The sequence below is a fragment of the Cajanus cajan genome, chromosome 2, assembly GCF_000230855.2.
Source record: "Cajanus cajan strain Asha chromosome 2, NIPB_CcT2T_4, whole genome shotgun sequence".
Lineage (NCBI taxonomy): Eukaryota > Viridiplantae > Streptophyta > Magnoliopsida > Fabales > Fabaceae > Cajanus > Cajanus cajan.
Window position 1 is genome coordinate 65,397,537 of NC_138518.1, and position 61,257 is coordinate 65,458,793.

At 30.7% G+C, this 61,257-nt stretch overlaps 7 protein-coding genes across 9 annotated transcripts; 3 read left to right on the top strand and 4 right to left on the bottom strand.

The window, feature by feature from the left end:
• The first annotated feature begins 8,754 nt into the window (after window positions 1-8,754).
• On the top strand, window positions 8,755-12,766 carry MEF9 (mitochondrial editing factor 9). 3 transcript variants are annotated; one of them, XM_020378926.3, is made up of 3 exons: window positions 8,755-11,039; window positions 11,153-11,741; window positions 12,354-12,766. In XM_020378926.3, exon 1 carries the CDS (start codon window positions 8,884-8,886, stop codon window positions 10,837-10,839), a length of 1,956 nt encoding a protein of 651 aa, XP_020234515.1. In that variant the 5' UTR covers window positions 8,755-8,883; the 3' UTR covers window positions 10,840-11,039; window positions 11,153-11,741; window positions 12,354-12,766. The 3 variants fall into 3 exon arrangements, with proteins under 3 accessions (XP_020234515.1, XP_020234516.1, XP_020234514.1); XM_020378927.3 differs by having other exon boundaries at window positions 12,386-12,766; XM_020378925.3 differs by having other exon boundaries at window positions 11,153-12,766.
• A 2,459-nt stretch (window positions 12,767-15,225) lies between these two features.
• ATSLY1 (Sec1/munc18-like (SM) proteins superfamily) lies at window positions 15,226-17,824 on the bottom strand. The gene is made up of 2 exons (XM_020378960.3): window positions 17,667-17,824; window positions 15,226-17,579 (listed from the first exon to the last, which is right to left on the bottom strand). The coding sequence occupies exons 1-2, from the start codon at window positions 17,695-17,697 to the stop codon at window positions 15,739-15,741; spliced, it is 1,872 nt and encodes a 623-aa protein (XP_020234549.1). The 5' UTR covers window positions 17,698-17,824; the 3' UTR covers window positions 15,226-15,738.
• A 5,839-nt stretch (window positions 17,825-23,663) lies between these two features.
• Window positions 23,664-25,682, bottom strand: LOC109814521 (uncharacterized). Its single transcript, XM_020378974.3, has 2 exons — window positions 25,039-25,682; window positions 23,664-23,961 (listed from the first exon to the last, which is right to left on the bottom strand). Exons 1-2 carry the CDS (start codon window positions 25,651-25,653, stop codon window positions 23,875-23,877), a joined length of 702 nt encoding a protein of 233 aa, XP_020234563.2. The 5' UTR covers window positions 25,654-25,682; the 3' UTR covers window positions 23,664-23,874.
• Window positions 25,683-33,677: 7,995 nt separating this feature from the next.
• On the top strand, window positions 33,678-39,000 carry LOC109814519 (uncharacterized). The gene is made up of 5 exons (XM_020378973.3): window positions 33,678-34,809; window positions 35,345-35,646; window positions 35,733-35,822; window positions 37,520-38,263; window positions 38,365-39,000. The coding sequence occupies exons 1-5, from the start codon at window positions 34,704-34,706 to the stop codon at window positions 38,383-38,385; spliced, it is 1,263 nt and encodes a 420-aa protein (XP_020234562.2). The 5' UTR covers window positions 33,678-34,703; the 3' UTR covers window positions 38,386-39,000.
• A 7,585-nt stretch (window positions 39,001-46,585) lies between these two features.
• On the top strand, window positions 46,586-51,616 carry LOC145954468 (myosin-7-like). Its single transcript, XM_083068724.1, has 8 exons — window positions 46,586-47,307; window positions 47,406-47,496; window positions 47,591-47,726; window positions 47,814-47,956; window positions 48,036-48,398; window positions 48,720-48,777; window positions 48,863-48,964; window positions 49,614-51,616. The coding sequence occupies exons 3-5, from the start codon at window positions 47,619-47,621 to the stop codon at window positions 48,184-48,186; spliced, it is 402 nt and encodes a 133-aa protein (XP_082924850.1). The 5' UTR covers window positions 46,586-47,307; window positions 47,406-47,496; window positions 47,591-47,618; the 3' UTR covers window positions 48,187-48,398; window positions 48,720-48,777; window positions 48,863-48,964; window positions 49,614-51,616.
• A 5,176-nt stretch (window positions 51,617-56,792) lies between these two features.
• Window positions 56,793-57,581, bottom strand: LOC109814495 (retrovirus-related Pol polyprotein from transposon RE2). Its single transcript, XM_083069844.1, has one exon. The coding sequence runs from the start codon at window positions 57,579-57,581 to the stop codon at window positions 56,793-56,795; it is 789 nt and encodes a 262-aa protein (XP_082925970.1).
• Window positions 57,582-57,801: 220 nt separating this feature from the next.
• On the bottom strand, window positions 57,802-58,443 carry LOC109814496 (putative mitochondrial protein AtMg00820). Its single transcript, XM_020378945.1, has 2 exons — window positions 57,940-58,443; window positions 57,802-57,813 (listed from the first exon to the last, which is right to left on the bottom strand). The coding sequence occupies exons 1-2, from the start codon at window positions 58,441-58,443 to the stop codon at window positions 57,802-57,804; spliced, it is 516 nt and encodes a 171-aa protein (XP_020234534.1).
• Between the last annotated feature and the right edge of the window lie 2,814 nt (window positions 58,444-61,257).

Below are 61,257 nucleotides of genomic sequence, written 5' to 3' on the forward strand. Positions count from 1 at the left end.
TATAACATTATTTTAAGGATTTATAATTTTTTTTTAGAAGTATTTTACTCTGACAAAGTATAATAGGTAATTATTATCACTTAACCTTTTATTATAAGTGATTAAAAACGATCATATAATAGGGACTAAAAAAGAGTAATTTTAAATTTTAAAGAAATATAAACAAAGAAATTTATACAATGGCAAAAATTAATATTGGCCCATTCTGCCATGACAAAACATATATAAGTCAAAATTTAATTATAATATAATTTATAAATTAAAAAATAGTTGCATATTAAAAAAAATAGTTATTCTTTTTCTATATAAATTATAATAATTATATTGAATGAAACCATTTTTTAAATTTATTTTTCAATAATAGTATTTCTTGAAGTTTTTTTTTTCATCCAGAATATTTTTTGTAATTTTTCTAAATTTTAATTATTATATAATTTTTATATTTAAAATGACAATTTATTATAAAAATTGTTTATATAAAATAAATATTTATCTCATATTATTGTCAAACTAAAATGCTATATAAAATATGTTTATCGAATATATTATATAAAATAAAATACCGGTTAAAAAGGAAATAAAGATATTCATTTATTTATAAATTTGAAAAGATAATGAATTATATATAACTAAATATTTATTATATGTAACTAAATTTTATAATAAATTATATATAACTAAATACTATATTTAAATATATAAATTATATAATATTAAAATTTATATCAATAAATATTTTTAAATATATAAATTATATTTTAAATTTATGATAAATAATTTATATTGTGATAAAATATTATTTTTAATTATTAATAATTTACCTTATAAAATAATAAAATAAATACAGTAAATAGAAATTAAAATAAATTAAAAAATAAAAATTTTCATAAAGCTTTCTGGTAAAGAAAAGCATAAAAATACTTTCGTCATGTTCATTTACTTGTAGAATGAGTTGTTGTGAAAGAAGTTTAAAAGATAATAAAATATTTCTTACCTTGTTGAAGAAGTTAATGGGATCCTACTAATTCAAAAACCTTAGCTAAGGATGTTTGGAGCACTCAACGTGTTAACGTGCCGCATCATTTATTTTTAATAATTAAAATGATAGATAAAAAATATCATCTCATAATAATTAAATGTCGATAACATATTTAAAATTTAAATAATAATAATTGAAAAGTATGATTTATTAATAAACTTTTATCTAATAAACTGTCTTTAAAATTTAAAATTGAAATAAAGTATTATTGATTAACTACTATTACAAAATGAACTACTTAATTAATTTTTTTGTAAAAAAATTTAAAATATGTAAAAAAAATTTGATGATTGTTACTTTTTTTTTATAAAGATAAAAAAATTATAAAAATGATGGCAATAAAAATTAAATTTAAGTTCATGTATTTTTAACTACTTCAATTCTTCCCCCACCCAATTGGATGGAGTGGGATTGAGATAGTCAAAAATACAAGAACCTAGATAGAGAGATTAAGGTAGTTAAAAACACGAGGACTTAGATTTAATTTTTATTAAATGAAAGATATTTGAGTAAATAGAAACATGAGAACCTAGATTCAACCGTCATTGTGACCATCTTTATAATTTTTTTATTTAAAAAAAATCATTAAAAAAAAACTACAGCAGAAAACGGAATCGAAAAATTATAATAAAAAAAAAAATGGAGAGCAATTAACCGACCTAGTATTTTGAAGAGTATAAAAAGAAGGATCTCTGAAGCAGTTGGAATTGATGATCGATCGAACGTTCTCTGAGTCACAGAAGCAAAGCATGGCTGCATACGAAATCAAGACGACCGAGAAGGCAGTAACGTTTTCCCAATCGGAGATCGAAGCAGCGAAGCAACTCATACAACTCAGCAGCGGAGATTCTGAAGAATTTGACCACTGCAGCAGCAACAACAGCTGCAGCTACAGCGTGGTGCAGGGGAGCAAACCCCATAACCCTGACTCTACCAGCGACGTTTCTTCGGTTGCACCAGCCACCCATCATGAAACCTTCTCAAGAACCCACAAAAGGTACCGCTACATCAAGGATTTGTACAGCGTTACAGCTCCTCTACCTACGGTGAAATCCAACAAGAAAATTAAGTGTAAGAACTAGCAACTCGTCTTATTGTATATTAACATGTTAACTATCTTATGTATAACTTTTAAGCTAACTAATAACCATCCAACTTTGCAAGCTCTCCAGTCTACGTATTAATTAGTTTTCCACTTTCTCTCTGCATGCTTCGTTTACGAGAAACCTCTGGAAATTTGAGGAAATGGAGCCACAAATTTTCAATATTTATTCTCACCCTTTTTTTCTTTCTTTCTAAGTAATAATAATAATAAAAACTGATTTTGGGTAGTGTTTTAGTCATTTCTTCATAGTATGATTCCAACAATAGAATTACAGAGGAGGGTTTACTGATTTAGTTAAGACCTAAGATTAACCTAGTTATGGGTATTGAACGGTCGAAATTGATTAGCGAATATTATTATCGTATATCCTTTTGCCATTTTGATTTTCAGGGGTAGGGTAATTGGTAATTGGGGTTGAAACCCCCAAATTGATTTTTGAATAGTTGAAGGGGGTGATGGGGACGATGAGCAATGTGTTAGAGTGCTTGGTAATTGAATTTGCTAGAGTAGATTTATTGGTCGATATGCTGGTTAGTGGTTACGATCGTTGTCGTGTAAGTGATCTAGTTATCTGACTAAGGATTGCACACGTTAAACGACAACGTTTATCAGCATAATGTTAGCTGACAATTGACATTTACCAAATCTCAATGTTATGGGTTCTGTACGAGAACGACATTGCGGTTACTCATTTAATACAAGAAAGTAGTGTGTTACCTTTCTTTTTTATGGTAACGAGTAATGACAACGAGATCCACCTTTGGCACTCAAAATGCATTATTTAAACTATCAACTATTAATTTGCTGATCCATATTCTTGTGCTAACGGAATCATAAATCAAATTAAAATCATAAGTACTTATGATGAAATCATTGGTGTTTGGCATTTTAATCTACACCTAACAAAAAAGACTCGTCCTAACTTGCCGGAACCAAGACAAACTGATGATCAAATCTTTATGACATCCATATACAGAGACTCGAAATCCTCTTCAAAATCACTTACTTATGATATGTCAATTTATCACTGATGCATTATCGTTATGCAAAATAATTAGTTGTTGAATAATTAGTTAATTGCAATGAAACTAGATGTAAATTGCTAAATCAGTACTAATGTCACTTACAAGTATTCGACCGGATAATATTTAATTTATTTCAATACTTGGTTCGAGTTTGTCATAATTTTTTTTTATAGTTTGAACTTAATTAAATTTAAATTTGCACACAATTCAGTTTTGCTCATTAACTCAAATTACACAAATCAAAAGTCTTTTTTTTTTGAATTCTATACATTTAAAAAAAAAAAGTAATTTATTAATAGATTTTACATAAAATAATTGTTCAAGTTTTTTTTTTTTAAGATAAAAAATGTTCGATTAGCTTTGTATTGCTAAAATTTATGAGAAAAAATAATTAAAACTGAAATTTGCATAAATAAAACTAATTCACCTTACACAAATAAGTAGAAGACTCAATCTATGACTACGAAATCCTAAGATGCACACATCTCATATTATTAACTTAAAACTAAGTTATTAAATTTTAATAAGTTAGAATTACATAGAAAGTCAATTATATAAATTATATATTTATAAGTTGAGTAAAATTATATACTTGAATTATACATAATTCAAATTCGGATCATTTATTTATCAAATTTATTTGTTATTTCAAATTCAGCTTATTTAATTTATTAACTAATTATCAAATGTAATTTTAAATTATTTTTAAATTGATTTAATTCATTATTATCCCTACTAATATGGTCGATCCAACGACATGTGAGGCTTAAAAAAAATTAAGAAAGAATTTTTTCCTTTAAATGAGAAAGATATATGTCCAATCTTTTTACAAGTATATAAGATTTTGATAATAAATGACTTTTTTATTTTAAAAAATTAATATCAAACAAATTTTTTTTTATCAATATAACTAAAATTTAAGTTTAACCTTCAAGTATGTCTAATCACAATTGCTTTTTTTTTTTTTTTAATTTATTTATTTGGGGGATTAATTTTGGAAAATAAGACGTCTAATTAGTGTCTTCAATTTTCTCTTGAAAATTCATATTTACACAATAAACATATTCAACAATTCATACAAATGACAGAAAAATATGAAGAAAATAAAGAAAAATATGAGATAAGACGTCGTGTTGAGATAAAAAAATGTATAAATTATATAATTTTATTATGCGAATATGATACGTTTTTTCTTTAACCTATTTCTTAAAAAGTTCTTTCATGAGACACATGCTATTAAATACTGGAATCAATTTTCTTCACTCTTATAATTTGAGAGCCAAGGTCCTATTTGTTTTTGTTTTTTTTGGAGGGGTGAGGGAGTCTTCTATATCATACATATATAACAATTCATATTCGAAATAGAATACAATATATGAATGATTATTTCGTATTTCTATATTTTATTTAATAAAAATATTTAAAAATTATTAATATTTATTAAATTAATTAGTGTTGCATTTAATTCTCAAACTTCAAAATTTTGAATTCAAATCTTATATTTATAAGTGATTAATTTTTAATATTATTTTTTATTATTTAAAAATTAAAAGATAAAATTGTTTAAAAAGATATATACATTAAATCAAGGTATCACCTTTATATATGTTATATATGAAAAAAAAAAATCAATATAGTAACAAGGTTTTGTTTCCAATTAACTTGCATACTATAATCGAAATATAAATTTTTTTAACCTTCTAAAGTAAGAAAGTGTACTTTAAAAGATAAAATATACTCATAATTATTAATTATAAAATTAAAAATTAAAATTTATGACAAATTAAATTTTTATAAAATAAAATTTAAAATTAATTATAATATTAACGATTGATTTCTCAATCAATGATTATTGTTGCAACACAAAAAAAAACTAATTTCAACACCAAAAAAAAATCAATGATCATTGTTGTAATTTTTAAAGTAAAATTTTCTCATTAAAAGAACTACATCCATTAAAAAAAGTATACTATAACCAACAGGTTTTCATACAAAATTGTGCCATATTCCCGACAATATTTATTTCAGAAAATTATAAGAAACCCGTGAACAATTAAATGAAAATTTCTCAACAAATGCTATGGATTTGAATTTATATGCCCCATTTGGGAAATATTGGAGATATTAATTAGTCTCTATTTTTATGATTCGTAATTTTAGTTCTTGAGATATGTAATTTTTTATTTTTAAAAATATAAAATTTTGATATGATACTTTTTATTCATTAAATTTTGATGTTGTTTGATAACTTGTCATCATTTAAACAACTTGATATTTAATGATATAATATGTCAGGATGAAATTAAAAATAACATATATCAAAGATCTTTATTATATTTATTTTAATAATTAATTAATATTTATTTTATTAATAAATTTTATTTATAAATTTTTTTTTTAATTTCCAAATGTTATTTTATTCAATGTCACTACCATAAAGTGTTATAACTAAAGCAGTGGTGACACACCGACCATTAAATAGAACAAGGATTTGTGGGTTTGTATTGTACGTAATTGAACTTGCGCATAAAAAATCAATTAGGCATACTTCCACCGTCCAAGGCCTAATTAAGTAAATTTCCTCACATATCATAAAAAAGTTATACAATATAAATTATAATACTCGTCATATTTTGACTATGGTTAGTTAACGTTTTTTCATAGATGATAACATGAATTTATCATTAAATAGATCATAATGTGTAAATGTATAATTTCTAATCAAATTAAAATTATTATATTAATTCTTTTTAATTCATAGATATAATTTATACAATGTTTCAAAATTTACAATTAAAGATTAATATATATTTGTGAGACTTGACTTTTGTTGACCAAACATTATTTTAACATAAATGATAATCGAATCTAAGAACATTAGAACGACTCTTGTATAGATTTTATAAATATTATATTAATTTAACTCATCTAAAAATAAATAAAGCATAAAATAAATTTTGAGAATAATATTTTTTTAAGTATAAAAAATATGTATTAAGTTTTTTTTTTTATTATTTCCACCACAGAATAATCAAGTTACCAGTCTCCAAATTAATAAATTAAAGACTCCACTACACTCAAGGCTGCTTTTAGTTTTTTTAAGTTTTGGACCAACTCAAAATATGATGTCTTGAATTATTATTGTCTTTCTATTTTTTATTGTGAATTAATTATTAAAATATCATAAGAATCCTTTCATTCTTTCATGTCATTACCATGTGGGAGAGATGCAAGTATTATAACTTCAAGATTTTTAGAATATGTTATTTTTTTTACTTAAAATATATACTAACATATTTGTCACTTATCAAGTTACGCTTCACTTATGGATGATAAAAATATCCGGCAAAGTTGTTTACTGTCTATGCTCAAACATTTATCTTTGTAAGGCCGAATTCTCAGTCATAAACCATCTAATCAATTTTGTTGTATGTAATAGTTGTATATTGCGTTTGATGGAGAAAAAATTATGGCTGAAAATATTCAAATAATTTAGTAACAGATATAGATTCTTTAAAAGGCATAAATATATTAATAAATATATAATTTAATCCTTACATGTGTTACATATTCTCAATTTGATTCTTATATACATAAAAAAAAATTATTAAACCTTAAACCTAAATTCTAAACCTTAAAAATTTATTAAATCAGTCTATATACTTATTAAATGCTACCCATTGACTAGTGAAAAAAAAATTAAAAAAATTAAACTTTAAAATCAATTATATAGAAATTGATTAATTTAACGATAATATTGACAATTTTATAATTATAACTTACACTTTTAAAATCAGTTAAAATTTAACTAATTTTATAAGTATCTTACAAAATCAGTTTTTTTAACTGATTTTGTAAATATCTTACTTAGTTGCCGTGAAACCCTGAACCTCATTTCTTACAAAATCTGATATAAAAATAACTGATTTTAAAAATAAATTATATTTTTCCAAATCACGTGAGTAAAAGGGTCAACTGTTAAACATTGGAAAACTGTTAATCATTTATGCCTTAATTGTCAATTGTTCCATCCCCACCTCTCTTCTCAGCTTCTCAGTATTTTCTTTGCAAGTTGGTTGTTTTTGGTTTCTACTCACTTAGCTGATTTGTTATATGTGATTCAATTAGGTATATTGTATACACATGTTATATATGTTTTTATTTATTTATTTATTTATAATATGTGATTTAATTAGCTGTGTTAATTCATTTTTTTAATAAATTTTATTTTGACTAGTAATGTTACTAAGTTAGTAACTTATGCAAGTAAATGCTTATTTTGTAATAGTCTCCCGTTTAAGTATATGGTATGAGACAATCCTTATTTAATTTTATTATAAACATAATACAACCTAAAAAGCATCAAGAACCTTCTCTTCCTAGTTATTATCTTTATATTGGTCTCACATATAATCCATGCACCCATTTTTAAGAGTCGAAAAGCAAAGCTAGAAAATGTAGCTGCCATCATATTGGGTGGAGCTGTCGGAACTTGACTCTTTCCTCTTACCAACACGAGCAAAGCCCGCTGTATGTTTCTTAATTGTATCATTTTCTTCTGAGATTTTATTTGATTATTGAAAGTGTTCAATTTCTATATATGCGATTATTCTAAGTGTTTAATTTCTATACATATATATATATATGTGATTATAGGAGGAAATACACATTTAATGGAGAGATGTAACGCAAATAAATAATAGGTAGCCACAACTTTTTTGCTTCGCTACTTGTATTGTGATATGGTGTGTTTGATTGGAGGGAAATGGAGGGTGTAGAGATTTTTTTAATTTTTGTTTTTGTTTTTATTCAATGTGTTAGAGGAGGAGTGAAGTGGATGATAATTTCTCTTTATCTAATTTTAGCTTTCTTTTAATATTGAAAAAAATTGAAAAGGAGAAAAAGAGTTTTAATTTTATTAATATGTTTAAATTATCCTTATTTATATTTTAAATTCAAAATTATAAGAATATAAAAGTATAAAAGTAAATTAATTTTTAATCTCTCTCTCTTTTATAAAAAATAATTACCTCTTTTTTCTTACATTAAAATCTATCATCTCTCATCTTTTCAATCAAATAAAATTTCTAATTTATTTCAAAGATTATTTTGGTCCACTTTAAAAACGTAAAAGACTAAATCAATTTTTTTTAAAAGATAAGAGACTAACCAAAATCTGAAAAGAAAAAGAAAAAATAGATAACAGGCTATATATATAATTTAACCTAAAAAAAAAAATTAAACCAAACCTAAACTTTTAATATATGTACTACTTTAGTAAAGGGATGATACCAAAGTAAAAGTGAATGTCATTTATAAATTGAGTAGTAGGGTTTAAAAAGAAGAAAAGAAATAATTTTGATAAATAGTTTAATCAAAATTTATTTAATAAAATTTAATTAAATGGGATTAGTTTTAAAATAAATTAAAAATGAATTTTTTTGAACCTTATCAAAATAAACCTGAAAGAACTAATAAAACGATTAAAGATAATTTATATAAAAATTAAGAAACTGCTTTACAAATTTATTTTAATAAAATTCTGAGCCAAGCTTATTAATTAATTAATTTATTATCTGTAGAAATGTCAAAGAATGTAACAGAATTGGAACTTACGACGACGTTACTACAATTTGAAACAGAACGCGTAGCATCTATTTGGTTTGATCGCAGTTGAAGCTCCTATAATCGGTGACAGTATCTCCGTTTTGTTAATGGCAACTTTGTACGGCAAACTGAGCAAGAGAAACATAGTCCAACAACTACTTTGTATCCGATGTTGTCATGCCTCAGTTTCTCAAAACCATATTTATAACTCGTCTCGGTTAGTGCAGCGATCTAACAAAAAGATATCTAATCTGATTCGAAGTGGTAGACTAAGTGAAGCTAGAGCACTATTCAATTCCATGAATCACCGAAATACCGTTACATGGAACTCCATGATAAGTGGGTACGTTCATCGGAGAGAAATTGCCAAGGCGCGCCAACTGTTCGACGAAATGCCCCAAAGGGACATCGTGTCCTGGAACCTCATTGTTTCGGGTTACTTTTCGTGTCATGGAAGCAGGTTTGTTGAGGAAGGAAGAAAGCTGTTTGATCTAATGCCCCAGAGAGATTGCGTCTCTTGGAACACAGTCATCAGTGGGTATGCTAAGAATGGCAGGATGGACCAGGCTCTGATGGTCTTCAACGCTATGCCGGAGCGCAATGTTGTGTCCTCCAACGCTGTGATCACTGGGTTCTTGCTGAATGGTGATGTGGAGTCTGCTGTTGGTTTTTTCAAGGCGATGCCTGAGCGTGATTCGGTCTCTCTTAGTGCCCTTATTTCGGGGCTTGTTAGAAATGGTGAATTGGACATGGCTGTTGGGATTCTGCGTGATTTTGGGAATGGGGGTGATGGAAAAGATGATTTAGTGTATGCTTATAACACACTGATTGCGGGTTATGGCCAAAGAGGCCAAGTGGAAGAAGCTCGGCGCCTTTTTGATGGGATTCCAGATGATCAAGGCGATGCTGATAGCGGTCAAAGGAAATTCAAGCGAAACGTGGTCTCGTGGAATTCGATGATGATGTGCTATGTGAAAGCAGGAGACATAGTTTCTGCCAGGGGACTCTTTGATAGGATGGGGGAGCGCGATACTTGTTCTTGGAACACTGTGATCAGTGGCTATGTTCAAATCTCCAACATGGAAGAGGCTTCAAAGCTTCTCAGGGAAATGCCTAGTCCTGATGTACTTTCATGGAATACAATAATATCTGGGTTTGCACAGAAGGGTGACTTGAATCTTGCAAAAAAATTCTTTGAGAGGATGCCCAACAAAAGCCTGATCTCATGGAACTCAATAATAGCTGGCTGCGAGAAGAATGAAGACTATAAGGGTGCTATTCAGCTCTTTTCTCAGATGCAAGTTGAGGGGGAGAGGCCAGATAGACACACATTATCTTCAATTCTCAGTGTGTGTACTGGGTTGGTGGATCTTTACCTTGGTAAGCAGATTCATCAGCTGGTCACAAAGACTGTTCTTCCAGATTCGCCGATAAATAATTCCCTTATTACCATGTACTCAAGATGTGGGGCAATAGTTGATGCATGCACTGTATTTAATGAGATAAAACTTTATAAAGATGTGGTTACTTGGAATGCGATGATTGGAGGCTATGCATCTCATGGCTTAGCTGAAGAAGCGCTCGAACTTTTCAAACTGATGAAAAGGCTTAAAATTCACCCTACCTACATAACCTTTATTTCGGTATTGAATGCATGTGCCCATGCAGGATTAGTTGAAGAAGGGAGGAGGCAATTCAAATCCATGGTTAATGACTGTGGTATTGAGCCACGGGTTGAGCACTTTGCCTCCCTTGTGGACATCTTGGGACGGCAGGGGCAGCTTCAGGAAGCTATGGATTTGATAAATACCATGCCACTTAAACCAGATAAGGCTGTGTGGGGTGCATTACTAGGGGCTTGTAGAGTGCATAATAATGTAGAATTGGCCCTAGTAGCAGCTGATGCTTTGATCAAACTTGAACCAGAAAGTTCAGCTCCGTATGTGTTGTTATATAATATGTATGCTAATTTAGGACAATGGGATGATGCTGAGAATGTGAGAGTGAAGATGGAATATAAGAATGTCAAGAAGCAAACAGGTTATAGTTGGGTTGATTCTTGATTTTTCTGATCCCCAATGAGAACTTTGCCGTTTTAGGACTTCAATCAGCAATAGATGTCAGATCATGCCATTGTTAGAAGCGTTAATATTGTGAGAGAGAAAAAATGATATTGACTGGTTAAGTAGATATTGATGTGAAATTGTAAGTGTTGGTTTGACATGGAAGAAATAATGTGTCTTCTGGCAAACATTAATCAGAGGTAAGAACGCTGTAGTTGTTTCTTATTCTTGGATGGGTATAACTTTGTGAATTTGTAGCTTACAGACAAATGTGATAAATCTAATAGCTCATTTCATGTTTTTCTTTTAACAGATCAATTTGCTGGTGTCAGTTGTACATGATTTCAATCATGGATGGCCGGAAGATTGGCATGTCACAATTTTTCAATTGCTCCTAAAATAATTACTCCCTCCGTTTTTTATTCATAGTCATTTAAGGTTTTGCATGAGACTTAAGAAAATGATTGATATTTTAGTTTTCAAAAATATTTATTACTTACTTTCCTATTCTACTATCTATTTTTTTATAGTATTTCTTTAGAAATATATTGCCCTTTTAAATACAACATTAACTTTACATAGGTGATTAGAGAAAAAATAGGTAGACATTAGAAATAAATAGACACATTGTTCAATAAATATACATTAATTATCGAGGGTAAAAATGAGAAAAAAAATTAATAAGTCATTAATTTTAGTAAAATGACAATGAAAAAAAACGACAAATTCTGACAAAACGATTATGAATAAAAACGGAGGGAGTATTTTTATGATGATGAGGGTGTGTGTTTGTGAGACCTTATGTGTCAAATCTTTCACAACATATGATACAAGATGTCAATCCCATGGCCATTCCTATCCTGGCTTTGTGCTTATTCTCAACTCAGATCATTGAGGCACAGGTTTGAACACAACATCAAATCAAGATGTCAATCCCATGCTTAACATCTTTTGGAATGACAATTTCTTCCTCAATTGCATTGCCAGTTAGAAAGAAAAGAATGTAGAAAGGGAAACATCATGCAAAATAGAGTTTTAGGGACTGACTTAATTATTTTTGCTAATGTAACATACAACAATCTATATTGATACTGAATCTAGAGTAGGATTTACTATTAACAATAATATTTGTTTTTGGAGTTTTCCAAATGTAGGTGTCACTCAATTCCTGTATGCAAAAAGTCTTTCTGCCATGAAATGGTCCTTGTGACTATTTGGCACTGAAAAAGTGTGTCGAAAATTTGACTTAACAAAGCTAAGTTTACTCGGAGTATTTCTTCCTGTATTTAGCCAGAGGCAGCTTTTACTAGAATTATTTCTAACGATAAACCAATATATAAGCTTAGTAATTTGATTCTTTGAAGCATCGAGATGATTACATTCATATTTACTTTGTGCATCAATAAGGTTGTCTTTCAGGGGCATTTGTTATTGTGATACTAAATTTTTCAATGTTAAGTTACCATTTTAGCACAAATTATTCAGCATAGTCTTATTTTTTTTCTCCATTTCAGTGAACTGATAATAGTTTGGTGCTTATTCTAAGGATCATTTTTCGCTCAATTTTTCCTTAAAGGAGATCAGACTTCAAATCTCAACCCTTCCATCAATTTAGTGATGTAGATTGTCATGGCATTGGACCAAGAATGGAGAGTACCTCTGGGCTCTGGCCATCACTAGAGAAAGCTCAGGTTGCCCCAAGAGCAGGAGGTTACGATGACAATATCTACAATCTGGATTTGCCTGCGTATGAGGTGATGGAATTTTATAAGGAAGGCAGTCAACAATTTTGCTAACAAGGTTCATTCTTTTAATAGAGAAAAAATGCAACTTGTGCTTAAAGTGGTTGTATCACGACCAAATACTATTATCCCTTTTCAATGAATTATGAGCCAATTTTAATAAGTCATTTTTATTTCTTGCAGTATATTTTATTTTTGTCAATTATCTATTATTTTTCCCTCAAAACTTGAATGATATTATTTAGTTTTTGCTACTAGCAAAAGGGTGAGTCAAGGGGATAACTTTTCCCCACATTTTTTTATTAATAGGAAATTTCCCCACTGTGACTTAGAAACGGGATTATATCAATTGAATGAGCGCCTCGATATCGGAGCATTTTGGTTTATCATTGTCTAATGCTTAGAAGTTAGAACTGTTGGTTTCGCCCTAATGCAGGGGAAATTATAAGTTTTCAGTTTTATCCTTAGGCAAATTTGGAAAGTAAATATATGATTTCAATGAGGAAGGCCTTTTCAAATTTGTCTAAAAAAAAGTTGTAGCCTTATTTAAAATAATAAATATTTATTGAAATGATTTCATAAACATAAGCAAAAAAGTGCACATTAAAAACCATGTCTTTTGCTATTTCTATTTTTTATTTTATATATATATATATATATATATATATATATATTTATGTGCGAGTGTATTTTATTCTTTAATCCTCGTCGAGTGAAAGGAATTTCTTTCCCAACACTAATGCACATCACGGATACTTCTGCCTCTGATGATCTGATCCAGCTGCACCATGGATTTCTAAGAGTGCTTGATGTGTGCTTAATCATGCAAGTCTCAACGCTGTTATTTCACTCACATTTACCTCATTCCTTCACCATATTTTAACCTCTCTCTTGTACCACTAGATCAACTTTTATATGAATTATAAAATATTCATACATTAGAGATATACTATGCAAACGGCTTGGTGAAACTAAAATCTTAAATCATAACAGTGTACAAGAAATAAGCTACTTGAACTCCAAACACGGCCACTACGGCTTAAAACAATTTCTTGTTCAGGGAGTGCATAGCATATTCTTTCAGTAATCAAACTTAAAAATTCAAATATACATTTATCCTCAACAGATGTTGCACCAACTTTATCTCAGGCACATTATTTCCTCATCTATAAATAGGAAAATTTATTTCAAAAGGGTTGATCATATCATACTTTAGATAAAACAACATGAAATTTTTAAAATTCCCATAATCGATTGGACACTTGATTACTTTTTGTAGCAAATGAATCCAACCAGAAGAGTAATAGATGGAAGAAAGTAAGATGAAAGAAAATACTGTTAAAAGAATCCCACACCTCTTAAAATGTGGCATTATTTTTGGGGTCAATCGTGAAGCATTCGTTAATTTAAAAACCTAACTCAAAATCCTAGTTGGCTGGGACCAAATCTCAGATTGGCTACAACCATCCTTAATTAATCAGATGGCCAGACAAATCCCTTTGACAATTCACTCTATATGAAAGCCTAGTTATTCAATGGGTTGAATTTATCTAGCAATACTAAAACAATTTCATCATATTATAATGCAATAGTTTCAAGCCTACAATAGCCGATGCTATTTTGAAGGTGCAATCTATGAGAATTCAAAGAATGCTATAATGCCTGTAATCATTCTGTCAAAATAACAGACATTATTCACTAACAACAGAAATAGCACTTCCATCACTTGTCCACTAAAAGATGAAATGGTGTTGTTTAACTCCATGTAGTCGCTTTGAGGTCCATTCATTGGTGCCATAGATATGTCTGACCCTTGGAATCAAAATGAGCCGAGAATTATCCACTGGTTACATGCCTGACAAAACCTGTGCTCAAGCTAACCCTTTCCCTATCATTTAAAGTGCAACAACCACTGAACCACCAAAACTTTTAAAGTTTATGCAATTGAACTACTTCTTAATATAAGAAAAATCCACATATTTCATTTCAACCAATCAGAGGGAAAAAAAAACCTTTCATAACAGGAGTCCTCCACAACAGGAAAAAGCATGAACTTAGTGTGTGTTATAAATGAAACAGAGCAAGTTAATAAAAAATTTGTTGCTGTATATTCCTTGTTTTCATTTTCAAAATTTAAAAAGAATACGTTGAAAACAAGCATTTTCAAAATTGGGCTTCATTTAGAAAATGTTCTCCTCGAAAACATTTCTTAAAATTTAAACAAACAAAACATTTTTTTTTTCTTTTGGGGCGACAGTAAGTTCGATTTAACCATAATGCACTTTAATACATATACAAGACAAGACCTTGACACAGGTCAATTTCGAGGCAAAACTCAAGAAATAGTCAAATCAAAATATTGGTCCTTGTACAATCATTGTATCTTATGCTTGCTGTGCCTGAAACCTAGTCGTCTGTTGATGATAATGCATTGATGCCAACCGGTAACATGCAGATAGCTGAACAATATACTATCAAGATTTATTGATTTTTTTTAATCAGTACGAAGGATTTCGTGGAGATAATGAGAATTAAACCTAACTTTTCATGCATCTACACCAACTCCACCACTAAGCTGATCCTAATATTTCTAGATTTACTGATTTTGATTTGATGTTAGGATTATTAACAAGAAAAAGAAAAGTTAAGGATAAATAAAATATATCAGTCTGATAATAAACATCCTCATGATAAGAGTTGAATGGACATTAATGATTTAGGTAGAACTCCCTAATTTGTCAACAGATTAATCTATAAACCAGACCTTTCAAGACTGGTAGGAACTAGGAAGAGAAGCAGAATATTTCCAATTACAGACTATCTTCAATTAATACAAAATGATTTTCAATAACCAAAACATCTCACTTACAGAATGAAAATAAGGCATAAATGGCACATCATGCTTGTCAAAAAAACTTTTCACTACAATGAAGATAAAGCATAAACGACTGTGCTACAGGAAACTACCAAGAAAGAAGCAATCCCCTAGCTTCATAACCAGGAAAGCAGTGCAAGGCTCATAATCCTTCATTGTTTTGAGGCGATGAACATGAAAAACAGATTGACTTAGCCTGTGTTACCTCAATGTCTGAGAGTTTTCCTCTGTGCACTAAAGAATAATTTGGCAAACTGAAATGTGAATACATTCACCTCTGTACTACTGAGCTGAGGTAGAACTAGAACCAACATTACCCAAACCCATCTTCTGCCCCAACAACGTAAGCTGCTCTACAAAGTCGACTCCAGTTAGAATTTCTGTTGTTCCATATATAATATGCTTGGCAGGCTGCTGATGTTGTGCAAGCTCCTGCAGACTGCCATATTCAACATAATTACCACCACCGATCATGAACACAATTGCTTCCTTAAATGGCCCTTTCAAATGACCGCTACTAGCTCCCGAACCAGACTTAGGAGCACGGGGATCAAACGAAAGGTATGAATCTGTTTCAGGGTTTGGCCTCCCTTCAATCAAGGCCTCAACCGTCCTTGCCAATGCTAGCTGCCTGTCATTCGATAAAAGATTTTTGACACCAGCTGTCACTGCACTAATTGACTGCCCATAGAGCTTCTCAGCCCAATCCACAATATTACTTCTGCTGGCAGAATTCGCTGATGCCAACGAAACATTCAACGACTTGATCTTTTTCACATACTGAAAAGCAGCAGTATCAACCTCAGACTCTCTCAGCGCTGCTTCCACAGCTTCCACTTCCGACTGATTAATGCTCTCAGACGAAATAAGATACATAATGGCAAACCTAAGCTTATCCATCTTCGTTCCCTTCCCTTTGAGCACACCAATCAGCTCACCCCTTTCAATGCCCCCTCTAACCATCATGTCATTCTCCTTCTTAGCATAAGAATCAAGGGACCTCTCCTTGATTTCCCCCAACAACACGGTTGCAATGTTGGTATGCTTATCAATCACCTGCTTCCTCTCAGTCAACTCAGGCAAAGAATTCACAGCATTCATCAAATGCTTCGTGTTACCAATCAAATCCGTCCCATCAAACTCCGCTCCATGAGTCCCCCCAGTCCTCTTGTTCACCTCATCCACATCCTTCTTATACTTATTCAACTGCGTCTCGATCTCCACCGCCACCTCCGGGAACTCCAGCAACCCATTCGCAACCCAAAACGAGTCAGAACTATCCAACTCATACGACCTCATCCCTCCTTTCTCCCCCTGCACACTCAGCCTATTCAGCTTCAACCCAAGCACATCATGAACAAGCGGCCGGTACCGAAAATCATGCTGAATCGCCACCGGCAACTCGAAATTCCGGTCGAAAATACACAACACAGGGCGCTGAAACGAGCTCACAAAGTTCCCACCTTCAGTGAACAAATTATTCTTAGACAACAAATGATCCCTAATGCGTTGATCCAACGCAGAGGCAACCATCTCCGCAGGGCCGCCACGTGGGCACCGGATAACCGGCACAACAGCAAGAGTAGCCAACACGCAAAACAACCCACCGACGATCTTCTCAACAAGCTCCTCAATTTCTCTGTCCCCAGCGGAAGGGTCATTGAGCTGAACATAACAAGACTTGTGGGCCAACGAGAATAGGTTATCCTCTAGGGTTACGAACTCGAGGTACTGGTCGTGGACCTTGGAAATCCGGTGAATCGAATCGGAATTTAGGGTTCCGGAGGCGAGGTCTTCGAGGAGGGGGCGAGGGATGGAGGTGGAGAAATTGAGGTGGAGGCTCTGGTAGAGGGATCGAGAAGCATCCGAAACGATGCGTTGCACGTTGGATTGGTTAGGTTGAACGAAATAGACAGCGGGAACGTCGTGAACGGGTTTGCGATCCTTGTCGATGAGGAAGTAGAGGGTGACGCCGTGCTTGCGAAGGTCCTTGACGTGGATCAAGGGGGAGAGGATGTTCTGGCAGAACTTGTCGTAGATGAGGATCTTGTACACTTCCTCGTTGGCCGTTCCCGTTGTTGCGTTTAGGGGCTGGTTCAGGTTCAGCATGCGCGCGATGCATTCTGAAATGAGAATGGATCGTTAGTGAGAGAGCGAATGGAAACGACGGTGCGTTTTGGGAAATGGAAAGAGCAGAGATCGGAGTTTACCTGTTTGTTTCTGACGGAGATTGAGAGACATGGCTGTGTTGCGGGAGCGAGGGGAATTGTAAGAATGAGTTTGGTGGAATTGGAGGGGAAAAGAGATCTGGATTCAGATATATTATATGCATTGGATCTTGCTCTTACATTTACTGCATTCATTTTTATTTTTATTTTTTTTTTATTTTACGAACAACTATATCCTGATACCAATTTTTTCGGAAACTTTTTTTTTTCTTTTAAAATATTGTCAAGGATTGAGATTCATTTTTTTTTTTCTAATGTGAGACTTTGCAAAGAAAATATTTGCAAAGAAAATATAGCTAAGATTTTTCTTTTATATGTAGATTAGCAATTTTTTTTATAAAAAAAACTTATCCAGAGAAAAAATTAATTAAGCATGCCTGCTCTTTGATTTACTACCCATTGAAATTTATTTTTATTAAAAGAAATAAATACTAAAATTTAGGTATATTTGTTTTAAACAAATTTCTAATAAAAGTGCTTTTTAAAAATAGAATAATCACCTTCTTGATTTTTGTTCTGTTTGTCTAAACTTTTATTTTTAAAATAAATAATTTTTTGCTTTATTTTAGAAGTAACTTTTTTTTTTAAGAATTGTTTTTTAAAATACTTATTTAAAAATATTTCTTTTTAAGTTTAAATAAACAAATTCTTTATATTGAAATAACATTTTTAATATTTTTTATTTTAGTTTTAGTGAACTCTCATTTTACACTTTAGTATTTAAATTTGTAAGATTGTGTTATAATAGTTTATAAAATTTGCAAAATGTTAAATATATCCTTAAATTTTAAATAGCTCTTGATTTTGATAACGATAAAATATGACTCAAAGGGAGAGAACATCTTTTTTTCTTCCTTCTTCTTTTTCCTTTCATTTTTCACTTAAACTTTATTCTTTACCATTTTCATAGTTAATCACTAGAAGGAGGTGAGGAAGTTTGAGCTCCGGGGTTAGGGACTTCGAGCTAGTAGTGTGCAGGGTTGTCTTCTCCTTCTCTTCTTCTACCTTGGAGTTCTCTGTTCTTTTCTTCTTCCTCTTCTTCATAGAGCATGGAATCGAGGTAAAGGAAACTGGAAATCTTGGATTTTGTTGATTTGTTGGGTTGTGGAATGAATTGAGAACTTAAAATTAGTAGGATTTATGAAAATTGTAGCTTTGGGGATGGATTTGAAGTTGTTTGCATGTTGAGGCTGAAATTTTGATGTTCTTAATGATCCCTTTGAAGTTTTGATACATGCATGTTGAAATTCTTGTGATTTATTTGGGTTGCATGAACGAATCTAGTAGAAATTATGAGTGTAGATCATGTTTACGAGAAAAATTGGTGAAATGTAAGTGAGAAACGAACGGGGAAGCCATGAAAGTACACAAAATTTTGCACTCAACACTACATCATTGGTTAATGCTGCAATTGTGAGAGAAAATGGAGTGGCAGAGATCTAGCGTTGCATCATTGATTTGAGCGTTGCAGCCATGCGAGAAAACTGAATTGGTAGAGATCCAGGGCTGAAGTGCTTAGTTGGGCGCTACAGCCTTAGAAAGAAATGAAGCTGGCAAAAATCCAACGTTAAAGCGCTGAATTGAGCATTGCAAAGTCGAGGGTAGATGACCAAATTTGGTCTTGAGATTTTCATGAAAGTTGTAGCATTGAATATTAGATTTTCAATAGTGTTGGAATCACCTAAAAATGAGGTTTAGAACTCTAGTTATAACCTTTTTAGTGAGCAAAGGTCAAATTGTCAACATTTAGGCAAATTGTTTCGATTTTTACAATTTTCAATATGATAGATAATGGAATTAGAACCCAAGTTCTTCATAAAAATTGTAGAAAATCTTCTTGTCTTTTGTATAGGATAAGGATGAACATGATAGGAGTAGTAGGAATCCCTATGCACTATTTTATGTGAAGGTTGTCATTTCACAATAAGTGATTTTGTTAAATTGTATTAGTTGTTGAAAGATAATTAAGTTGTAAGTTATTCTAGTTGCTTAAGTTGATTTATGATATTGTTTTATTAAGATGTTAATGTTGTAAAAATGTATGTTGTTTAAGTTGACATGATGTGAAGTTGAAAATTTAGTCGAGTAATATGTTGTGAAGTTGTGTTAGAATTTTATATGAATAATGTTGATGTGTTGTTGAGATGCATGTTGATCATAGTGTTGTAAATGAGTTGTGATGGTGGTGATATGAGTTGAAAAGTTGTGCATTGATTAAGTTGTTGTGTTAAAAATTATAATGAGTTGTTGAGTTGTGTTATTGAGTTGTGTTGACCATTTAAGAATAGAGGAGATATTTTCAAAAAATTATATATCTCATTGTGTTATTGTATTGTGGTGCTCCGAGAGTCCAATTTGTTGAAAAACTCTTCTTGGAAAGTTAACCCTTGAAGATGGACACTGTGTTGTTTCTCCTATAGGACTTTGTTGATATCGTGTGTGGACAAGATCGAGGTACATGTATATGAAGCAACCACAATATGGGTGTCAAGTCGAGTTATAGTGATTATAAGAAACCAACCGAGTAAAGAAAGAAGTTGGAAACTTAGTTCCTAACTGAGTATCGAAATGTTGTAGTATTTGGAGGATGGGTTAATCTCATAGGGGACTTGGTTAAGTTAACTAATTTCGTGGTAGGCCTGTACCCAGCTATTCTATCTTGACATTAGTATTATACTTCCTTATTTAAGTGACAACATCTAATAAGTTGAGTTTTTATGTTGTGAATTTATATCCAATTTGTTGTTGATCTAGCAAGTCCAAAAAAATCATCCTATATTACCGGTTCAGTAGGATGAAGTCACTTAAACTACTCATTTTGTGTTGTAGGAGATCTCCTAGTTGAAGTGCATGACAATGCATATAGTTGCTGTGTTGAGCATATGACGTGCTAAGATGATTGCACTGTTCATATGTTGCATTGAATTGTGTTGTTGCGTAGATTAAAAGTTGGATTATGTTGATTTTGTATTGTAAGCTATGATGTTTTGTTGTTGTGTTGTCAAAGATGCGACGATGATGTGATGTTCCTAGATTGTACTGTGTATATATATATACATGTATTATTTCTTTTTCTTAACTTACCCTTATATGTTTTTATATATTTTAGATTGCGATAATCATACATGGTATGAGAGTAGGACAATGATAGGGTTGAAGTGTTGCAGTAGAAGTCTTACAATGGTATAGGAGTTTGATAGTTTTAATGACTACCTATTAGTAGTAGATTTGTATAGATAGTTATAGTTGTTTGACTAACAACTTAATTTTATATATTTACATATGTAATATTATTATTATTATTATTATTATTATTATTATTATTATTATTATTATTATATATTGCACATATTAAAATATTAATTTCATTTTTATATGTATGTAATATTATACATATTTTATTATTTGTCTGTATATAATATTAAATTAATAGTTAAGTCGTTTAATGTAAGGATCATAACAATTTATTACAATAACTTATTATATTTATAATTAAAAAAAAATTCACAACATTATTAGATCTCTAGATATATAGTGTAAAGAACAAATCGACTCACACATCATCAAACTTCTTAAATCATAGAGAAAGTATATAAAGTTGAAACTCATCCTTCTTCTATTTAATGAGGATTAGAGCTATTTCTTGATTATTAGTTTCATAAATCAACTTGCGTGGACCATAGTCCCGACAATTTTGAAGACCAAATTTTAAGGCCATTAACTCTGCCAAAAAAAATGATCCTCTATCCCATAAACTTATATGAATATAAATAAAAGAAGAATACATAAAATGGTCTTAAAATTATTAAAAAAATTTAATTCACACGTATTATCAATGTAACTTTTTACATAAATATTTAGTAAAATTTATCATTTTATTATATTACCTTATTCATTAATATTAGATGATAATAAGGTAAATGTATGTTGAACATTTGTACAAAAATGTTTTGTGATGACCATGTATAAAATAAACTCAAATTTCAAATATTAGTCAACTCTCTCTCAATGTAAACTAGAATAATTATTTTTCTTAGAATAGTGAATTAAGCCTAATTCAACTCTAGTCGATGTGGGACTTTGGTTTTTTTCAATACATTCCCTCACCTCCAGCACTATTAGGCTTAGTACGTAGAAATGATCTAGGATTGGCGGGAATTGAATATACTCCACCCATTTTTAAGAATTTAGGATAACTCTGATATCATCTTAGAATAATGAATTAAGCCTAACTCAACCCTGCAAAACTGACTTGTAAAGTGAGAGTTGCTTTCCACTTATATACTATTTAATTGCCTAATCTCTAGTCAATGTGGGACTTGAATTTTTCCTAATAATTTTAAATAAAAATATTTGTAGGAACTATTATTCAACAGTTTGAAGAGTTTTTTTTAATCTTTTTTTTATAACGGTAACATTTTAATTTTAATTTTTTTTATCTCTTTGAATATATTATTTTTATTTTATTTTATAAATTAAATTTCAATATTTTTTTATTACTAGTTAAAACAATTACATCAGAATATAAATAATTTATCATACATATAAAATATAATTGATATATTTAAATATATTTATTTATTATCAGTTTTAATTATAACAGAATTTATATATTTAGAACTATAAATTTTAGTTATATAAAATATATATTGTGCATCGCTAAATACTATTTTAAAATATTAATCTAGCCCGTAAAATTACTAAATACTAGTCATTTAATTTTACTCTAAAGTGTTAGAAATGAAAATTGTTTTAATCATTTAAATAATAAATGTAAAAACTAAAATAATCTACAATTTATATATTTATAAAAACTAAAATAATATTTTTTATAATTAGAAACTAAATTGACTTATGTTAATAATTTAAATGAACAGCTTTAATATATGAAAAATGTTGTCAACACATTCTCATACACTCTTTTGAATATATACTTTTTTATTAATTAAAATTTATTAAAAATTACAAATTTCAATAAATTTCATCTCTTATTCACCTGCACTCATTATATTTTGTATTTTTTTAATAACTTTTAACCGATAAAAAAGTATGTGTTAAGAATATATTGCCAATACTCCTTTTTTTTTTTTTTTTTTACTGAAACCAATAGTCCTCTTAATACTTCAACATTACTATAAATAAATAAAAACATTTTATGTAATCTTTCTTTTAATAGGTTTATGTGTGTTGGCAGGCTTCGGGCCTTGCTTGTTTTCTAAGTAATTGATGCTTCTTGTTTCAATTATTAGATTAGACTCATTAGAGTGATTTTTATTTTTTTTTAACTTGAATACGTATAACACTGATTAATGTAGGTATTATTGTATATCTTCATAATCTGATGATAAAGTTAATATACTTTAGGATCAGTTTGAATAAGTTTTTCTAAAAATATTTGTAAGAGAAAAAAATAAAGAAAAAATAAAATAAAATAACTTTCTTTATAAATTAAATTTTTTTATACACAAGTTAAAAATAAGATTTTGAAGAAGTTAATTAAAAAAAATTATAAAACAAATTTTATATAAGTTAATTTTAGTTTATAGAAAAATTTATTTATATATTTGATTTTTTATTTTACTCTCCTATAAATATTTCTGGATAAGTTTAGCTACTCATGTCTTTATTAAATCCCTAAACATGTTACTTCATTATAATTTTTGAGTATTAGAGATCGATGAGGTACAGTAATTTTTTAAAATCTATAATCACATCTTCAACAAATTAAATACACCTAACATCTATGTTTCTCTGAACTTACTTAGATTCCTAGTCCTCGCTAAATGCCTTGACGAAACTCCCACACTTTTTAAGGCACAAAAGAAACTAAGATCAAGATAACATAAGAATCAAAATTAACAATTACTTAGCCTGACCCCAAAAAATTAAAAAGAAAACCTTCGTTATTCATTGGGTAGTCTTTTGAATCTTATGGTTATGTTGTGATGTTAGGAGTTAGGACAAATCCATGACGGTTGATTGAAATATAAAACAGACAATACCTCATTAATTTTAATTATATCAACAAATTTGAGGTTGTAACATCATATCCCATCTTTCAATTTGTCCTCTGACCTTCAAATTTCTTCCCCATGTTACTGGAAGAAACGAGAGCCAAGTGAGAAATTGATGAAAATTAAGGTATTTATACAGACGCTCACGTATTAATGGATGAGATGACCACCCCTCGTCAAACATTCAATCCTTTTAATCCACACTGCTCGTAAGTTAGAGATTGCTTTCTTGGACTTATCACTATAATACAATTCATTGAGACCTGTAAAATTGAGTTCAATATCATTGATCTAATGCCAAAACAGAAAGATTAATGAAAAAAAATGATTACCCTAAAGAAGAATAACTTCAATCATTTAAGTGGTTCACTTAGCACCTAAACCACTGCACAGCTAATATCATCTTACTCCAAAATGAAAAAAAATATGCATTCCTCTGAGTACTTAGGAAAACAATGTGTACAAACGATTGCAATTAAAATAATTACATCTCACTGTAGGAAGTACAAATGACCAAATAAAAAAGAGAGACACTCAACATTGGATAATAATAAATAAATAATCCATAGAAGTGAGGGTAGTAAAAATTTGGAATATTTCACCAGGGTATATTATAGACAAAATGCATAAAGGAGCGTAAAAAGAAAGCATTTGATAGCAATCTAGAATTTGATTCTGAAACTTACAAAAATCTTATGATTAAAGTGAAGAACAAAAAAGATGCAAGTAGTGCTATCTCACAAGCAGTTTTGATAGAAATATGAAAACATTGTCAATTTAAATTACAAAAAGTATAACTTGAAGTTACTTATAATGTTTATACGGTATACCCACCGATACAAGTGAGAAAAAAAAAAAACTATGAAGAAAAGGTAAAAAAAAAATAAAAAATTAAGACCCGGTGCACCATATACATGAATTAATTAATTCTTATTCCATGCACAAAGTACACCACTTACACAACATAGGATTGGGAGATAAATTAAAGCCCAAAAGGAATCAAGCTGAAAACCCAAAGTGGAAAGAGACCGGACAGAGAAATTTTCAAAAATAATTTAAACCTTACATCCAAGTATAACTTATGAAATCGGGAGAAGAAGTTAATGATCCTTAAAACACAATAACATCACAATTAATACACTAAATGCAAGTTTAGTTTAAAATTATTCTAAAAACCAATGTTTTAAAATAACTTAACTAGTAGTTTAATGAAGAATGATTTATTTGTAAAAAAATTAAGTCTATTTAATAAAATTTAATCCATGAGATAAGTAATTTTTTTTTGAAAGGCAAATTATCAAATAAAAATTGAAGAAACATGAAAATGAAAAAAGAATGACCTGAAGAGGAGGAGAGGGGAGGTTGAGAAGGCGAATCCTGGTGGCGAGGTGGGCCGAGAGGAGAAGCTCGACCCTGTCATTGAGGAAGGCGTCTCTTGTGAAGTCAGCGGCGTCGGCGTTAGAGTTAGACAAGTTCACGTCATCCACGCCGACGGTGGCCACCACCTCCTTCACGCTGTGGGGGCGCTGCCAGAACCCCGACACGCTCGCATTGCCTAAGGGGGTCCCGCGGTACAGGAGGGTCACCCTGGACTCGCCGCACCTCATCCCAACCCCGTTCGGGTTCACCACCGCAAACACCAACCGGATCATGAGGTAGAGATTGGGGGGGCCTGGGCCTGGGCCTGGGCCTGGGCCTGGGTGGTAGGATTGGGCCATGTATTGGAGGGCGGCTTGGCGAATGTGGAGGTGGGGCCTTTTGGGCTTAACGGCAAGTACGATGACTAGAAGTGCGGCGAGGAGTAAGAGAGCGCAGAAGGAGAAGAGGAGGAAGAGACAGCAACAGCACCCTTTGCAGCTTGAAGTGGTTGGGATTGGGTGTGGACGTGGGTAGTAGAGCTCATGATGCTGCCTTGCCGAGTTAACTCTTATGTTCATACTTCTTTTGCTTTCCATCAACCAAAATACAACTCAACTAACACTACCTAATATCATATACATACACTATTTAAAACTCTTTTCTTATTTCTTTCTCATCTATAAATCATACTTACCTTATGTATGCAGGCGTGTTAAATTTTGAAATCAGTTATCTTATTTTTTGAGATGCCTCCAACGTAACAAGGAGATTAGTCACAACTATCGGCGGTGAATATTCCAGGAACGAACAAAAAAAATAAGCATATATGCTTTTTATCAAAGGAATTTTTGTTATAACCGCATAGTATCTTCTTATACCAAAGCCTTTTTCTTCTTTCTAAATATTTAAAATCAGTTAAGTTGAAATGATTCCATATCAGTTAATTAAATATTATTTTGGAATAATTTTTAATATGTATTATTATTATTTAATTATGTCTCATCTTTGCGTGTATTTTGATACCTTTGTAAAGAATAAATATATTTAATGAAGTTCTTAAAAGAAAAGGTATTTAATGAAGAAATATTTTTTTAAAAATAAATAGAAGAAATTAAAATAAGTGTGAAATAAATGTATAAAATAATACATTGATAATGTTCTTTTTTGTAAATAAATACAAATACGGAAAATTACAATCACAAAGATCACACCCCTATAGCATCAGTTAAAAAGAGATATTTCAAATCAAGTTGTGAACTTTAGATATGTAAAATTAGAATTCAATCTCAATAGCTAAATAATCAACACATGTATTATTCTCGTAATATGTCTCATATTTGCACTTGCCAATTTCCACAAAACATTTCTTAGCATTGAACCAATGCCTATTATCACAGAGAAATTGTACTAACAGGATTACATAAGAAGAATTCAAGAAACACAAAACATCCTTATATTTTAAGCTTAATTACACTTTTGATTCTTCAAGTATTGTAATTGTGCAATTTTGATCCTCAAAATTTTAATTAAATAATTTTAGTCTCTAAAAAATTACAATTATGTAATTTTAGTCCTTTAATTTTTCATCGTAAAAACCCTTAAGCCATTTCCTAGTTAAATCACGAAGCAACCCACCAAACTTAGCAAGTCTAGGTTGACCCAAACAGCTACCATCCACATGTAGTGATACATGCACTTCAATTAAATGCACACACTTCACCCATACTTCACTAGTTTTATGGCGGGAAAAGCTCCCTCCCCATATGCATGGCAACTAGCATCAAACAATGAGTAAATTTGGATAGTTATAAATATTTTTTAGAATATCTATAATTTTTACTTGAAAAATAATTTTTTTATTACATTAAATAAATAAATAAAGATAATATAACACTTTTACTATATTAAAACTTCCCTTTTAACTAGTAAATATTAGTTTTTCACTTTATATGAGAATGATTTTGTGGAAAACTTATATAAAAAATTATCCATAGGAAACAATGTTTCCTTATAATATTATTTTTTAAATAACAAACTAAATATGAAAAATTAAGGGCCTATTTGATTTCATCATTTTCTATTTTTATTTTCAAAAAATAAAAAAATAAGTATGAAATGTGTTTACTTATAATTTTTAAAAATATTTTTTTTGAAAACATTTTCAAAAGAAGCCCAAAATTGAAAATAAAAAATGTCATTTTCACTATTTTCTACACTTTTGAAAACGTGGTGGCATGATAATAATTATTAATTTTTTTATGTACTTGTTTATAAGCTTATAGCCTTGGACACATAATTCCATAAACTAAATTGTTTTAAAACATTTAATTCAATCGATCTGCATCATATTTTTTTTTATAAAGAAATTTTGTTTGATGCTTACATACGTATTATATATCAATATTATAAGATTTATTAGATACAATTACTCTATAATTTTAATACATATGTTATTTATATTATTTAATTATTTTAATTAAATATGATTGATATTTAGTTTGATTAAATTTTGATTGTTTTATTTTAAGATAAGTAGTATTAATTATGTGTGTGTGTTTATAAAGACAAAATATATATTTCCTTTCCATATATAATTATTGTTTGTTAGATAATAAATTGTTCATTAGATAAAAAAAAAATATAAGGGATATTTATGCATTTTTAGAGTGAAATTCACTTATTATGAAAGGAGAATATTCAAATGAAAATAAATACAAGATAAAGTGAAAAAAAGTAAAATATTTATAAAAAAAATATTATTATAATTCATATATAGAAACAATGATTTTGATCGTAAATTTTATACCAAAAACATTTTATAAACTTTTATTGAAAATAGTCAAACCAAATATATTACCTAAATTTTAAAAATAAAAAATAAAAAATATTTTCTGAAAATAAAAAAAAATATTTTATGAAACTAAATACACCCTAACATTCTCAATTTTATATTTATGAAAAAGTAAAATAAAGTTGTTTACCAAATACTCCCTAACCCTAAGTAAGAAACGAATTGAATTCTCCACCTCAAATCTATCGACATGTCATTTTTTAATTCATCAAAATTAAGCTCACTACCAAGAGATTTATAGTAATTCATGTACCTTTTGGAACAATGGAATTAGATTCCATCAGCGTATGTGTGTATTATATTCTGAAGTGGTTTTCAAATAGCAATTTGGTTCCATGAATACTTGCTCACAAAAGTTGTCTCTATTCTCACTATTTTATAATTTTTTTTCTTTATTTTATTTTTTAAAAATAAAATGCGTCTCTTTAATTTTGACTAATATATACACATAGTGGACGAGTATGTATCTCTATCGAGTACATTGACCCAACATGAGTGGAGTCAATAAATAAAGAACTCTATTAATAGTCTTGATATTTCAAGTCGCAAAATTCTCTCTTTACCGAAAGTTAGTAAGAACGGTCACGTTAAAGAATTAAAAACCTTCAATCAAAGCAAAACTATAAAATTCGACTGAAATCAACTGTTCTTTCGTGTCGGTTCAAAACCTAATTCATATTGAAAATTTTAAGATATATATGCCTATAAATGTTTTTAATTACTTCCACCTAAAAAATTAATAATATTGAAAATCTAACATCAAAAGCCTATAATGCTGTAAATAACTTATCTATGGAATGGATTTGATGTAGCTGAAGAAAACTATTTTCAGACTACACAAGATGTTGGTTCATGTCTCTTTCATGTCATCCTCCGTCATGAATCGATCATTTTAAGCATAAGAAAAGTGACAAATACAACGCATATTTATCGTAACTTATGTTTAATTTAAATAACAGAGTTGTATGAATCAACTCCTAGCTACTTAGATACTGTTTCAATTATAGATTATTTGTTTTTGAAAAGGTTAAAAAAAATTATTGCTATGAGCAGATGCACAAAAAAATACCTCATAACAGAATAAGTACATTGCAATCATGTTCACCCTTTACATTATAGATTCAACTTAACATAATAAGATTTTTCTTCTAAGTTTAGAAGATAATTGGTCGAGTTGGTTAGAAAGATATTTTTTCATTTATTTCTATGATATGCATTCAGGCCTCAATCGTTCAGTCCCACGTGATTGACCTGTGAATTAAATAATCTGCATCCTCTTTCTTATTTCCCCCCTCCCCCCTCTTTTACTTTTTTTAAGTTTATCCTTTCCCTTTTTTTAATTTCTTTCCATTTCTATAATTTTGAGTATATAAATCACTTAAATATTAATTTTTGTGTGCTATTGTAATAAATTAATATATAATGTACAGAAAGAAAACAAATAGTTACTTTAGTCTGATGGTTACTTATATATTTAAAAATAATATTTATGTATATAATTTATTTTAAATTTTTAGTTGTATAATGAATATTTAATATATACATTTTACATGTTAAAATACTGGTCTTTATTAATTATGAGAATATCTTTTTATAATAATTTTTTTTAAAAATCTTAATTGAACGAGGTTTTGTTTGTCTGGATGCTAAACTGCTAATGGAGTAAGTGAATTAATTAAGTATGTTTATATTTTATTAAATCATATTTTATTAGAGAGAAAAATAGAAAAAAAATATAGAAATCAAAATTAAAACATGTTCATTTTATAAGGAATAAAAACAAATTTAATAGTTGTATATAATAAACATTTAATGTAATACCTGAAACTTAAACTTGGGAGCTCTTTCCTTTATTTGATCTAACCCAGATAACTACATTCTTGTAGTTGAGTAGCTGTGTGTATGATAAGAAGTTGTTTGGACTTAGAATTTAAGTTGGTGTAGAGTCTTCTAGCATTTGTATCTTCCTTCTCCTTTCGTTCTCTTCTTCTACCTTGTAATAGCTCAAAAAATTTTCCTCGTTCGTTCCGAGGTAAGGGATCTTGTATTGTTTTTGTATGTATACATGTTGATTGTGCATCTAGGAATCACTAATTATGTGTTGTATTTTTGAAATCATTGGTTGCTAAGTGGTAGGTTTTGAGGTTCTAGAAAACGTTGGAATTTTGAATGTGGTTAATCATTGATCTTTAGTTGCATGTTGTTTTTGATGGTGGAAATGTGATTTAAAGGTTATATAATTGTTATGTGTTGCAATGCTTGCTACTGGATTGTTTGTTTTTAGGGGTTTCAATTGAAATTAATTTTTACGTAAGTGCAAAAATTGATGTCGCACCGGATGTGCCTTCACCGCGCCAGATGCAGCTTAACCAAAGGGTTCTCCCTTCTTTGCGCTGGACGAATGATTGGTGGAATCGAGTATGAGAAGAGGGAATAACTTTGGGTTGGACTAGCATTGGGCGTGATCTGAAAGACGTTGAGTGTGAAAAGAGAGACTTGTTTTTGTTTGGGTTCACACCAAACGTTAAAGGGTGTGATGTTGGATGTGAGTCAGGCAGAGACCCTTTATCTAATTGGGTTGGCTGTGAGTTTTGCCACACCAGGCACGAGAGAGTGGGGCACTCTCTACTTCAATCACGTTAGGAGCTAGTGGTGTGACGCTTAGTGTGGACAAGATAGGAAGCTCTCTGTCTCGATGGCTTCAGGCACTAATTGAGAAGCGTTGGGAACGAAGGCTTATTGCAGAATTGTTGTCTTATGATGAAATATAGTTAAATGTTGATGATAAAGTTTTTTTATATGTTGATATATAGATATACATGGACGAATACCCATATTGTAAGTTGATATATGAATTGATGATGTTAAAATGCAAGTTTTATGTTGTTGATCAAGCTCAAGTATCATCCTAGTTGATTTTAATGATTATAAATAAGCCTCTTGAAAGATAAGAATGCAACTTGTAGTTTATTTTGTGTTTTGAGCCTCTTGATAAATAAGAGTGCAAGTTATATCTTATTTTGTGTGGTTTTAAACATTGTTGCTTGTGTGCTCTATGCTTGGTAAGTAACTTAACATTTTATCTCTATCTAGATATATGTTAAAAGTGATTTGTAAAGAGAAATTGTATGAAAAATTGAGATATTAAGTTTTTACTTAGTATAATCGATTATTTCAAGTAATAATTGATTATTTGTTCTGTTTTTCAGTTACCTGAGTAGCACTTGTTGTAATAATCGATTATTCAGCAAAATAATTAATTATTTCAAAATCAAGGTTCTGGAATAATTGATTATTGCTCAAAATAATCGATTAAAGTGTTCTTGGTTGATTTCTAGAATTGTTAAGAATAAAATAATTGATTATCTATATAAATAATTGATTATTTCAATCAGAAAACTTATATATATATATATATATATATATATATATATATATCATTTTTCACACCTTAAACAGACTTTTGAATCTTTGTGATATCTTTTACACTTTCTGAAATATATTTCTTTCTACAAGAAGAGGTTCTTTGACCTTTGTGGTAACCTTAAGAAAATTTTCAAGAATTGAGTTGATTATTATCTTCATGGAGTGAAATTTAAGCTACATGGTTGATTCACCTACTCTGATTTGTTTTGTATATCAGGTGAATTCGTTCCTTAATTCTTTGTGTTAATTGTTTTCTTAAGTAAGTTTCTTAAGAAAGGAGAATATTATAGTAGGTGTTTCTTGGGGTTTAAGAAGTGGTTTCTTTAATAGTGTAAAAATGTATTACATGTGATATTGTGATTGTAAAACTTTTGATATTAAATATTAATAGAAAATCTCAATCAGGTTGATTGGAAACTGAATGTAGGTCACAAGTGGATGTGGTCGAACAATATAAACTGGTTGTGCATTTTTCTTTCTTCATACACTTGAATTTACATTCTTGCATTTCTATTTTCATGCTTGTTGTTATGTGTTGTGAGACATGTACATTGCATTAAAAATTGAGTGAATTTAGACTTACATCAAATCTAAATTAAGTATCCTATATACAAGCTATAGATCAACACACTTCTTTGGAAATATTTAGAAAAGTTTTTCAAATCCAAGATAGCTACTCAAAAAATTTTGATAAACCAATTCATCCCTCCTCTTGGTTAGGTCATCTTTTCAAACATATGTTGCATAACTATTAAATTGTGAAGTTATGCACACATGGTTGAGATACATGTCTTAATTAAGATACATAGCTGCTATAAGTGAATTATATTGTTTTAAAGTTGATTTTTCCTTTAGGGTCTATGTGGAATGATATGGAGGTAGTCGAACCATATCCTAGTTCAATGACTAATCAAGTAAAGTACGAAAGTTGGAAACTTGGTCTCTAACTTAGCATCGGAGGGTTGTGGTATTTGAAGGATAGTTGGTGGACTAATCCCATAAGTGGCTTAGTATTGCAAGCTAATGTCATGGTAGACTTATACCCAAACTGTCTTACCTTGACATAGTACTATACATCCTAGTTTAAGTGACAACATTTGGTTGAAATAGGTCTAATGATGTGGTTCGGTAGGGCCAAATCACTTAAACTGCTCACTTTTATTGTAGGAGATCTCTTTAGTTGATATACGTGATGATGTATTAATTGTTAATATTTGTATGCTAAGATGTTGATTATAATAAAGTTGATAAATGTTGAGCAAGTTGTTAAGTTGTGAGTTATGTTATTGATGATATATTCTTTTGTTGCCTTTACAATATTATTGTGTGATATTTCTTTTGTAAGCTTACCCTTCTTTTTCTTGTGATTGAGACTATGGTCATACTTGGTATGCAAGCATGGTAGGATTAGATGGTTTGTTGGCATGATGGTTACGAGTCATGATGGAGGTGACTTGTTTTGTATGACTCTTCTAGTGGAGTCATGGTTTGGAGTCCTCAATTGACCGTCTAGAAAATATTTTGTAGTAGTTGAGACTCTAATGTATTTAGTATATGTACTGTATTATATATTGTGTATATTCCATACATTTTACTTTATGCATGTTTTAACTTTCGCTCTAATGTCAATTTTCAATATATATTTAGTATATGTACTGTATTATATATTGTGTATATTAAAGTCTATAACTTTAATATTTTTTTTGAATATCCATTTATTCGTGATAATATTAGTTATGACCTAATGTTAAGTTGATGACATAGAAATTAGTATTTGATAATATTTAACTAATTTTTTTTAAATTTTTTTTAAATTTCATTTTACTGCTATTTTATTAGATATTAATTATTATATTATTTATTTAACATTAAATTAAAACTTCTTAATGACTATATCAAATTTACAAATTTTTATAAAATTTGAAAATTATTTGATATTTTGTTACATTAATTCAAATTATTGTATATTCATAAAAATCTATTATAGTTTAATTTTAACTTATATAATAAAGTATTAAGTAATTTTTAAATTTTGTAAAAAATGTATAAACTTAATTTATTTATTAAAACTATTCATTTAATTGGAATTAAAATTTAAACTAAAAAAGTATTTTTAATGCATATAAATGATCGAATATAATAATTCTATCAAAGATTATGAATAAAATAAAAATTTCAACACCAAAAAAAAAATTATGAATAAAATAAGTGAATTTTTCCTCTAAAATTATATAATTAAAAAATAAAATTGTGAATTAGATATTGTAATTAGGAAAAAGCCAAATAGCTAAAAGGCCTGAACCAAAGACAAATACTTGAAGCACAAGCCAAATACAAGGTGGCAATGGTGACTGGTGGGTGAAGCAGAAGCACAGCACATGAAACGCCAAACCAAATTCAACATACCCCTTTAATACTTTTCAAGCCCCACCCTCACACTCACACATGACATAACAAGTTCATTTTTTTCTCCGATTAAATCCTTGTCCTCTTCCCCAAGCAATCAAACCTTCTTCCTCTTCCTGCTCCTCTGTATCAAACTAGGACACCCCTTTTGGCTTTTTCACTCTCTGCCTCCCAAAGTCTTTTCCTTTCTCTCTATGGCTGTCAATAAAGCTCCGTACAATGTACCCCATATCACTTCTTTAGCCTAATTCCCCAAATTGAGGAACTGGGTGGTTGGTGGTTGGTTTTTGTTGATGGCTCAGAATGTTTGACTTGTGTGTCCCACTAGTTTAATTCTGTTGTTTTACTACTTATTCTCTTTTAATCCTTCAGTTTTTTCTGCCTGTTATACCTGGCTTGCTACTCCTTGTTGCTATTCTCTCTAGGTTCTGGGAGGAATTATTTAACCTTGATTGCTAGAAGATTTTGTCGGGTTCAATTCATGACTAATTGGATTAGATTTGACACTGGGTTAATTTGTGGTTAACATGATATTTTCTTTATATTCTATCAGTCTCTGATTCAGATTGCTCCATTAGCCTTTTTCTTTTCGAATAAAAGAAATTGCTTCATGTGACCAGAACTGGAGACTGAAATCCTTTATTATTTGAGGGCACAATGGGTTAAGTGTACACATTGGGGGATGCTGTTCTTGATTGAAGTTCCATCATCACCAAGACGTTGTGTACATCAGTTTTGATCACTTTTTGAATTGGGAATTTGGACAGAAAGGCTTCAATTTGTCAATAATTGTGATAAGTGGGATATTTTAGCAACGATGATTTTTAACATAGTGATATTGTGAAGCATTGGAATGGTTATTCAAGAAAAGAGAAAGGAATTGCTCAGATAATTCAGACGTTTAACGTGAATCACAAATTAATTCCATCCCTGAAAAAGGATTTGTGTATTTTGATATGAGGAATGGAAGGAAGTGATCATTCATTAGTACCACAGTGGTTGAAAAGCAGTGGAAATGTCAGTAAGGTGGCTGGTATAAACAAACAATTCACATCATCACCGTACTCTGGTAATTGTTTATGCTTAGAGCTGAATACATGATAGGTAATATGTTCTTTTGTTTAAAAATAAAAGTAGTAAAGTAAGGAAGAAAAAATTGAGAGCCCATTTTTTCTTTTCTATCCTTTAGTTTAAAAGAAAAGAAATAGTATGGGGGCAGGAAGTAGCTTTAAGTGATTCATGATTTTAGCCAATTTTTCATTCATTCCGACAACCATGTTAGAAAACCGAGGGAGATTCGCTTGAATCTTTTAATGCTTGATAAGGCATAAGAAGGGAATTTTTATTGCGCTCTTATCTTCTTCCACATAAATAATAAATTTGTTCTCATGCAGATTTGTTTCTTTTTCTCCTACACATAGCAGTGATGTTATTTCCAAGTGGTATATTTTATGCCAAAAGTGAAATCTTGTACTTTGATTCTTCATGTATGATATTTTTAGTCACCAAATGTTTTGTCTGGCAAGATACTGTCATCCAGTATATATGGCATAATGGAAATAAACATTTAAGTTTTATTGTTTCAAATATCCTTCTTGTTTCAGATCATATTAGTTATTCTGGTCGTCAATCGAGTTCTAGTAGCAAAGGTCCTGGCCTCTCAAGGTCATATAGTAGTTCTGAGAGAAGCTGGCCAGATAGAGACTGGGAGAAAGATATTGACAGTTATGGCCTGACCTCAGCATCACATGATTTTCCTATGACCGTTGGAAGCAGTAGCAAGACTATGATGATGCATCAGTATAATGTTTCTGCAAGCACATCTTCTGTTACTCCTTGCACAACGAGTCTCAGTATGGCTGAGACATTGGCTCAGGGTCCACTTCGCTCTTTCTCACCACCACAAGTGTGTTTGATGTTGAATTCTATTTTAAGCTATGTATGTGTTTGAAAAATTTTCAGTACTCTTATGGTATATTTTTTTCCATACAGTTATCTGCTAGTACTCAAAAGTTTGAAGAGATGGCCCTTAAGCAATCTAGGTTATTAATCCCCGTAACACCATCCACACCAAGATTCCTGGTACGGTGTTTCTTCTACTTCTTTTTTCTTAAAATAATATAACTATGAAAGACATTCACTTTCAATTTATATTGATTTATTATTTTTGCACCTTGAGGGTTTTATGTGAAATTAAAAATTTCATGGTACTGCTATATGTTGCATCATGATTGATGTTCCTCCTGAGAATCTGCTAAACTAGCAACATGTCATATATTAAATGTATTTTTTTCTTTCCAATTTTCATCTAATGATGAATTATTTTAGAAATGTTAAAGAGACAAGCTTCTGTTTGTGGTGCTTACTTTTGAATGATTCTAGTTCTGATTTATTTAACTAATTTTTTTGCCATTTGCCTTTCTAGAAATAATTACTACTCTTATTACTTATTAGTAAACTGTGGACAGATGATGTCCTTCTCCTTCTCTCTCTAAGGGGAAGTATGTGAAATAGGCCACAATGGTTATTGACTTTTATATCATTATCTTCGATATTTTAATATTATGGAATTGTTAGTTGTAGTTTACATGACATAAAATCCTTAGATTTTCTTTGTATTTCATTCCTTTCAAGGCACAGAGAGAGTAAACAAATGAAAATGAACAGATAAGACTGTATAGTGTTAAGGCCGCCCTGCATTTCTTCACCCCTTTGGCCCTTCCCACCTTTCCCTTTCTCTTAGAAAGAAAAATGAAAGGAATCAATGATCCAACAATGATGGGACAAGGCTCCAAAGAAATTTGGTTACCAATCGGAGCTTAAAAAAACATGTTGGTGGACCAGTTGGATTGTAATTACTCTAAATTTCAGTATGCTTCAATGCATATGCTTAGAACAGCTGTCTGAGAAAATTAATCAATAAATAGCTTACCCATGAAAAGTTCAGGATAAACACCTGGATCAATTATGGGTAATAACAAATTTTCTATAGTTATTGTTTGCAGAGTTTGAACTTTTGTAATGATTAAAGGCAAACTGATGGGGATTATGGTGATGGTAACCCAATGGTTGTAAATATTTTTTGTTGTTTATTTTGCCAAAAGTTCAGTAACTTCAGGCACTAAATATGTTGCAGGTTGCTAATAGCTTAATATAAGGTTTTGCAGGAAATTAACACCTAACATTTAGTCAAATATAGTCATAATCTCATTAACATTGATAATTGATTATAAATGCATCTTTCTTATTTCACTTAAATATACATGGTTTTGAATATGATACCTCCTTTACTGGACAAGCCCCTGCATAAAACAAGGTCTGTCTAGTCTAGTAAAATGTAATTTTGAACCTTAGTTTTCTGTGTGCTTAATTTGTGCTTTACTCGATCCCTTTTCTGATTTGGATTGTATCATTTCCCCCCATTTATTTGTTTCTCTCTGTTGTACATGACCAAACAATAACAGTTGAATTCCTCGTGTTGTGCTTGATTGAGGACCCATACTTCTGCAAAAGAACTCCTTATCCACTGTATTTTCTAATCTCTGCTATGCTTGATGCATTGATACTCATATTTCTTGGAAGTAAACAACTCTTTAGACTAGTCTTGTACCAAAAACTACAAAATTAAGCAATTAAAACTTTCTTGGACAGGCATGAGTTTGTGGTCTGCTATGCTGTTTAAGTTAAATGCTGTAAAGAAAATTAGCATCACTAGCTAGCCGTTAATTATTGTGGGTAGTATGATATATACTTAACTTTGGAATACATATATCTTGTAGGTGGCTAGCTCATCAGAGAAATCAAAGGCCAAGATGGGGCAGCAGCAGTATCCCTTCTCCAATTCGCGTCGACCCAGTCATTCTTTACATGGTGCTCATCCAAACTTAGATATACAGAAAGTTGGTTCTGGTATTTCCCTTAATGTCAGTGTTTCACGAGAGTTGAATGGTGTCTCTTCAGTTGCAAAGGACAATTTAAATCCCAATGGTAGAGTAGTTCTCGGCCCAGTTGGTGCCACTAGATCCACTTCTATATCTTCTCCCTCTAGGAGCTTAAGTAACAGTCAAACCCCTTCGGCATGGATAACATTGGAGAAGAAACCCACTTTTCCTACCCAGAGCAGGAATGATTTCTTTAAGAATCTTTCAAGAAAGAGTTCCTTGGAAAAACCTTGTTCTGATGATGTGCCTATTGGCGTATCTAGTGCCTTGGAGAAGTCTGAACCCAGCACAAGGAGTGTCACTAGTTGTCCTTGTCCCATTCTGAAGTCTATAGATGCCTCTTCAGATGATACCTCTGCAGTTAACATGTTGAATGACTACAGCTCCATAATTACTGAGAATGGCAATGTTGCCAATGAATCTTTAAAACCTTCAAGCAGTGGAGATAAGCAACATAGCAACAACCCATTTCCTTATTCAGATGAGGAAGAGATTGCATTTTTGCGTTCACTTGGGTGGGAGGAAAGTGCTGGAGATGATGAAGGCCTCACCGAGGAAGAGATACAAGACTTCTATGAGAAGGTTGTTATTCTTTTGCTGTAATTCATTTGGAATGATGTTTGCAGTTGATGTATCTTTTAAATGATTGCTCTTATGATCTATGCATTTGTTTCCTCATGCAGTACATGAAATTGCAGCTGTGATCAAATATTCTCCAACACGTGGCTTCAAAAGCATGATTCATTACACAGCCACTTGACTCAAATTCTAGGGGATGTGGGGGAGCTCCATGAGTAAATTATGTTTATAATTTAGAAGTATGATATTGCTGGATTTGGGAAATGAAATTGATGAGACAAAACTTGTGCATTTACTATGTGTCTTGAGGTGCATGAGTGTTAAAATTAGGGAAAAGTGGTTGGAAAGTAGCTGTTAGATAAGGAGATTTTCCTTTTGGTTAATTAGAAAGGTCTATCAGAAAAAGGTAGAGGCAAAACATAGGCTCTTTACTAAGAACTAGAAAAATAATCATGTTGCATATAGTTTCCTGAGCATGAGGAGCAAATGAAGATACCAAAGATGATTTTCCTTTTGTCTAATAGGACCCTGCTAGTAGGATAGTATACAGTAATGCAAAGAAGAAGAAAAGGAGTATGAGAGAGTTCTTTGCTTTTCCTTTTCTGATCTTTTTCTTTGTTTTCCCTTATTATACTGAGTACTAATATTTGTCAAAGAGCTAAACTGCTACATAGAAATGTTTCCCATACTTCATTATCATTAGAAAAGGAAAGAGGGCAAGAAATTAGTTGATTCTGTTATTTCCCAGCCTTAGTCTCCTTTATATATTTGCATTTTTTCTTCTGAAATAGTCTTTGTGGCAATCCACTTATCCGTATCGGTAAGACTTTCATGGTGACGGTGCCTTATTATGTTTTCTTTATGTTTAACTACACATCGTGAACCAGAAATTGTTATGATTAAAATTATGAGTAATTTCCTATTCTGTAGATGCCAATTCTCATTCTTCCAATGAAAAATGGCCACGTCAATTCCCTATTCTTCCAATCAAAAGTGGCAACGTTAGCTAGACTAGTCAAATCATCTGGTATTGTGTTTGCTTCTCTCATGGTAGACCATGAGATTATACTACTCAAAGGGTTTGACACGAATGGTTAATGTGTTAAACTTAAGATAATAGTGTCTAAATTTGATTTTTGGTGGAAACAATTTTTGATAGATTTTATTTACCTTTTGATTGAGATAGATTAGTCTTAAATGAAACCACATATGTATTATCTCATGTAAATGCAGAAGTTGAGGAATAAGTGTTTGGACTTCGAACAACAAAAGTCAAGAAACCTTGTGACACTCTAGGAATCAGATTCTAAATCAATTTTCTTGTGTTCCTTTAACTGATGAAAAAGAATCTTACATTTTGGGTGTAAGTGTAACTTAAAAATTAATTTATATATAGAATTAGAATAGTCTCTTAAATACACTATTTTTTTTTTTTCAATATCATTGATGAGTGTGAGATTTCTAACACAATTCCATAAGTGGACTCATTGTCAACTCATATAATGAAATTAATTGTATTTATCTTTTAGAAATTATTATCCAACATAATTATATGATACTCCGAGAACTCAAACTTATTGTTTGTGGTAAACTGTCAAATAAAATAAATACATGTATAATTGAAAATGTTATTGTGTATGATAGTGGAGTAACTAAAAAACAGTACAATTCAGTTTTATATTTATTCTCTATAGTAGAAAGCATTTATAACCTAATTAAAGGAAAGAAAAATAAAATAAAATCTATTTAAATAATTTTGTTACTATAATTACAAAATATTGCTACCAACTACTATATGCATAATTACAACCATGATTTGCACCAACACTTCTCCTCCACGTAAAGCATAGAAATGACTCATACCAAACTTGACAAGTGAGTCATGAAAAACTTGACTCGCGATGACTTTATTAAGAATATTAGTTACTGTTTTGTAGTCTTAACATACGGAATTAGGACATTTTTTCTTTCAAACTTTTCATATATGACATTATTATCAATCTTCACATGTTTAAATCGATAGTGTAGTGTACTGGATTCTCTACAATATTTATTTGGGGTTTGATTATCAAAATATAATTACATAGTCCCCTCACAAGGAAAACCATGTTCATCTAAAAGTTGTTGCATCCTTAATAATTCTTGTATCGATTTAATCATTGCCATGTAAATATATTATGTGCTAGATAGTGAGGCAACCTTCAATATTTTTACTCTTCTAAGTAAAAAGATTACCTCCAACAAAAGTGAAGTAATCTATTGTTGAATGACACATTTTCCCTATAACACCCTAATTTGCATCATAAAAATAGTAACTTCCACGTGATTGTACATAGAAAATGAGGCCTTTTACAAGTTGACTTCAAATACTACAAAATCTTAACAACACCCATATGAAATTCACTTACCAACAACATAAGCCATATTTAATTGCACGTGTGATAAGAAAATCAGTTGACCAACTAGTCTTTAATATCTTCCTATGTTAGCAAGAACTTGATTGAGAAGTTCCTCTAAGCCATGGTTTTGCTCTATTGGTATATCAATAGGTTGAGTACCAAACATGCCAAACTCTTTCAATAAACCAAGAACATGTTTTTATTGTTAAAAGAATATCTCCCTTGGACATGATAACCTCGATGACCAAAAAATACTAGTCCCCAAGATATTTGATATCAAATTTAAATTGCAAGTTTTCAACTTATTCATCTCATCAATATCATCATTAGTAACAATTAGGGATGACAAATAAATTTGTAAATGTCGATTATGTCCGAAATCGTCTTGATTTTAATAAAGAATATTCAGTTTGATCGAGCACAACACAAGTACAAATAATATCTAATTTATTAAATTGGGTACGGGGACAAAAATAAATATATATTTACCCATTTCATATTCGTACTTGTCTTCGTCCCTATTCTTGTTTTAAATTTCTAAAACACCCTTAGACTTTTAGGATTACGGGACGAGGATGTGTTGTTTACTTTTATAGAATTTACTTGAGATTTATGTAAATTTTATTTTATTTTAAATTTATGTCAGATGAAACTTAATTAATGTAAGTTTTAAATTGCTACTATATGTTAGAATTTGTATTTTTTCATTTTTTTTGTCAAAAAAAGAATTTAATTAATTTATGAACAAGTACAAGTGTTAATGCATTTAACAAGTATACCAATTGACATGTATAATTATTTTGCTTATTTCACAAGCATACATCATCTAGATAATAAAATCCTTCTCTCTTAATACCATGCCCAATATTTTCCATGTTGGTGAGTTGTTGGTGAGATCCTGAAGAAGTGAAAAATCAAGATATATTAATACAAGACAATTTAATTGTTTAGTTAATTGAAGTAAAAAAAATAAATTATTGAGCGTGAATGGACAAACAACGTATATTCTAATTATAAAAAAGGAGTGAACATGATTGTGTCCTTGAGAACGATGTGGTGTATTTGTAGTCCATAAAAACGTCTGATCAATGGTCATGTGATCAGTATCACCTGAGTTAGTGATCCATCCAATGTATTTGCAAGAATCAACTTTAGTAAAAGCAAATTCAATATTACCTAGAGGACGAATATTAAAGTGAAGGTCAATAATAGAACCACCAAATGCAATTGTGACTAGTATTGGTGTTATTGGTATTACAATGCAGGAGTGAATATATATAACTCAACTTGACTCGATCCAACACTGATTTGAACATATTTAAACTTTGGAATTGAATCCAATACACATTTAAGACGGTTTGAGTTATATTTCGGTCATCCAACCCGGTTTAATACATAATATTTTCTTAAAAAGTCTAGATTTTATTAAATTATTATGTATTAATAATAAAAATTTATTTAGTTATTAATATTTTTTATAACATGATATTATATATATAAAGAAATTATTTATTTTAAAAATATATATTATTAAAAAATACCTTAATTTAAAGTTTTTACTTTTTTTCATTTACAACTTAACTATACATAATGTTAAAATTAATATAATGTGTCAAAGTTGGGCTGATTTGACCTTGTCCTATGTATTTTCGAACCTTGACTGGATTGTGTTTGAATTTTATAAAATGGTTTGATTAAAAAAATGCATTGGGTTTGGACAAAGATGGACTTGACCCAACTTAATCCATATTCACCCCTACTATAATGGATAATGAGGGGATAAGAGACATCATTACTACAACTTTATCATCCTTAATGAGAAAAAACTCTAACGATCTATTATCATTGATCTTAATCAAATTTGTTGAACAAAATTCACAAAAGTTGAAAAATTTTAATAAAAAAAAAAGATTGAGATAAGGAAAATGAGGAATAATAACACAATCCATAAGCATTGATAAGCCGAGGAGGGTTTGTCACAAAGAATTTGAATTTTTATAAGAACCAAGGGTTCCACATCAAATAGTAACTAATTTTTTCTCAATTAGCAAAGTTAATCTCATTAAAAAAAATCAAAAGTGTGTCCTACAAGCTAATGAGGTCCCTATATACCTCATACAAACACAAGACTCTGTAATCCTACTAAGGCCAATACAAACACACTAAATTAATTACAAATGTACAATTAGCTAATACAACACCCGATTAACACAATTAGGCTCACTAATTAAACATAACAATTGCAACACAAACCAATAATAATAGCAAATCCAAATCAAGCCCAACAAAGGCTCAACAAAAAATTAAAATTTTTACTAGCCAAAATATGAAAAAAGTTGACTCAAATTAACTTTAAGCTTCCTAGTCTTCTATAGTTTCCTCCTTTTTGAGAGAAATTCTTCCACAAATTTAAGCTCTTTATTCCTACTGCCCCTGCCTTACTATGACCCTTCGACTCCACTGCCCCTATCGAGCTATGCCCCCATTGCACTCACTACATTGTGCCTTCACCACACCTGTCACAATGCATTCCCATCTTTGCATTGCAACCTCAAGTCAGACTTGTCGTGGTGTCTAGATGGTTGCGACCTCTTCAATCTCAAGTTCATGGTCATGACATCTGGTTCTTCTCTTGTTCTCTAGTTCTTCCACTACGATGTGTTAATGGGTTTGCAGATTTTATGAGATTTTGTGTTTTTCTTGGTGTTTGTGAGTCTCAAATGTGTTTGAGAGTTTGTTTTTGTGTTTGTTCACTAGAGAGAGGGTTTGTTGGTTGACAACAAAATTTGTGGCAAGGATGGGTGATGATGTGGTGCAGCCTGTTAAAGGCAGGTAAAAAATTGGTTGTTTATAATTGATTTTGAATGATAATTTTAAAATTGATTCTCATGATTTTAAAAGTGAATACCTATTAAATCAACTATTGCAAAATTGAAAAGATAATCAATTTTAAAAGTATTTTTTTTTTTTTTGTACTAATGAGAAAAGGAACAACTTTACATATACAATGATTGAATAATCCTTATTTTTTTACGGCATTTTTTATTAAAGATATTTATGCCTTTTTATATACATGTTCATATAAGAGTAGTTAGCTTGTTAGAAAAATTAGTCGATTGTTATTAGTTTGTTTAGAGATAATTAATGTTAGCTCTAATAAGCTCTATATATGCATAAAGCATTTATACCTTATAATTATATCTTTTATTCAATCAATCAATTTTCTAAGATGGACTCACATAAAATAGTTGCCAATGATTTTTTTTTTATAGTATTTCTATTCTCTATTTTGAACTTTATCTGACCACTCACTTGGAATTACTTGCATTTTCTTTTAAAAAATTTAGATACTAACTTTTTTTTCTCTTCCACTAAACAATTTAAAAAATCATCTCGTTTTTTACTTTTTTTTTTCCCTTCTCAATCCTTTCTTAAGCCAGACATATATATCATTATACTATAATTGGATTATTGATGGTATGTGTATTGGAAAGAACTTATTAGACAAATTAAAGTCCACTTTGATATGATCAAAACTCCAATTCTTTAAACCTAAAAAATATTAATCTTGAACTATGACACAAACTAATAATAAGGAATTCATCAACTACCACGAATTAAATGAAGAGTCTCCATCGAAAAGGGAAATTTAAATCTAAGTAGCTAGGTTTACGATGACATGTGAAGTATCCATCACCACAGCTCACAAAGCTCGTGCATGCGTGGACTTATATGCCAGCAAGCGGCGCCGCAGCCATTTCTCTTGTTTTGCATCATCTATTCATTTATACTAAATTCTTCTAATATATAAATACAGAATTTTTACATTTTATATTATCGATTTTTATTATTAGTATGCTATTTAAGTTAAATATCATAATTAGTATGATAAAATATTTGTTATTTATTTTTAACTTGATAATTTAATACCAATGAGGGGATATATATAAGAGACGACATGTAAACGGATCGTTCTGGGGTTATTTAACTAGTAAAGAAACTATTGCTGCATTTCGTTTATATATATGTCGTCGGTTCAATACTTGTTACCACAGTTTTGAAGATCAAATACCTCATTCGAACTAGTATATTTTTTATTCATAAAAAAATTATATAGACAAAATAAAAATTAAATCTTAATCCTCACACATTACCTAATGTCCTCTCTAATCACTAGCCTAATCTAATAGTTCTGATTTGAACCGGTATTTATTTTGGTTTAAATAGTTCATTTATTAATCAATCAACCAAAAAATATACTAATTACAAGTCCTCATTCATTACCTAAGGTCTTTGGCACATACTTTAGGAAACAAAGATGCATGTTACCTTGATAACAAAACTAATTACAAATTCTTATACTAGAAAATAAAAAATATATGCATGTATATTCTGAAATAGCACACAACACATACACTCCTCAAATAGCGCACAGAAGAATCTCACAAGCTGTCGTCCTTCTTCAGTATTGTTCAAAAAAGAATTAAGTTTAATTTAATTTATTTTAAAGATAAATACAGATATGTTCAATAAAAACTATAGGTAGGAATAATTTATTTAATCAATTACTATAACTATTTTTTCATAGAAGAATAATTTAGTAATTTATATTAATTTTTTTTATATTTCAATTTATTATAATTTTTGTAACACTCATGTGTTTAAGAAGGTTGTTGTGAATTGTGTAATTAAGCAGTGATCAATAGGGTTAGTCAAAATTGGTTCAACTTTAAGGGGGTTTATATAGAGGTTTTCTTGAGTAGGGGAATTTTTTTTTTTCTCTTATACTTACAAAACCTTAGAGAGTAGAGATAATTCAGAATCCTTTCTCACCTTCTCCTAAAAATCTCCCTTGCTCTTCTTCTTTATAGCTGAACCAATTGGCTAGCTTGGAGATGCAAGGCTCTTGAAACTGATAAGATCTCTCCCTAAAGTCGTACAAAGTTTGTTATCTTCTCCTTCTCTCTTTTCGTCTCCAGATCATTAAGAGGTAAGAGAAGCTTGTGTTATACTTATGATTAATGCATGTGAATGATGTTGTTTGGAAATTGTATGATTGTCAAAATTTTGAGCTAAAATCATGTGGATGTTGTTGATAATGGTTGGGTTTCTTGATAGTTGTTTCATGAGTTGAAAAAGCATGATAATTCTTGGTTAAGATGATTGCATGTCGTTTTTATTGTTGGAAATGAGTTATGTATGTCTATATGTTGAATTTCGCATTACATGTGGTTAATTCTTAGATATATGTATGAATCTAGAGTTGAGAGTGGAAGGATTAAGTTGTTATTCTTGCTTCTATTCTTAAAGCTTATGCAGATTCTAGGTAAGCTTACTCAGAGCGAGAACTCATTCACTAAGAGCGAGAAGTCACTTGCTTAGAGCGAGGGGACTAGGGCTCAAGGGATAGTCCTTAACTTCACTTGCTTCGAGTGAATTTTGGAGCACTTTGAGCAAATTTGGTTCACTAAGAACGAGGGTGGCATCACTTTAAGTGGCCAAATCGAGACTCCTAGGGGTGTTCTCTATTTCGGCTTGCTCTAAGCAAATTTCGGGGCATATTGAGCAAGTTTCCATCGCTCAAAGCAAAACCTAGGGTGCTTGAAGCGCTTATTCCCCTCCTTTGCTTTTAAAAGTTGAAATACTTTGTGTGGTACTTGATGAAAGATTAAATATATTTCTTTGTCTGTTGATAGTTGAATGATGATTATAAGTTGCATGATGACTGATGTATGATTATGTCCATGTTGAAAGGTGTAAGTCAATTGATGTTTGATTTGTAAGATGCTAAGTTTAAGTCATATGATGATATGATTTGTTGACACCCATGAAGGTTGTAAGTTGATGTTGTGTGTGATGAAGTATATGATGTAAAGTAGTATGTTGATAAAATGTTATAGTTGTTAAAGTTGGAAGTCGTAAGTTAATATATACTAAAACACTACTACAAAAAGCGCATTTTACATCGCCATATTTACATCGGTTCACCAAAAACCAATGTAAAAAATATATGCGGTGGCAATCTTGTAAATAAATACAAAATATGAGCATATTTACATCGGTTGTTCCTAAAACCGATGTAAATATGAAGTATTCTACATCGGTTTCCTTTTAACCGATGTAGAAGGGATGAGCAATAGTGACTTTGGCGCCTCTCAACACTTTTTCCTTTCTCTCGTCTTCGACCAAACCCATCTTTAGCGCCTCCGCAAACCCTAACCCTCGACCCTTCCTTCTCTAACCTTCCGTGATTTCTTGAAATCAATGGCCAAAGGCACTGATTCTGACGAGTTCGTCTTGCTCTCTAGGGTTCGCTCTGGCCTCAAGCGTGAGTTTGCCTATGCCATGAAGGCCCAGTCCGAGATCTACGCTGGCTCCTTGGGCCAGACGCGGGCCAGCAAGAACCATCTTGACCCACCGCTTCAGCCCGTAAGCGCTCCAGGAAGGCCGAGGAGACCAAGCCCCCCGAGGATGCCGCCATGAGCGAGGAAGAGGCCAAGAGCGACGTCGTTGATCTTCAGAGCGATGATGAACCCAAGATTCATGCCGGAGAGTCTACGCCAATGTCGGTTTGTGAAGAAATTGAAGGAACTTCTTGCTACGGGGATTCTTGAGGGATTGCCAGTGAGGTACAAGAAGGGGACGAAGGTATTGTTTGTTTGGTTCTTTTGATTGTCTTGGTTTTAGATTTGAATTGGGAGTTTCTGCTTGATATGTGAGTTTCATGTGTTTGAGGATTTTTGTAGGCACGGAAGCCTGGAGAATCAGCGCTTCAAGGAGTGATTCGTGACTCTGGGGTTTTTTGCTTTTGTGAGATTTGTAAGGGGGTTGAAGTAAGTAAGTTGAGGATAGGTTACTTTTTTTTTGTGTTTTTAGAGTCTCAGATTATGGGTTTGTGTTTTTTTTTTAATTTGGTTTTTGGTGTAAGTAGGTTGTCACGCCCACTGTGTTTGAGCTGCATGCTAGGAGTGCAAACAAGCGTCCCCCTGGATGGGTTGGATGATTCTAAAGAGTACATTGCTACTAAAAGAGCTATGGAGGTTGTTGGGATCAGCTCTGATGAGCAGGTGCCACTCAGTAACATCCCTGTTGGAGAGTGTTTTCTTTCTCTTTTTATTGTTTTCATTAGAAAATTTTGCCATCCCTCTTCTCAGGATGCTATATTTCGAATAGTAGCAGCAGTGCTTCATTTAGGAAACATTGAATTTGTTAAAGGTGGGGAAGAGGAACTGGATTCCTCTCAGCCCAAGGATGAAAATTCCCATTACCACCTAAAAGTCGCAGCTGAGCTTTTGATGTAAGTGATGTTGTTTCTCTGGAAGTTTAATCTTCAAATCTAGTATGTATATGGTTACTTATTTATTTGTTTATGGTAGGTGTGATGAGAAGTCCCTTGAAGCCTCTTTCTGCAAACGTGTTATGGTGACTCGTGGTGACACCATAACAAAATCGCTTGATCCAACTTCTGCAGCTCTCAGTAGAGATGCATTGGCTAAAATAGTTTATTCAAGGCTTTTTGACTGGTAATTTCTGTGGTGTTTATGAAAATATAAATAATTTTATATATCCTTATGAAAGCTTATTTTAGTATGTATGAGTTTCTGTTATTCAATTGATGCGAACATCTGTTGATCCAGGATTGTGGACAAGACTAACAACTCTATTGGGCAAGATCCAGATTCAAATAACTTGATCGGGGTTCTAGATATATATGGATTTGAGAGTTTCAAGACAAACAGGTGCTTAGCCAGTACCCTTTGCTTTCCTGCTGTTTATATGAAGTGGGATTATTAATCAAGGAACTTATATGCTTTGTGTCTGAATTATGAAATAAAAGTTGATAAAGATGTAAAATTTTTATTTTATGCATTAGTTAATATTGTCCATAGTTTTTGCTTTGCTTGATGGATACCCAGGATAAATGGTGCAACAAAAACTTTTTAGCCAAAAATGCTTTGTAATTAATGACTATAGTGTAATTTCTTGGATTGACCTTTTTCTGTGCCTATGTTACTAATATTTTGAACTGTTCTCTGTAATGTTTAAATGGTCCTGCACAGCTTTGAGCAATTTTGTATCAATTTGACAAATGAGAAATTACAGCAACATTTCAACCAGGTTTGATTCTTTTATTTTCTGTCTTCTTGGAATTCATTATCTTGTAAACAATTTCTGTTGACTCAGTTAACATTTTATTATGCAGCATGTCTTCAAAATGGAGCAAGAGGAATATACAAAGGAAGAGATTGATTGGAGTTATATCGAGTTCGTTGATAATCAAGATGTTCTTGATCTCATAGAGAAGGTATAACATTTTCATGATGCTTGTTTTCTTTCTTAAAACCTCCCATCAAATAAAAACTTGGAGTAAGTTAATCGGTTATGAATAGTGATTATTCTATTATTTTTACAAATACCTAGATTTTTTGACAAAATGTAGCATGGCTAATCTTGGTCATTTTGCTTTAAATATACATCTATATATATGCATTATGTAGTGACGTGTGCATATGCATAGCCTTTGAGATTGTAAGATTGTCCTGCTTATTCTTTGTAGCATGTTTCCAAGATCAACGCATGAAACATTTGCTGAAAAGCTATATCAAACATTTAAAGACAACAAACGCTTCAGCAAGCCAATAGTTAACATTATTGAAAAATGTTTTTGGTTTAGTTAATAGTTTGCTAAGAAGTAAGAACACTTTGCCTACGTGAGATCTTATAATCTTCATCAATGGCGCAATTTTTATGTTCACTAAAAAATAAAAACTTCAGGGTCATTTAATGAAGAAATCTTGATTGTTGGTTGATATTTACCAAGAGATGAATGATTCTTTAGTGGATGAATACTCTTTGGTTGTGATTTTCATTTAATTTTACTTGAAATTTATATTGCAAGAAAATTTTTGTTTTATTCTTGATTCTTATTTATTTGCTATTTGGACTGGATGCAGGGCCAAAATGCATTTACTAGATCACGGGGTGGTCTTCCAGTTGGAGATGGAATATCTTTGAATTCTGGTGTGCATTCTGTTTCTGGTGTGAATCGTGTTGTGGGGGGTGGAGTTGAAAAGTTTGTTTCAGTTTTTTTCATTTTCTTTACAAAAACAACTTTATTCGGAAAAAAAAAATTGTTTGCTGAGGTTTTAGTGGCCACACTTATATTTGTTGCACTCTTGGATTTGACTAGTTAGAATATCCACTTGTGTTTTGATACTTATTTTTGGTTTGTTTCTTTAATGATATACATTTATTGATTTATATTTAATGTCTGTAAGCACTTGAGTTCAACTTTTTTTTTTGGCGTTCCAAACAATTGCAAAGCTTATGGTTATGCAATTGCAAAGCTTTTTTTTATTTTTTTATATGCAATCTACATCGGTTTAAGGTAGAACCGATGTAGATTTGAATGCAAATCTACATCGGTTTTTCTGAGAACCGATGTAGATTTCAACGCAAATCTACATCGGTTTTTCTGATAACCGATGTAGATTTGAACGCAAATCTACATCGGTTTTCTCACAACCGATGTAGATTTAAACGCAAATCTACATCTCTCTATTCTACATCGGTTTTATAACCGATGTAGATTACCTTTCAGAACCGATGTAGAACAGTGCTTTTGTAGTAGTGAAAGTTGTATTAAATTGTATAATGTGAGTGGTGTATTTCATGATGAGTTACGATGTTCAAATATAAGTTGAAAGATGTTTAAGTTGTAAAAATGTAAAGCTTTTAAGTTGTAAGTTAAAAGATAATTAAGTTGTAAAGTTGTATGTTGTTAAGTTCTAAAACTATTAAGTTGTTAGGCATGTGGTTGAGATACATGTCTATTTAAGATATACATTAAAACTAGAGGAGAGTTAAAATATTTTTAAAATTTAAATATTTCATTGTGTGAATATACATTGTAGTGTTTTGAGAGCCTGGTTGAACCCTTCAGTAAATAAGTTAGCTTCTGAATGGATAATTTATTTTCAGTTGACTCCTCTAGAATTTATGTGGTATTCGTATGGGAGTAAGGTCAAATCATACGTTTATGAATTGACTAATTGAGTAAAATATCAGATCGAATACTTAGTTCTAACCTAGTATCAAAGGGACGTAGTACTTGGAGGGTAGTCGGTGGACCAATATCATAGTCGACTTAGTGTTGTAAACTAATCTCGTAGTAGGCTCATACTCAAGTCATTCTACCCTAACAATAGTACTAGACTTCCTAGTTCAAGTAGCAAAACCTTAGAAATCAATCTAACTTATGTTAGTTGTTGTTTTTAGCTTTATGTTAGCCATTATTTCTAGCCAAGTGTTAACTGCTATTTTTGGTTTTATACTAGCCGTTGTGATTTGATAGGGTTTAGTCTTTTAAACTACTCACTTATGTTTTAGGAGATCTCCATAGTTGATATGCATAATAACACATCAGTTGTATAACTATGTTGTTATGTTGAATGTATGAAAGTGGATTGAAGTTGTACAAGTGGTTTCGTTGCTCTAAGTTGTTTGTGATGTGCTATTACTTATAAATTTTATACTGTCTAATATATAACTTACACTAGTTATATGTAAATATGTGTGTGTATTGAATGTTGTTCATGTTGAAGATGTACAAGTTGCTATTGATGAAAGTTGTGTCTAATGTTGTATGATGAAGTTTTTATGTTGTACATGTTGAAATGTCGAGAGTTGGATGGTGGGATGCTATGTGATGACTTGAATGTGGTTTACTTAAGTTGAATGTGTTGAGTGTTGTTGTGTGATGTGGTCTTTATATCATAAGCTTACCCTTTTTTTCTTGTGGTTGGAATTGGTATGATCATACTTGATATGAGAGTAAAACAAGATTAGTAAGTTGAGTTGTGTTGTTGATGGTAAGTTACATTGGAGGTGGCTCAGTTTTGTTTGTTGCTACTCTATGTAACTAGGTTTTGTATAAACACTTAACTGGTGATTAGATTTATTTTATATATAGTAACTACTTTTTTTTTATATATGTGTGTGTGCATGAAGAATTGTGATTTTTATTTCCTTCATATACAACTATGTACATGAGATTTATTTACTTGTTGCACGATAACCTACGTAGATGTATAATGTTTGCTTCCGCTAGTTGTCATTGAACTGTAGTAAGTATAGTAACCTATCAAGTCTTTATAATTTTATATTATATTAATTTGTCATTTTTTTTATTCTAGATCAATGTAAAGTTTTTATTGTTAATGAATATTATTGTATTTTATTAAAATTTAAACTTATGTATTATGATATATTTGATTTAAACTTTTATGTATACTTTAAATGTATATAAGAATCTATAAAATAATATTTTGTTTTAATTTTTAATATTATAAAATTATAATATCATATATTTGAATATTATATTTATTTAATTATATTATTTATGTATTATTTAATTATTATTATTTTATTAATTATAATTTGATCACAATTTAACCATAATCCAAGCATATTCCGCATTAAACATTGCGGTCTTCACTTATTCAATGAGCGATCTTAAAAACATTCTTTATCACTAACAATTAATGATAGGCATTTTTGCAAGTATTAGCTAGCTTCTGATGCTTTCTAAAATTGCAATATAATAGCCTCTACCGCAAACTGAAATAAATTAAATCTAATCCTCCATCAATCATATAAAAGATACCTGGTTTTGGAAGTGGTGACTAATATCTCAAAATTTTGATGATGTTACATTTTTTTACTATATGTGTGAAAGAAAAAACATGCTGAGTAGCCTTTTACTCAACTTAAAATGTTTTGCTTATTAAAAAAAAAAGAAAGTAAACGTTAGGGTGGGAAAGTACTAAAATTATTTATGGATGATTTTACCAGGTATAGTTCGATATGCAGCATAGTTAAATCGGTTTAATTAGACTTTAGCTAGCTGTGACGAAGAGGTTTTGCAATAAAACCCTTAAACGAAGTCAATATAGTTTGGCAACTTTTACACTAATCTTGAGAGACCATGGATGGTCCCAATCATGCAGCCAAAAGAAAATTGAAACCTATATAAACTTGAAAATCAAAATCTATACCTCTAAACTTTAAAATTTAATCTCACGACTCAATTTTATCTATTATGGAAAACAAAGCAATTTTTTTTTTATCCGTAAAAATTATGATGCCATAACAAAGTTCAAAAAATATTAGAAAAAGTAATGTTTAAGATTTACTTAAGTTGAAATTAAAATAGGTCAGAATTAAGTTTACCCCCATAACCTTGAAATCCTCATATTCATCATTAGTTGTTATATACAAAAAATCTTCCCTTGGTCGCTTTCTTCCACCATGTCATATTTTGTGTTCCAGTCATAGACCCCCAAATGCTGAATTCCCCTTCTTCTCTGGACACATAACCATTCCTGTCACTACCATCGTCACTTTCTTATCCCTCTCTTAAGTGTTTTCTTCATACCATAAAATACAACCATTGGATTGATCCAATGTCCCGGTTGATCTAAAGAGAAAGATTTGATTAATATTATCGGTTTTATTCAAGTTTTTAAAGTATAAATCCGATGATATCAGATCAGATATTGAATTTGAACATGCAGAATCTGAAATAATTTGAAGCTACTTAAAAAACACACAATATGTTGCGTAATTTTATAATTTTAAGTTGTGTATTCGATAACTTTATAATTCTTATATTGTATAATTCAATAATTTGTATTACGTTGTATTTCAAATTTCAAACACCTGATCTACTCATATATCCCATTTTTATTATATAATTGCTTTCACAATAATATTTGCGTTAATAACCATTTCCTAGTTATTACATATACATGCACGCTTAATTAGAATGTAATTAAGTAAGTTTAGTAAGAGTAATATAATTGGTCAAATTTTTTCGTTGTTACTAATTAGAATTAAAGACCGAATTTTATTTCTCTTGTATTTTATATCCTTTTACATAGGTTTGTATTAAAAATGAGACAAGCGTATGTAATTTTACTAAAAATTATCAAAGAAGTTAATGGTTACTTATGACCTTAAATAAAGACATGTCTTATTTTAATCTAATTTTTTTTTCTAAAATAAAATGTAATTAAGCACTCTCAAGGATTGAAATTCAACTTGAATTAGTTTTGATTCACGAGGAAAGCCAAGAAATCATTCATACGTTGGAATCAAATTAACAAAAATAATGAGAACAATTGCTTTCTTTAAGACTGGGAATAATGGTGATCCATGTGTCTCTGCAGTGTTCCAATGGTGACAGAATATCCCTTGTTTATCCTCGTGTGTGTGACGCTACATACAGTAATGAGATTTGCCATATTGCAAAAGACCATCATTTTTGTTTATTTATCTATAGTAAGAAAATATAATTATATTTTACCAATCAATTTCTATGTAAAGTGTTGTTTTTCAAAAAATTTCTATGTAAGTGTTATCTATAGACTATAGTAATGACATCAAGTGATTCATGTTCAAATCAATAATCAAATTTTATTTCTCGAGGTAGAAGTGTCAAATAATCTGTAATAAAAATCTTTAATTAATTATATCTTTCATTTTTTCTTTTCCACAATTTTCTCTCTCCATTTTGTTATATATTTTCCCTTCTTACACTACTACGTTTTGCTACATTTACTAAAATATTATTATAGATTGAGTAAATAGGTTACTTTACAATGTTTTCTATATAGTAACATTTTTTTTTATCTATATGTTATTTTTTTACTTATTTTCAAAATCAAAGTCTCACATATTGAATAAAAAAATGTCACATAAAGAGTATACTTTACTAAAATCTCAAATTGTTCTTCAAAATTAAAATTTCATGTCAAATAAATGAATGACACATAAAAAAAAATATAATTATTATATAGTGATACTAATTAAAGATAAATGAGCTTTGATGTTTAATATACATTATTTGCTAGTAACTAACTATAAGGATGTCTTCAACCTTAAAAACTTGTAGGAGTTTAGGAGTCATAAAGTATAAGTGATAACAATAGCTATATTAAAACTAATTATTATTTTATAAAGTTAATTAAAACTTAGCACTATCATTAAAATATTATAAAAATACAACTGCTAATATTTGAAAATTATTGCCTAATCATGTAAAAATGTTATTAAAATTTTTTAGCAAGATAGATAATATTCGACATTTGATAATATGTTACAAAAGTAAATTAACAACATTTATATATAATTAGATAACATTTTTTAAATATTGCCAAAACTTCTTTTTTATTGTAGTGTCATTACATCTCTTTTGTACAATTTTTTCCCTACCATTCTTTTTCTCTTTTTAGTGTATAGCATATATACTCCCAAATAAATGTGTGTGGAGAAAAAGATACCTCTATGTATAGGTTCTATGTGTAGATTCTTGTCTGGTCTATATGTGTGTGGAATATGAGTAACAATGAATTGAACCAACTCAAAAATAGTTTGAAACTCAATTTGATAGTTATCTTGTTGAACTTGGTTCATGAACTAAATGAATTAAACTTGAATTAGAGATTGAATTTGATAAATAACTGAGTTAAATTTGAGTTATATATAGTTTGAGTGTTTTAGTTCATGAATCGACTCGACATATAAATATATAATTTATATAATTAACTTTCTATTTAATTTTAGCTAATTAAAATTAGACATTAATTAGAAGTTAATAATAATAATATAATTAAACACTTTAGAATTTCCTGATTACAAATTGATTTTTCTATTATTTTATACCGTTAGGTGGAGTAGTTTTAATTTATATAGACTTTAGTTGTAATCATGTTTGTTTAGAGTCGTATCTTGTAGTTTTACAAAGTTAATAAGTTATGTTTTTTTATTTTTAAAAAAATAAACATTCATTTTATGAATATATTATTAGATTGAAATTTTAAAATGTATAAGATTCAAAAAAAAATTGAGTCTTGATTTATGTGATTCGAGCTAACGAACTAACAAGTTGAATTGAGCTATTAGCAAGCTTGAAACAAATCAAAACTGAAAAGAAAATAGTTCATGTTAAACTCGAATCGAGTGGTGAATTGAGCCAACTATTATTGATGCTCAGTTTGACTATTTTCAATCTTGATGTGGAGGAATTATATTAAAGTTTATATTATATATAATATATTAAAAACATTAATTACATTAATATAAAATATTTACACATAAGATAAATAAAATGTTACTTTTAATTACTAGAGTTAGTTTAGTGATTTGAATCCTATTACCGTCACTATAATTCCTATAAATCACAAAATAGATCATTTTTTAAAAATTAATATTACAAATATTAATAATTAGTTTCACAAATTATCAACGAATTTATACTAAAAATAAGTATTTGCATAAATCATAATTTCTAGTAATTATATTCCAAAAAGTTTTCTAAATTGGAATAAATTATTGTACTTACTATATTATTTTTTAGGAATAGTCAAAAAAATGTTGGAGAAGAATTTGTCATCAAATTGTTAGAAAGTATGTAAAGAAAATGTTACATTGCGGCGATGGTTATTGACATTGTTCTGAAAGTAAATCTCAACAAAACATCTCAATATTTGATTTGTTTCCTCAAAGTTTACATATCAATATACTTGATGTTAAGAAAATAAAACATTTGTTAGTGTGTCTCAAAACTTTAGTTGTCGATCCTGAGACAATGTTCATGAGCATGTAGAGTTACTAAAAGTCAATAATAAATGGTCTTAAATTTTCAAATAACAGTCAAATCAATGTGAAGGGAATGATATATAATAAAGTTCTTTGATTGCGAATGCATATTTATAATATATTTAAAATAAAAATGGATTATAGAAGGAAAAAAAATGTTAAAGTGGAAAATAAAATGATGCTAGGGGTATTTTATCTAAAAGGAAATATAAATATCTTCACAATAAAAAAGTTGTAGAAAAGAGAAATATAATGTCTAAAAGAAAGAAAAGAATAATGAAAATAAAAATAAAAAACTATTTTATCAAAAGTTTAAAAGAGTTGAAAGATACTTGTAAGGATTAGAGAAGAGAGAAGAGAGAAAAGAGAAAAAGAGGAAAGATAGAGATGTATTGCACAAGTTACAGAGTTATTACAGAGTATATATATGATATGTGTTTTTGTGTAAGTCTATGGGCCTAATGGGCTTTTAACTATAATCCCTTTACACTCCCCCTCAAACTTATGGGAGAACAAAAGTGAAGCCTAATAAGTTTGTACATACAGTTTGAGAAAGAAGGATAGGTGAGAGATTTTGTGAAGATGTCAGCTGTCTGCTCTAGTGAAGGTATATGTTGGACTGATATTTCTCTTTTATGCACTTTGTCTCTTACAAAATATAAGTCTAGTTCAAAGTGTTTAGTCTTTGAGTGAAGAATTGGGTTAGCAGCTAGAAGTACTGCACTAAGATTATCACAATATATCTTTGGAGTTCTTATATTTGGTACTTGAAGTTCATGTAGAAGATTCTTCAGCCAAGTAATTTTTGCAGTAACAGCAGCTAAACTTCTGTATTCTGCCTCTGTTGTGCTTCTTGAAACAGCTTGTTGTTTCCTAGATGACCAACTGACTAGATTACATCCTAGGAAGACACAAAATCCTGTTGTTGATTTTCTGTCATCAACATCAGCCTCCCAATCTACAGCACAGAAAGCAGAAATTTGTAGGTTGTTGGATTTTGACAGAACAATACCTGTGGTAGCAGTCCCATATAGGTATCTTAGAATTCTTTTCACTGCTTGCCAATGAGTGGCCTCTGGTTCTTGCATAAACTGACAAACTTTGTTAACGAAAAATGATATCTCTGGCCTAGTTATAGTGAGATATTGCAGGCTGCCCACAATTGACCTATATAAACTAGGATTTTCACAAGGATCTTTGTCATTATTGGTCAGTTTTAGGCTAGCTGTCATGGGAGTTTTAACAGGTTTAGTAGTGACCATGTTTGCTCTTTTTAACAGATCATTGATGTATTTAGTTTGAGTCAAAAGAAGAGAGTTATTAGACATTTGAGTAACTTGTATGCCCAGGAAATAATTTGGAAAGCCAAGATCCCTAACAGGAAACCTAGTTTATAAGTGAGTTACAACAGAATCTATCTCAGTTTGTGAGGAACCACTTATGATGAGGTCATCAACATAGATCAATATTAATATAATATTACTAGTAGTAATCCTGAAAAATAAAGAGCAATCAGATTTAGCAGAATTAAAACCAATTACAGAGAGTATCCTGAAGTTTTTGGAACCAAGCCCGAGAGGCCTGTTTTAAACCATATAGAGATTTTTGTAACTTACAGACCATATTCTTGTCTCCATTTGTAAATCCAGGAGGTTGTGTCATATATATAGTCTCCTGTAAATCTCCATTAAGAAAAGCATTAGCAATATCAATTTGTCTTAAACTCCAATTTAATGATAATGCAATAGTTAAAACAGTTCTTATAGTAACAAGTTTAACAACAGGACTAAACATTTCAGTAAAGTCCAAACCACTTTGTTGATTGAAGCCTTTAGCCACAAGCCGTGCTTTGTGCCTATTAATGGTGCCATCAGCATTTGTTTTGACTTTGAAGATCCACTTACAGCCAACCAAGTTAGCTCCTGCAGGTAGATTAGTCAGAACCCAAGTCTTATTGTGAATTAGAGCATTATATTCTTGATCCATAGCTTGTTTCCAGTTAGGAATGGCTAAAGCCTCTTTGATGGTTTTGGGTTCCTTGAAAGTATCATGCAACTTTTGAGTTGGAGTAGTGACTTCATAGCTTTTTGGTTTGAAAATGCCATGTTTGCTTCTAGTTATCATAGGATGATTATTGGTAATTGTTGGGGTAGGAGGCTGTGATGGTTATGTATGAGGTAAGTTTTGCTCATTTGTGGTGAGGTCATTACTACTTATGGAAGTTGGTGGTTCAGGATTTTGAGTGACAATATGTGCAGGATTATTTTCAGCAATTAGAGAAATATATGGAAGAGAATCATGTGAAAGAGATGGAGCAATGAGAGTAGAGGATTTTACGAAATCAAGATTACTAGCAAAAGGAAAAACAAATTCATTAAAAATGACATGTCTAGAAATATAAATTCTACCCGTTGAGGATAAACACATATAACCTTTATAAGAACTATTGTATCCAAGGAACACACATTCAGAAGTTTTAAAGTCAAACTTATTTTTGTTGTATGGCCTTAAAAAAGGGTAACACGTTGAACCAAAAACCTTCAAATCATTATAAGAGGGAGATTTTGAAAATAGTTTTTCTATAAGAGTTGAAAAAGCTAAAGTTGGTGTAGGCAATCTGTTAATAATATGGACAACAGTGTTAAAAGCCTCTCCCCAATATTTTAAAGGCATGGAAGCATGAGCAAGTATACTTAACCCCATTTTTGTTATATGTGTATGTTTTCTCTCAGCATTGCCATTTTGTTCATGAATGTAAGGACAACTAATATGATGTAGGATGCCATGTTCTTGCAAAAATTTCGTAAAAGCTATATATTCTTTGCCACCATCAGTTTGTATGCATTTGATTTTGTGATCTAATTGATTTTCTATCATGTTTTTAAAATGTATGAAACATGTTAATGCTTGAGACTTATGTTGTAACAAGTAAATCCAAGTATACTTAGAATAAGCATCAATAAAGTTCATATAATACATGCTTCCGTTAGAGGATGGAATGGGAGAAGGTCCCCACAAGTCACTGTAGATCATTTGTAAAGGAGCAGTAAAAGTAGTTGTAGAGGAAGAAAAGGACAATCTATGTATTTTACCATAACAACATGCCTTACAAACAGAAAAAGTTTTATTGTTTGGAACAACCAAATTACACTTAGACATAGCATGAGTAACACTTCTTACATTTGCATGTCCTAACCTGCCATGCCAAAGTCTATATAAGTCTTCCTTATTACTATGTTTAAACCACTAATTAGTGAGTTACATGTTGGCACAAACTTAGTATTCACAATGTTAAGATCATCAAAAGCATAGAGACCATTGCGGAAATAGCCCTTCATGAGAACATCTCTAGTTTCCTGGCATTTGATATTGCATGTATTAGGGTGAAATTCAAAAAACACCTTATTATCTCTAGCAAATTGAGACACACTAAGCAGGTTTTTGGAAACAGATGGCACATGCATTAACTGATTCAAAAATAAAGGCTTAGCTGACTTAGAAGGATAGAAATAAGAATTACCAATGTATTGTATGGAGGAAGAATCTCCATTTGCCATTTTCAGCTTGGCCTCACCTTTGTAGGGTGTCTTACCCATGAGGTTGGATGCATCAGGGGTGACATGGTTTGTTGCCCCGGTATCCGGGTACCAAGATGGATCATATAATGTTTCTGGAACAGCCATTAATGCTGACATATTTGGGTGGTCATCAAGATTAGCCTCAGCATTCATCACCTTGTTTTGAGACTCTAAGTAGGGACTTTGTTGTTGAAAAATTGGATTATCATTTTAAAAATTCAGATTAAATTTGTGATAACATTGGAGAGCTGTGTGACCAGGTTTTTGACAAACTTGACATTGCACCTTATGATAGCCACGACCATTGTTTCTGCCAAAACCTTTGCCACGACCTCTATGATCGCTTCTTCCACGAAAATTTTGGGGATTCTTGCTATAAAACCTAAATTCTTGATTCTTTCCAAATCGATTTTGAAATTGAGCCATATTTGCTTGAAGAGATTGCATTGCAAAACTATCAGATTCTTCTTTCTTTTGTCTCTCCAAGCGACTTTCAAGGGTAGCTAGGAGAGTTTCAATCTCGGTAACGATATAGGGGTCAGTGCGTGAAATAATGGAGGTAACAAGAGGGTTGTATTCACTTGAAAGCCCGTCAAGAATGATGGAGATGTGTTCAGATGGGTTAATTGGGGATCCAACAGAGGCTAGGGTATCCACAATTTTCTTGATTGATAAAAGATAATTGTTGAGAGAATCAGTTTTCCGAATACCTTTGAGTTGGGTTTTCAATTGACATACCTTTGCGCGAGTTTGAGATTCAAAGTATGTGTGGAGGGATTTCCAGATTTGGTGAGCATGGTTGCAACCCACCATGCGAACATGAAGAATAGGAGACATTGAAGCAAGAAGCCAGGTATATACGATTTGATCTTGTTGCTCCCAATTTGGCATAGTCATCAGAAATCTTACCAAGAGCCATAGCATCGTTATCTTTGAATTTGTTGGGCATGCCACCATGAGAAGAAAAATCGATGAATTGTTGTAACTTGAAGGATTTGATAGTGCCTGAAGCCTGCATCTTCCATGTGAGGAAGTTTTCATCATCAAGTTTGACTGAGATAGGTACGATTCTTTGGATTGCGGAAGCTGTTGAAGAGTTCATTGTTTGCCCCAAGATCTTACTGCTCTGATACCATGTAAGGATTAGAGAAGAGAGAAGAGAGAAAAGAGAAAGAGAGGAAAGAGAGAGATGTATTGCACACGGTTACAGAGTTATTACAGAGTATATATGATATGTGTTTTTGTGTAAGTCTATGGGCCTAATGGACTTTTAACTATATTCCCTTTACAATACTTAAATGGTAGAATTAGAGTATCTTCAATTAAGAGTGTTTACGATGTATCGATGATGCATATTAGC

What these genes read in the sequence shown, in the direction of transcription:
- LOC145954468 (XM_083068724.1), top strand. Translation starts at nt 47,619, where the DNA reads ATGCTAGGAGTGCAAACAAGCGTCCCCCTGGATGGGTTGGATGATTCT. An exon ending in GGATCAGCTCTGATGAGCAG is followed by an intron (nt 47,727 to 47,813) that starts GTGCCACTCAGT and finishes CCCTCTTCTCAG; the next exon opens with GATGCTATATTTCGAATAGT. An exon ending in GTCGCAGCTGAGCTTTTGAT is followed by an intron (nt 47,957 to 48,035) that starts GTAAGTGATGTT and finishes TGTTTATGGTAG; the next exon opens with GTGTGATGAGAAGTCCCTTG.
- LOC109814496 (XM_020378945.1), bottom strand. Translation starts at nt 58,443, where the DNA reads ATGATAACTAGAAGCAAACATGGCATTTTCAAACCAAAAAGCTATGAA.
- LOC109814519 (XM_020378973.3), top strand. Translation starts at nt 34,704, where the DNA reads ATGGAAGGAAGTGATCATTCATTAGTACCACAGTGGTTGAAAAGCAGT. An exon ending in CACATCATCACCGTACTCTG is followed by an intron (nt 34,810 to 35,344) that starts GTAATTGTTTAT and finishes TTCTTGTTTCAG; the next exon opens with ATCATATTAGTTATTCTGGT. An exon ending in CATCCACACCAAGATTCCTG is followed by an intron (nt 35,823 to 37,519) that starts GTACGGTGTTTC and finishes TATATCTTGTAG; the next exon opens with GTGGCTAGCTCATCAGAGAA.
- MEF9 (XM_020378925.3), top strand. Translation starts at nt 8,884, where the DNA reads ATGGCAACTTTGTACGGCAAACTGAGCAAGAGAAACATAGTCCAACAA.
- LOC109814495 (XM_083069844.1), bottom strand. Translation starts at nt 57,581, where the DNA reads ATGGTCACTACTAAACCTGTTAAAACTCCCATGACAGCTAGCCTAAAA.
- LOC109814521 (XM_020378974.3), bottom strand. Translation starts at nt 25,653, where the DNA reads ATGGAAAGCAAAAGAAGTATGAACATAAGAGTTAACTCGGCAAGGCAG. An exon ending in TCCCCTCTCCTCCTCTTCAG is followed by an intron (nt 23,962 to 25,038) that starts GTCATTCTTTTT and finishes TCAATTTTACAG; the next exon opens with GTCTCAATGAATTGTATTAT.
- ATSLY1 (XM_020378960.3), bottom strand. Translation starts at nt 17,697, where the DNA reads ATGTCTCTCAATCTCCGTCAGAAACAAACAG. An exon ending in TCTCCGTCAGAAACAAACAG is followed by an intron (nt 17,580 to 17,666) that starts GTAAACTCCGAT and finishes TTCTCATTTCAG; the next exon opens with AATGCATCGCGCGCATGCTG.